This window comes from Leptosomus discolor, chromosome 20, assembly GCF_034619465.1.
Source record: "Leptosomus discolor isolate bLepDis1 chromosome 20, bLepDis1.hap2, whole genome shotgun sequence".
Taxonomy (NCBI): domain Eukaryota; kingdom Metazoa; phylum Chordata; class Aves; order Leptosomiformes; family Leptosomidae; genus Leptosomus; species Leptosomus discolor.
This window is the reverse complement of record NC_141410.1, coordinates 2839116-2906500: the sequence shown is the minus strand read 5'-3', so window position 1 is coordinate 2906500 and position 67385 is coordinate 2839116. Positions and strand designations below refer to the sequence as shown.

Genomic DNA, 67385 nt, shown 5'->3' with positions numbered 1-67385 from the left:
GGGACTCCACACAGCAGCTTTCCACTTCCGACGATTCCCTACAAGGCGGCAGGATCCATCAGTGAACAGAGCATATTGCTTTTCATTATCTGGCAACTGATTATATGGTGGAGCTTCTACAGCACGTGTTACCCCTTCTTCTGGTGTCATTATAAAGTCTTTACCTTCTGGCCAATCAGTAATGACTTCTAAAATTCCTGGATGATTGGGGTTTCCTATCCGGGCCCTCTGTGTGATTAAGGCAACTCACTTACTCCAGGTAGCATCAGTGGCATGATGAATAGAAGGAACCTCACCCTTGAACATCCAGCCTAGTACTGGCAACCATGGTGCCAGGAGGAGCTGTACTTCAGTACCAATCACCTCCGAAGCAGCTCTGACTCCTTCATACGCTGCCAGTATTTCTTTTTCAGTCGGGGTATAGTTGGCCTCAGAGCCTTTATATCCTCGGCTCCAAAATCCTAGGGGTCGACCTCGAGTCTCCCCTGGTGCTCTCTGCCACAAACTCCAGGTTGGACCATTATCCCCAGCTGCAGTATAGAGTATATTTTTAATGTCCTGTCCTGTTCGGACTGGCCCAAGAGATACGGCATGTACAATCTCACGTTTGATTTGTTCAAAGGCTTGTTGCTGTTCAGGGCCCCAGTTAAAACTGTTTTTCTTTCGAGTCGCTACATAGAGAGGTTTCACAATCTGACTGTAACCAGGAATATGCATTCGCCAGAAACCCACAACACCTAAGAAGGCTTGTGTTTCCTTTTTGTTAGTTGGTGGGGACATAGCAGAGATTTTATTAACCACGTCCATTGGGATCTGGCGGCGCCCATCTTGCCACTTGATTCCCAGAAACTGGATCTCTTGTGCAGGTCCTTTGACCTTGCTCCTTTTTATGGCAAAACCGGCGTCTAAGAGAATTTCAATGATCTTCTTACCTTTCTCAAAGACTTCTTCTGCTGAATTACCCCATATAATGATGTCATCAATGTATTGCAGGTGTTCTGGAGCTCCACCCTTCTCCAGTGCAGAACGGATCAGTCCATGGCAGACGGTAGGGCTGTGTTTCCACCCCTGGGGCAGTCGAGTCCAGGTATACTGGATACCCCTCCAGGTGAAAGCAAACTGTGGCCTGCATTCCGATGCTATAGGAATAGAAAAGAATGCATTAGCAATGTCAGTTGTAGCATACCACTTAGCTGCCTTTGACTCCAGTTCATACTGAAGTTCTAATATGTCCGGCACAGCAGCACTAAGCGGTGGTGTAACTTCATTCAGGCCACGATAGTCCACTGTTAATCTCCATTCTCCATTAGACTTCCGCACTGGCCATACAGGGCTGTTAAAGGGTGAATGAGTCTTGTAAATCACCTTTTTACGCTCAAGTTCACGAATGAGCTTAGAAATGGGAATCAGTGAGTCTTGGCTGGTACGATATTGTCGTCTATGCACTGTTTTGGTAGCAGTTGGCACCTGTTGATCTTCAACCTTCATCTGTCCCACAGCAGTGGGCTCCTCTGAAAGTTTAGGCAATGAAGCTAATAGTTCTTTAGCCTCTATAGGTGCTATACCAGAAACCCACCGACGACCTTTTGGGTCTTTATAGTACCCTCTCTTTAAAAAGTCTATGCCAAGGATGCATGGAGCATCAGGACCAGTCACTATAGGGTGCTTCTCCCATTTGTCCCCAGTTAGGCTCACTTCGGCCTCCACAACAGTCAGTTCTTGAGATCCTCCTGTCACTCCAGCAATAGTAACAGTTTGTGTTCCTTTACGATTTGATGGCACTAGGGTGCATTGTGCACCGGTATCTACAAGGGCCTTATATTTCTGTGGTTTTAACGTGCCAGGCCATCGGATCCACACAGTCCAATAAATTCGGTTGTCCCTCTCCTCCACCTGGCTGGAGGCAGGGCTCCTCTAATTTTTAGCGCAATACCCATCAAGAAATGGGTTTGTATTCACTGGAGCAATCGCTCTGGTAGAAGAACTTTCTCTTTTGTTTGTTCTACCTTGTAACCTACGTACTTGAGCCCGCAAGACAAAAGTAGGTTTACCATCCCACTTACTCATGTCCTCTCCATGCTCACGCAGGAAAGACCACACGGAACCTCGGGACATGTACTGTTCCCTTCGGGCTGGCCTTGCAGGATAGCGTCTTCTCCTAATGGCTTCAACACGAGTCCATTTAGGGGAAGAATAGGATTTATCCTCTTTCTTAGACAATTTCTCATACATTTTTTCCATTTTCTTAGATATTTCATCAGCCATTTCCTTAGCTACAGCTGAGACACAGGCCTTCATGGGATCAGCGAGACTGTCCTCATACTGTCGCACTTTGTTAGCCACCTCATTCACAGTTGGTGTCTCGGCATCTCCTCCCCAGACCATTGTTGACAATGTATGGGAATACATTGATGGTGCACTCTGTACAAACTTCCTCCATATGGGTCGCTGACATGGCATTTCATCGGGATCTATAATTGCTTGCCAGTCACTATAGATCACCTCTCGCACAGCTAATTCCCTCAGGTACTTAATGCCTTTTTCCATAGCGTTCCATTTGCTTGGGCGGCATTCGATATCTTCCTTAAAGGGATACCTGTACTTTACAGCTGCTAAGAGTCGTTTCCAGAGGCTGGCATTGCCTTTCTTTCTTGCAAGTGCCTTGTCAATGCCTCCATTCTTAGCCAGGGATCCCAATTGCCTAGCTTCTTTACCGTCCAGTTCTATGGTTTCGGCCCCATTATCCCAGCATCGGAGCAACCAGCTGGTAATAGACTCTCCTTCATGACGACTAAAGTCCTTTCTTACATTACGCAGCTCTTTCCTAGAGAAGGGTGTACTTTCCTCTCTCTCTGACTCCCCCTCTGATGCTTTTGTTTTAGAAGGACCCTCGTCTGAATCTTCATCATCTGTAACTGGGCGATCTGTCTTTTTAAGGTGTTTTTTCCCAGTCACAGGGGCCTTATCCTCCTCTTCTGACTCTGACTCCTCTACATGTGCTGGTGGGGCTTTAGAAGGACCCTCTCCTGGATCTTCCTCATCCCTCACTGGGCGATCTGATTTCTTTGTCTGTTTCCTTCCGGACACAGGGGCAACTTGTGCTGCTAGAGATTGAGTGGGAGCCTTAGTACTTATCGGTGCAGCTGCGGTGCTCGCCGGAGTTGGAGTAGTGCCAGTGCTCACTGTCGGAGTTTGAGCAGTGGCAGCACTTGCTGTGGGAGCAGCAGCAGTGCTTGTGGGAGCTGGAGCAGCGGCAGCGCTTGCTGTGGGAGCTGGAGCAGCGGCAGCGCTTAGCGGGGGGGCCTGCTGGGTCTGAGTGGCTGTGGTGCATGTTACCCTCACTCGCTGTTTCCTTCGCGGGGTCTGAGTAGCTGCAGTGACTGTAGCTGAACAAGACCTATACCTACACCGAAATTTAACATACCACCACATCCCCTGAAACACATGTAAGAGAACTGATAGTAAAAGGACCATCTATAAAATCATTATATTCGGATGTTGACGCTCACATCCAGGAGCCACGTAATCTGATAGATTCCACTTGTTATAGAAGGGAGCAGTAGAGTTTCCCCAGGTGTGACTGAAAGTGTAACTAATAACAGAATCCACTATGTAACGCAAGATATACCCGGGTAAATTTGCTAACCAATTTATCCCAGCACAAACCAGTGATAAGCACCATAGCATAGTGGTAAATTTCGCCCAGCGCCTATAAGGGATAATCCACAAGATAAGGCTAACAACAAGTAAACAATAATTCAACGCATACAGCAGATGAGGCGATATCACGGCACTTAATTTCAAACAAAACATTAGAAGAGAACCCCGTGGTATTAAACTTAAGAGGCTTATCATCTTGTGAGCTGTTTGTTTTAATTTCCAACCGTTCAAAAATCTCGGAAAAAAAATTCAGCTCTTTTAAAAACAAGCGGGAGTTTGTGCTATAGCTATTCAGGTAATTTATCGGAGCTCTGGTCGTGCCCCACGTTGGGCGCCAATTGTATCTGTCACGGTTTGAGGCTGGGCCGGCCACTAACGAATGACAGACGCTCTCTACTAACCCCTCTCCCCTCCCAAAAGGGAAAAGGAGAGAGAACAAGGGAGAGAGAGACTTTACGGTTTGGAAAAGAAAACTAAAACAGCTTTAATGGAACAATAACAATAAAAGAAAAGATAATAAGAAGAATAAGGAAAAAAATGAAATCTATACAGTATGTACAAATATAGACAAAACCAATAGCGAACCCAACTCCCCCCCCCACCCTGATGACAATACGTCACCACCACACCGCAGGGCTGGCACTGGGGCAGTCCCAGGCTGGACTCGGCAGCAGACAGGGACGGGATGCAGGAGCTGGACTCAGGCACTGGATTCAGGGATGCACGGATCAGTCCTCCTCAGATGTCGGCCATCGAAGAAGAGCGAAGGGGAGCGAAGGGAGCGAAGGGGCGAGACCCTCGTGATCTCTCAGCTTTATACTGAATATGACGTCTATGGGATGGAATACTCTGTTGGTCAGGTTTGGGTCACCTGTCCAGTTCGCTCCTCCCTGTAGGTGCGACCCTTTTCACTCCTGGCACCCCAACACGCAGTACAAGATTTAGCAGTGACCTTGGTCGCCATAAGAACAAGTATAAGCAAGGGCCTCTCTGCATCCCATCCCTTGGTACGAACTATAAACATCAGGCCTTATCACTGCTGGGAGCAGTCACTGTCTGGAAAAACAGGCTGCTGTTTCAGAAAGTGCTGGTAGTTAGAGGGGACTTAACTGAAAAGTTAAAGCACTAAACCAGAATTAGTTCTGATTTAGCCCAAACCAGGACACTGACCTACCTGCTGGGGGACACGCAAGCGCCCCTCGGGGGGGCTGGGCTACGGCGTGAGTTTCCTCATCCGGCAGATGAAAACGTAAGGGAGCTGGGACAAAGCCTGTTCTGTCACCTGCAGGCGCTTCATACCGCCCGGGGACGTCCCGCCGCTCCTCGGGCAGCAGGAGTGTGTTGTGTGGGGCTGTCTTGGGGAGGTGCGGGCCGCGCCCTTTGCTTGGGCGTTACCCAGCGCGAGGTGGCAAGCGCTGATGTGCTGGAGGACAGATCCTGCAGGCGGGCTTTGGTGTGCTCTGTTGTCTCGGGGCTGTTTGAAGTCCTTGAAGCAGGCTCCGGCTGTCGGGATTTCCAGGTCTCCATTCCTGGGGCTGCACAGCTCCTGAAGTCACTCGTGCTCACTTCTGTCCAGCCCGAGGCATCTCGCCTGCTTGTACCTGCAGAATCCCAGGTGATGAAAGAAACACAAAGCACACCGTCCCTTTCCTCTGCAGCCCCGAGAACGCTTTCCAGAGGGGTCTCTCCTGTGGGAGGAGGGTTAAAGATTCCCAAGAGCGAGGAGCAAACTGGAAGCTGGTGACAGCTGTGAAATAGAGGTGACCAAAAAGAGAGAGGCTGGGCTGCCGGTGCTGCTCGGGAAATGTGTCCAGATGGCCCTTCCCTGGGGGGCTGCTGAGGCAGGAGCTTGGCTGCAGGCGGCTCGGGGGAGCTCTGCCTGCCAGCTGCAGTACTGAGGTTTGCACTGCTGAGGCGGGTACCCAAATTCACTGTACTTTTTCCTGAGGGAAAGCAGCGTATTGCTGGGTCCAGGCTTGATCTGGGGAGTAAAGAGTGAATTTAGCATAGCTTAGTAGTGAGCAGCAATTAGCTAGCTAGACCCAGCACAGGATAAGGGAGCAGAAGCAGCCTTGAAATGTTTGAGACAGTAGGAAGAGCTTGGATGAGAAAGTACACGATGAAGAAGACTCTGAGCCTTCCTCCGAAAGTCCCCAAAGGACGACCACCAGATGACAGCACGCGCGCGCCAAGAGGAGGAAACGTGTTATAATACTTTCTGAGAAACAATTATAATATCCCCAGCTATTCTCGGAACTCATTGCAGACGCTCATGAATATGCATGTTTTGAGGTAATACAGAGAGTTGTAGAATGTGACCCGTGTGCCAGCTAGGAGGAGCGACCCCCCTTGCACCCAGCGCCGTGCTAAACAGACCTGCTTTGGAACTCTCTGCGAGTTAGAGAGTTTGCCTCCACGCTTCAGGGGCAGCAGCTCTTTCTCAGCCTGATGCATGTGTTTCTGTCACTGCGATCAGCTAGTCTCGCTTCCCGCGTAGCAGGGGTCACAGAGCTTCCCCAAATGAACATCCTCGCAGGCTTCATCACCGAGATTTGAAGGTGTCTCCACAATTTCCTCCCCTAGGGTCCCTTGCATGGTGGATTCCCTATTTGCCATTGTATTTTAAGGCTTGTTTTTCTCTGGACTTCCTGAGCATCGTCCAGTTTTGATATCCTTCTGGTTTCAAGGTCACGGTCCCGATGCAGATCCCTTGCGGGACTGTATGACTGTTGGAAAGCTCTTTCCTTCGTTAGCCGACTTGGAGATCTCCTGGAACCGTAAGTGACCAAGATAGCTTGACAAGGCCTATGGCCATACCCCCCCATCGGTTCTTGCGATGGGCTGACCTTGGCCCCATTCCCCCCCTGGCCGTGGTGTAACGTGGGAAGCTGGGTCCCTGGCTTCCAGTTTTCACGCTAGGATGGGGGAATGGGCAGTCCTTTGGGGGTGATGTTGCAAGGGCTGATGCCGAGGGGATACGCCTTGGTCGGAAAGGTGGTGGAGTGATGGGTCAGCTCCCCGATACCTTCTTGGTGGTTGCCGGTGAGTGAGGTTTGTCTCCTCTTCTGAGGGAGGAGTGACGTAGGCAAGGGCAGGGCTAGGAATCTGTGACCGGCAAGCCCATTTTTCAAGTGCCCGAGGAAAGTGACTTGGTGGACAAGAAGGCTGGGTTTCCCCCGGGCCTTGCCCCTGGGGAATTCAGCAGAGCTCTTGGATCTCTCTGAGCCCACGTAAGGTGAAGACGTAGGGGATGGAGGCAAAGAGGAGGTGAAATGAAAGGTGATCCTTAGAGAAGGGCTCAGGGGAAGGGAGGGCAGCTGCCCCCCAGTCTCTCCCCCTCCCTCTGGCAGAGAAGCTCCCCTGGGCAGGAAGGATGGGATGCTGAGGAAAAGGCTCATTAAAGACAAGGCTGCGAAGAGCCCTCTGGCCCGGGGCTGCAGCCTGGCTCCGAAACGGCTCCAGCAGGAGGCATTTCTTTCTGGGAGGAACTGCCCGGGCAGGTGAAAGCAAAGGAGCTCCTGGGGGCGCAGCGCAAGCGCAGGCAGAGGGAGCCGAGCCTGGGCCCTGCATCTGCAGCGTGGAGGGGCCGAGGGGCACCTCAGCCAGGTCCCAAACTGCCGTGGGCAAAGCGCAGACCCTTTGCCCTCCTCCCCGCGAGGGCTGGCACGGGGCTCGGGACCTCTGCGCGCTGCCCGCCCCCTGGGGCGGGGGGTTAGACCCGGTCCCCCACCCGGCTTCAAGCGCCAAGCGGGGCGCTTGGGCCCGTCCGCTCCCCGCCAGCGCAGCCCCCCCCCCGCCGCCGTTCTCCGGGGGCTGATGGCGATGCTTTAACTGCACTCAGGACGTGTCTGAGGCAGCTCCGCCACGTCCCCCCCCCCGGCCTCCCCGCCCCGCCCCGCCCCGCCCCGCCGCGGGGATTAACGCTGCCGGGCTCCCGCCTGCTGACTCCCGCTTCTCTCCCGGCAGCCGGGAGCGCCGGGGCTGCACCCAGCCCTGGGAGCGGGGCCGCAGGCGGGGGCCGCCCGCGCGGCCGCTCTGCCCCGTGGCTCCAGGGCTGTGGTTGGGATTGCCCCCGGCTGGGGAAGGGGCCTTGAGGCCCCTCCGTCACTCCTAGCGAGCGTTCAGGATCTCCCCTCTTTGCTCCTCTGGATGTCCAGGTCCCCTCCTTGCTGCTGCGCCTATTCCATTTCCCTCGCCCCCTCCATCTCCCTTCTGGCCCCTGGACCCGTCATCCTTGCGCTCGGAGCCCCTCCTTTTGCCCCCTATCTTCCTTCTCCGCACGTTCTCGTCCCCTCCCTCAGTGCTCGGGTACCTCCCGCTCCCCTCCGCAGGCTTGCACGAAGCAAAGTGGAAGGGGGAAGAGCAGGAGCAAAGGGGAACGACCGGGTCCGAGTACAGATCGAGGGAGCGCAGAAAAGTGGGCACGTGCTGGAAGGCAGCTTCTCCCAGTTTCATTTCCAAAGCTTGGAGTTTTGGACTGGGCAAGGAACTGGGGTTCAGGGGGAGATCCGGTGGCTTCACCCCCTTCCACCCCTCTTCCATTTTACGGAGTTTATCTACAAATGCCAGCCTCCGGGGGGATCTGGGGTGACGCACGCACACCCTGACGCTTGGGCGAGTTGCAAAAAAGCTGTCGAATCCTGTGGTTGAACTATATGACAGAAATCGCCAGGTCAGCCGATTTGGCGATTGCCCCAAGAGCCCAAAAGCCAAGATTTCACAAACCTCTTTCCCCGTGCAGCTGCGCCATCAGGGTGATTAGAAAAGGGAATCACTGTAGAATCTTCTGTCAGGTTAACATCCATCCCCTGTAATTCCTCCAAGCGGTCAGATGTAAAAGGAAAGAACTTCTGGTAAAGCACATGTAATTGAAATTTCAGTTTTGGAAAACTTTTGCTCTCCTAAGATAAAAGCAACAAGCAGTCAAACGACCGACCTGTTTTAACCCAGCTTTCAAATATTTCCCCGCTCTGACTACTAGGTAACAGGCATTGCACTTGGTAATCCAAACAATTCTGTACTGTCCAAATGTAGGCTGGTAGTAGAGGACTCTTCCTTGAACAATTCACAGACAGTAATGCTCTCCAAAACACGCCACTGTTAAAAACACTCCTATATTTACAAACGAGTGCTGATGCTCTGGCTCTCCTGCAGCTGGAGGCTGTGGTCTCTCCGGGCAAAGCTACGTTCAAGTACCCAATCTCAGAAGCTTGCGAGGGGGACAAGCCTGAGGATGAGTCTTGGCTTGCGGCTTCTCCTTCAGGCTTCACGTCTCGCGTGGCCTGCAGGGTGCTGAGAGAGCCTGGTGGTTCTCGTGATGGGGAGCTGAAAACAAAACAAAGTTCCTCTCCTGAGTCATTCTGCAAACTCCATCTGAGCCTCCGCCACCCGCACGGCCCCAACGCTCCTCCCAGCCTCTCTGTGAGGCAGCGCAGGGCGACAGTCGGTGCCTTTCGCTTGGACCAAGTCTGGGATACTCCTCCTCCAGCCAAGGAGCTGGCGGCCCTCATCTACCCCAGAGCCTCCTCAGACTGTCCGTCACCCTCCATGGCACCCGCAGGCCGTCACCGAGTCCACTGGGCTGGGTCTCCAGCAGGCAGGGAGCGGAGCTGCAGAGCCCCTCTGCCTTCCCTTGCCCATCTGGCACGGATCGTGGGGATCCCGGCTACACCAGCAGAGAAACAGCTCGAGCTCCCTCCTGCCCCATAGCCTGGGACGTGAGTCACGCAGTCCTGGGCAGCAGCGGTCCTCTACGGCTCATCACCTCTTGTGTGAAGACACGCTTCCAAAAAGCCTGGGCACCAAGCTGATCTCTAAATCCCACCGTGGGCCCCGACAGAGTTTGAAAATGTCACTCCTCCGTCCCATTAGCTTCAGTCTTTAAACACAGTCTTTAGAAACGGAGTCAGCCGCCAGCACGGCATCTCCCCGGCTGAGGAGGACCCGTCTGTGCGGCAGCTCACCTCGCTCCAGTCGGTCTTGGCTGGCAGCTCCGTCTGGGTCTTGGCCAGCGACGTCTCCGTCCCCCAAATGCTGGAGCTGCTGCTGCAGGTCCTCCACCTGCTGCTCCAGGGGCTTCCTAAAAGCACGTTGGGCTGACAGTGAGACACTGACGTGGAGGCCTGCCTCCGTGAATTTAAGGCTGGCTGGGATCTAAACCCAACACCACGCTGCTCTGCACCTGCCCTGGGCAACAGCGAGGGCAGAAAGAAATCAGGACGTCCTGGCTGTCCCCACCTCCCAGTGGCACGTGAAAGGTGCGTGCTGTGTCCGGGATCCTCAATGCCAGCGGCACAAGAAAGGGCCCTGCCGGCAGCTGGAGGGTAAACCAAATCACTGGGCTGGCAGGAGGGGCCACGCACCTTCTGAGGCAGCTGAAGCCTCCAAAGCTCTTTCAAATCTGACACAGAGGGGATGGGGGGAGCTCTGCCAGGGACACTGGCAGGTCCAAAGGACACAAAGGAGGTAAAACCCGTGCTGCCCTGACTCCTTGAGCCCGCCTAGGGCCAGCCGTGGAGCTGCAGCAGGGAGCTGCAGGCTGGCCCAGCAGCATTTGCTGGCACACGCCTCCCCTCCGCACCCAGCACAGCCCTTCCCCAGCTCTGGGTACCTGTTCAGCCGCTCCTCGTGAAGTTCTTGCTGCGCACAAGCTTCATTTGCTCGGGTCCCCTTCAATTCCCCCTCCAGGAGTTTCTTCTCTGAAACATGGGCCTCTGCCAGCAGGAGTTGGTGTTCTGAATCCTTTAGCTTTTGCTGCAGCTTTGAAATCTCGGACTGAATTTGGACATGGATTAAAAACCTTCTGAATGTATAGGCCAGGATCTGATACGGATCCCTTTGATCCCTCCCTGTCTGAGTCACAGGAACAAAAGGTTTCCATGCTTCTACTCAAAGCACTTCTGCACGTCTTGGTGTCAAAGCCCATGAGAAGCACCACCTCTCCAATGGCTACCAGACACTTTATCGGGAATTAGCAATAATAATCCTTTTCTGCACCTCATTTGATCCTGCACACTTCAGAACCCAACCCACTGATTAGTGCAAGAACACGGCAGAAGTGATGCCACGGAAAACACAAGCTTTTGCCATTTACCAGGTAGCAAACTGCAGCACATCTCCTCGGCAAGAAGGTGGTCTGGGCTTCCTGGCCTGCCAGCCCTACTGCCAGTATTTTCAGAGACCCCGAGTTTTAGAGACAAGAGTGGAGCCATCAGATTTGGCTTCTATTATCTTGGGTATGCTCCCACAAATAACAGACCTTTTTCCTAAAATATTTTGGGAATCTTAAGGGCGTTTAAGTAGGAAGCGGGGTAAAGCCAGTCAGTGCATACGCGTACATACAGATGTCTAAGCGCGTCTCAGGGCTTGCCAAAACCTTTGCAATTCCATCAAAACGGGGCAGTGCTCACCTCACCCCTTCTTCTACTCTGACGGCCTCGCTTCCTAAGGCATCACTCACCGCTTGTGCTTGGGCGGTCTCCTGCGCCTCTCCCAGCTGCCGACGGAGGAGAAGGTTTTCACTTCTCAGCTTGGCCAGTTCCTCCTGCAGCTCTTCTGCCTCCTCGATGGTGTCTTTCGTCTCCTGGTCTGTCTCAAGGAGTACAGCATGCTGCTCCTTTGCTTGATTCTGGACCTGAAGTAATTCTCTTTGTGTTACGTGTAAAGCCGATGTCTTTTCCGAGAGGGCTTTTCTCAGTTCTTCCACTTCTCTTTCAGCTCTGCTCAGCTGCTGAGACAAGCTCTGGTTGGTTTCTTGCACCAGAGACATGTGCTCACGCACGCTGAGCAATCGGACAATTATTTGACGCACTTCCGCATCAACGATATCTGACGGCTGATGGCTTCCAGGGCTCGGGTGGGAAGGGGATGAACCCGACCCTGTCTGTTCAGAGATAAAGAGCACAGATTGGCAGAACTTAGGAAAGCAGCTCAGAAGAGGGGAGAGGGGCAGCATTTCCGAGAACCAGGACTCCCACCAGCTTGACGTCAGCTTAGAAAAGAGTTGTCAACAACTCTGCATCGGACATGACTCGAGGAAAGGTCTGATTTCACGCTGGCGTGTAGCGCCGTCCTACGAGGAGGACGGCAATTTAAAATGTTTGGGTTTACGTACCGCCCCCCCAGAGCTGTTGCTCTCCTCGACGGCTTCTTGGTCTGGTGGCGCCTTACGGAGGGCAGACTCCTCGCCCCAGCGGCCGGTGTCGGGCTCCTGCACCGGCCGCAACGGGGCGCAGTCGATGGTGGCGGCCGCAGGGTGCAGCTGGTCCCGGCCGTGCGGCCGGAGCTCATCGGCACGACGGCTCCCGGAGGGCTCGGGCACCACCCGCGCCGTCCTGCGCCGCAGGAACCGCCAGATGCTCTTCATGGCCCCGTGGGAACGGGCACTGCACGGCCTCGCCTCCCCTCTCCCCGGGCAGCAGGGGCCGGCAGGACTCGGCGGGCGCTGCGGGGGGCCGGCTGCGAGCGGCGGAGCCGAGCCCCGAGGATCGGCAGGGCACGGGCAGCTGCCTACGGGCTGAGCTCCACCGCCAGCACCAGCTCCACCAGTGACACCAGCACCAGCACCGCCGGCACCGGCAGCACCGCTTCCACCAGCTCCACCAGCAGCAACAGCACTGGCTGCACTGGCAGCACCAGCACCGCCAGAGCCACTGGCACAGCACCAGCAGCACCAGCAGGTACGGTGTGTGCAGGGACTGTGCCAGCGCCCCAGGTCTAGTGGACCTGTGCGCTGACGTCATGAACGGCTGAGTGACATCATAAGGCTCTGGGGGCTGGGCGGGGCAGAGGGGCCCGCACGCTCAGAGCCTCTCTGCACACACACAGCCCACGGGGCCAAGGGGAAGCGACTGGTGTGCCCAGCCCCCCTGCGCATGGATTTGGGCACACGCTGCACCCCTGGGTGTGATGCTGGGTCTCCCCGCGCCCCTCAACGTGCCTTTCAGTGCGCCCAAAACCCCTGGGTGTGTGGGTGTGCCCTTTGGTACACCATAGAGCATTCTGTCTGTCTGCCAGAGGGCTACCCCAGGCCACCAGGGTACATTTTGGGCTGCTCCGAGACCCTTGCTCGGCTTTTTGGGCTTCCCCTGCACGTCTCACTTAGCCTTTAGCTGCTCCTGCCGCCCGCGGCTGTGCTTTTCAGGGTGCCCCAGCCCCCCAGGTGTGAATTTCAGTGATCTCCACGGCAATTGCACTGCCATTCAGGACGATAAAGCCCCTAAGGACGCCTTTCTGAGCAGCCCAAGGCCCCGCGGTGTGCCTTTCGGGCTCCCCCAAATCTTTGCTGTGCCTTTGGCTGCAGCTCCAGGCCCCGCCGTGTGCTTTCTCCTGCACCCCATCTCCCTTGCTGCACTTTCTCCTGCACCCCATCTCCCTTGCTGTGCCTTTCACGACTCCTCCGTGTACCTTTCGGGGCACCCCGGTCACCATGACGTGCCGTTTGGGACAGCCCGGACCGCTCGGGCTTCCTTCTGGAGCACCCACAACCCCCTGGCTGCTGCCCTGGAGCCACCTCTGCTGAAGGCTGCCGGAGGCTGCAGTTCCCTGCTGTCGCTCTTCCTTCGTTTCCGCTGCGTCCCGTTGGGCTTGGGGGCAGACGGCCTCGAACGGTGTCGATGCTCCTGCTGGGTCTCCGGGGGCTCGCAGCTGCTTTGGTCATGATTCAAGGATTACACACAGCGGGTACCGTAATAAATCCTGTCTGGCAGACATCTTGGACTACAACAGACTGTCCTTGTTTCTAACCACGAACAGAGCATTGGTTAATGAAGACCTTCGGTCTGGGATTTTACAGGGGCGTGCTAGCAGCATTGGCAATAGAGATTGTATTTCGTATTTGATCATTTATTCCCTTTGAGACTTACTTTCCCAGCATAATCATTAGTCTCTCCTACTGCTATTCGCCAATTAGAATTCTTGCTCTTCAAGGCAAGGTGGGAAGAGCAAGGGGGTCGCTAAGCAGTAGCCCCAAATCCTCAATCTGGTGATGGCCGCAGCAGTGCCGCTCGCCAGCGCTCCCTGAAGTCTCCCGTGGGGCACTGGAGCTGGCCTGTCTACCCTCTGCGCTGCAGCAGGCCCGCACTAAGGCAGGAGGAGACGTGCTTGAAGGCCAGGCCCTGCCCCCTGCTGAAGCCCGGCCCTGCCAAGCTGCCCAGGAAAGCCCCGGGGGCAGGAGCCATCCTGGAGGCAGCAGGCTGGGGTCTCCCCCGGCGGGGCCGGCGCCAAGGGCCAGAGGGCAGCAGCCCGGCCCTGCCAAGAAGGGAGCCGAGAGCTGCCCACGAGGGACAAAGCCCAGGGGAACGCCAATCTCCTCAAGCCCTCCGCAGGCCCCTGGCACCCTCCCGGCGCCGCCCGGCCTGGCGGGTCGACTCCGGGGCGGGCCGGGGCCACAGAGCCCCGGCTGCGGGGCCGCCAGCCCCCGCCGCTGCCCGCCGGCAGGCAGGGAGGGCAGCCGAGGGAAGGCGCGTGCGCGCCCCGCCTCCCGCTGCCGCGGCCGCTGCCGGGAGAGGCGGCCGCGATGGCGGTGCTGGCGTCCAACCCCAACAACCCCGTGGTCTTCTTCGATGTCGCCATCGGCGGGCAGGTGGGCGAGGGCGCCGCCGCCCCGGCCCCGGCCCCGGCCCCGGCCCCGGCCCCGGCCCCTGGGGCTCTCGGGAGCCGCGCGGCGGGGCCGGGGGCCGCGGGTGCAGCGGGAGGGGCCGGCGGGGGTGCGGTGGGGTGTTGCGGGGGTGCAGCGGGAGGGCGGGGGGGGCTTGTTGGGGAGGGGAGGGGAGCGGCCAGGGGTGCAGGGCGGGGTCTTTTTGTTGGTGGTGCGGGAGGGGGTTGGCCGGGGTGCGGGGGGGGCTGTTGGGTCTCGTGGGGAGTGTAGGAGCGCAAGGGTGGGGGTGCGCTGGGAGGGGGCGGTCGCAGGGTCCGTCGTGGGGCTGTGAGGGGCGCAAGTGGTTGGAGGGGCGCGTCGGGGTTCAGCGGGGGCTGTGGGGTTGCAGGGGCGCGTGGGCAGGGGCTTGGGGCAGTGCTGCGGGGGAGGGGTGTGGAGGTGCAGGGCTGCATCGGGAGGGGGCTTGCAGGGCTGGGGTTGCAGCAGGAGGCTGACTTGGCGGGAGTTGCCTGGGTGCAGCGGTGGGGAGGCCGGTGGGTGCGAGTGGGGCCCAGAAGGCTCATGTGGCCGCCGTCTTGCCCAGGAGGTCGGCCGCATGAAGATGGAGCTGTTCGCCGACGTTGTCCCCAAAACGGCGGAGAACTTCAGGTGAGGAGTGGCCGGCGTTCCTGCGGCTCAGCCTGGAGCCGGCCTGCGAAGGGTTTTCGGTGCAGGAACGTCTCTGGTGGCAGAGCGACTGCCTGCCCCCGCGAACTGCTGCACCTGCTTTGCTCCTCTCTGCGTTGCCAGAGAGATGTGACGGTGCAGCATGCTGATCCCCGGGGGAGCCCGTCTGGCTGGAAGGTGAAGGTCTCCGGTCCCTCTCTGCTCCCTCGGTGGAGCTTCCGATAGGCCCGGTGCATCTATGAAGGGGGCTGCCTTAAGGTCACGGTAGGGCTCTCCTCGCCGCCCGGTTATTTTGCCACGGGCCGACGGATGTGCCTCACGCTCTGCTCTCTTTTTTGTTTTCCAGGCAGTTTTGTACGGGGGAATTCAGGTAAGTGGGTTCTAGTGGGTCTTTTTAAGTAGGCTACTGCGAGAAAGAGGGCTGGGCAAGTAGGAAGAAGGGTCACTTGGGATTTTCTCTCACTGTCCCAGTACAAAAGGAAAGAGGGAGAGAAACCTGCTGGGATGAAGTTGTGCCGGGCTCGTCGGTGAGTCGCGGAGGTGGCAGACTTTGCCATTTGGGCATGACTGTGTTCGTGCTCAGGTCGCTCTAGAACGGCCTGTCTGCAACCCGCAGCCGCCCGTGCTGCAGCTTGCCGCGGGATCCCGTCAAGGTGATGGTGTGGAGGTTGTAGGGAACACCGTCAGTTCATGTGCAGGGCCCACCGGAGGTTTCCCTGTGCCTCCGAGAGCACCAGCTGAGAGCCAGGCTGCAGCGCTTGGTTGTGTATCAAGGCAGCTGCTGAGGTACAGGGCAGCCCTTTGGGGCTCCGGATCCCTGGGAGGGTTTTGCGTGGGCTGTCCAGTGAGTCGCAGTGATGTTCCTGTTTATTTCCTTGCAGGAAAGATGGTGTCCCTGTGGGTTATAAAGGAAGCACTTTCCACAGGTAATTCCCCTGCTTTTGTTCAGGCACCTAAATAGCAGCCTGAGCCAGCTGGGGTTTTGAGACGCGCCTTCAAGGCGTTACTGGTCTGGGAGGCCTTTGTGGGTGGCAGCTAATTGTCCTTCTGTAGCTGTGGGGGATTTGGGGGCGCTGTCAGACGTGTACGCTGGGGTCACTGGGAGGGATCCCCCGTTCCTGGTGGGCCAGGTCAGAGATCATTTTCTGGCATCTGTCACCTAATCGCTGTCCCTGGTCGAAGAGCAGTGGCTCCCAAATCACCTGATAGCAACCAGTAGTTAATATTTGTGGTAGACTTGAGACTGTAGCGTTCGTAGGCCCTGATAACTTCCGTGGTGCTGCTGCGAGGCCAAACTCCTTTTTACCACGTAGTATTCTTCTTGAGGCATTTGTCTGCTGAGAACTAAGTATTCTTTTCCTTGTTTAGGGTGATAAAGGATTTCATGATCCAAGGAGGTGACTTTGTAAACGTATGTACCTCTGTATTCCTTTGGGGCTTCTCCTGCGTGGTGTAATAGGCACTGTTTCCAAGGGTGCGTGCTGATTTGGGGGCTCTGTTGGCTCTCTTTTGAGGTCCCCAGTAGTCACTGGAGGTTTCCTTGTAGCTTTGCTGCCATCTCACTGCAGCAGGCTGTAATGTACTTGGAAAGGAATCGTGAGTCTTGTGTGCACATACCCTCTCCTCCCCCAAAGAGTTCCTCTCTAAAAAGCCCCGTGGCAGTACAGCTCGAGGCTTTTCAAATTGGCAAAGATTTTTTTTTTTTACCCTGTTGTCCTTCCCCGCCTTCTCCTGTCCCCCCGAACAAGAAACCCTGCGAGTTTGTCTTTGCTTTGCGGAGAGTGACCTTAAGTAGGCAACCGAGAAGCATGTGGTGCAAGAGATCGTTTCCGTGCAAACGAACTTTTTGTCAGTGAATTGTGCCAAAAGAGGACAGAGTTTGTGCCGGCAGTGGTGGTCGTGCTCTGAGTTGGGGAGAAGCAGAGTGTGTGGGGAAGGCTGGAGGACCGCGGGGTCTCTTGGCTGTCCTAGGACCCAGTAAAATGATTTCATTTCTGGAAGCGTTTCAAAACGTGAGGGGGCGTGATGAAGCTTTTTTAATCCAAACTTCCTAAAACTTGGTTGTCTGAAAGTCGCTGAGGGGAGTGACCGCACGGCGGGCGGCTCAGCTGCAGCAGACTTTAGGTGGTCGCTAATTGTGATGCTGCTGCGATGCCCCCGCGGGCTTTATTCCTTCCCCTGGAGCTGCTCAAGCATTAGGGCTTGCACCAGACATTGAATGTGTTGGCTCCTGGTGCGTATCGAGGGCAGGGGAGCATCCATTTGGGGCAGAGTTGAGCCCTGTCCTTTTGCGTGGGGCTTTTAAATTTGTGTTTTAATAAACTGAACCGTTGGGTAGCGCTGGCTCAGAACAAGCGCTGAGGCTGACGGGGCACCTCTGTCACCCAGGGAGACGGCACCGGAGTAGCCAGTATATACAGGGGTCCTTTTGCCGACGAAAACTTCAAGCTGAAACACTCTGCTCCTGGGCTGCTCTCTATGGTGAGTAGAAAACACTGCCGTTGTAAGACGGAAAAGCTTTAGGTACTTTCTCTGTGCCCTTTTCCTGGGTGTATCGGGTATTTGCCAGGCAACAGACATCTCCACCGCTGGACCCAAGGGCTGAAAGACCGGCTGTGTGAGTGCTCGTCAGAAGGCTGCTCGTGGGTTAATGCGTGGAGGAACAGCCAGGTCCCGATGATGATCCTGCAGCATCCTTTCTTTTCCCCCGTTGGAGGGCTGGGGCAGGCTTTGCTCGATGAGCTTTGAGAAGAGCTTGGTGGCTCTTGCGGTTTGTGTAGGGTGGCAAGCGGTGGGGTTTTCTTCCTCCCCGATGCTGTTACCGAGCACTGACCTCAGCAAGGGGGAGGCAAAGAGGTGGGGCGTTCCGAAGCCGTAGCAGCGTTCCCAGGGTGCCTTTGCTAACATAGGCTTCCTGTTCCACGCTGTAGGAAAAACTGCAAGCGTTGCCCGTTGCCTGGTAGGAACAGTACCCTGACTTTGGCCACAGACAGCAAGCGGAGCCGGTGCTGCAGCGTTCCTGTCCGCAGCTGCTTCTCGCCCAGCTCTTTCAGCTGCCCTGCCCTTAAAGCACTTGCTTAGAGCATTCGCCATGTGCATTAGTTACTCCTCCCGTTCCAAGCACGGCCCAGAAAGAGGTGTCACGACACAGCTAAGCGAGCAGTGTGCCGTGGCGTGGGACGAGGGATCCCGCGCTGGTCTCGGCAGCTTTGTGTGAAAGCGGCGTGGCTCCGGAGTCGCTCTGCCGGGCCAAGCCGTGGTCCCTCCCAGCTGGGTCCTTCCGCAGCTGGCTAGCGATAAGTAAAAATGCCACGGGACTGTGTCCCGTGCAGCCCTGCAGCTGCAAAACGTGCCCAGTTCACTTGCCGGCCCAGAAACGGGCTTTAGTATCTCCTGGGTGTCCAAAGAGCTTTGAAAAACCGGAATGGACTTAAGCGTGGCAGAGACGTGTTCTTAGCAGAGCGCGCACGCTCCGGGTGCTGCGCTCAGGTGTGAATTCAATTTGCCGTCCGCATCGCGCTGTTCCGTGAGCCCTGTGCCGCTGGGATCGTTGCCTTTCTCATCCTGGTCGTCAGAACAGACACGTTTGGGTTGGTTTGTCCTGAGGAAACCTTCCAACTAGCAGAAAGCTGCTTTTTTTTTTCTGCCCTGGTTTCTGTCTCTTCAGTTTTCCCCGGGACAATACTGCAGCCAGGAAGGACTCGCCACCAAAAAGTTTGGCCTTTTTTCAGGAGCGTGCCCTAGAGCCCAGATTTCAGCGCGATCTTGTGCTGAACGTGCCTGCGTAGAAGTACGGTGGGAAGTTGGTGAGAGCGGCATGACCAGACTGGGTGGCGTGCCGCGTCCCAGCCCGGGGTGCTCTCCTGCGGATGCGTATCTGCTGCCCGTGGTTTGTGTAGCCACAAGCTAAAAAGAAGCTAGGCTGGGTCTAGAGCAACAGCTTTTTCCTACGTGAGGCGCATCTGCCTTCGGTTTTGGCAAGTCTTTGATTGTACACTGTTGGTATTTTGCCATTCTCCCCCCAGGCAAACAGTGGTCCCAGTACCAACGGCTGTCAGTTTTTCGTTACGTGCTCCAAATGTGACTGGTTGGATGGGAAACACGTCGTGTTTGGTGAGTACCGGCAGCGGCGGCCTGGCGTCCCGGCTGAGGGACACTGCCTGTGGCGCAGCTGCTCGAAGAAACAGCCGGGGACTGCTTGTTCTTCGCCCCTCGCCTGTGGAGCACGTTTTAAGAGGGATCGTTTCCTTTGCCCGTTTAGAGCTCGGAAGCCAGCCCTGACGTGGCCAGTAGCTTTACACTGCACCAGACTTTCCAGCGGGACCAAAAGTGCATGTACCTGTGATGAGTGGCGGGGAGCAAAGGTAAATCCGGCCGTATTGAGATGGAAGAATTTTCTCATTCTAGGTAAAATCGTCGATGGGCTGTTGGTCATGAGAAAAATGGAAGTAAGTTGAATTTGCCTATTTCTCCGCGAACGTCCCCTTGGGCAAGTGGTACAGAGGATTGACAAGGGTGGTTCTGTTCTCTGCCGCTGTCTGTTTAGAGGGTACCAGGGAACAGCAGCGTTGATAACTGGTATTACCGGTTGTCGTTGTTATAAAATGGCAGGAAAGGCGTTGAGGCAAATGCTGTCCTATAGATTGACTTTAGAAATGCTGTGCTGTCGTGGTTGCTGGTTGGTCTTTGAGCGGGGATTGTGTTCCTGTGGCTTTATTTGCGACGCTTTGCATTTGTTGGGGAAGCTGAATTGAAAAGCTGTTCCGTCAGCAACCCAGACGAGGGTGTGAAGCAGATCACTTCTGTGCCGTTGCCCGGGATTATTCCGTGGATGCTGAATGATCAGTTCTGCTGATCCGTGATCAGCGTGTTTGATAAGAAAAATGAAAGTCATCTCCTGAAGGGCTTCCAGCGTCGTGACTGGGTGTCTGAGGAGATGAGGAGATGTAACAAACAGCGGTGAGTTCGAGACGGGCGAAACTTAACTCCCTGGCCCGCGCCTGGCTAATGTGCGCAAGGGCCTCCACCCTCGGTCTGGGAAGCGGGGCGAGCACAGAGCTGACCCCCGTCCGGTGTTGAGAAAAGGTCCCGTGCAAGGAAGGGTACGGCGCGGTGTGATGCACGTGTTGCTGACCCTCTTTGCCAGGAGCACCGATGGCAGGGTTGCGGTGTGCCTGCCTTGTGCGTCACTGCAGCGAGGGGCGAGTTGAGGGAAATAAGTAAGAGACTCAGAAAGGAGCAGCTGAGTCCAGCAGAAGGAGAGGTTCAGAATGAGGGTTGCTGTGGGACTGTCTGGTGTTTGGATTCCGCAAAGGCCGTACAAAGGCAAGTTTGCTTCGCGTGTTGCAGCTGTAATTAGTAACTTTCAAGCTTTAGGCCAGAGCAGCCTCAAGCGACGTGATGCCTGCTGTATCTCAGGAGGAGCTCTCTGGCTTTAGCTCTGTGCCTTCCCTCCCCTTGGAGGGATCGGGGTCTGGTCTGTATCCCAAACCTCTGCCCGCAGAGAGAGTGCAGCAGCTTATGGCTGGGTCCGTTGCCCAAATGCGTGATGGTGCTTCTGTGTGACTCGGAGCTGTGTCTGGATTTCCCGGTTCCTGATGCTGTAGGCATCTCTCTCTCAGCCGGTCTTGGAGTACCTGTCACTCGCGGGATTTGCCGAGCTTTTATGAGGTTTAACGCTATACGTTTGTCTGTCCTCAGAATGTGCCGACGGGTCCAAACAACAAACCCAAGCTGCCGGTTGTGATCTCCCAGTGCAGGGAAATGTAGAGCAGTGAAACAGAAATGGGGTAAGTGTGTCTTCGCAGGCCGCCAGTGCAATCAGCCTCTGGGCTGCTCTGCTCCTTTCCTTTTCTCTTGACTTAGTTTCGCAGTCCTTTGAGTCTGTAGAGAGCTGACTCAGCTCAGTGAAGCGCCAGCAAATCCCCACCGTTTTTGGCCTTCCATTCGATGATTTCCAGAGAGGTCTGGAATTGCCCACGAAGACACTTTGTCCCCGCTTCCATAACAGAGTCTTTCAGATCTGTGGCACTCCAGACTCTGGGGAGCTCCTCCTGCTTGATGAAGTGACAACAGGGGATGTAATTGTTCTTTCGTTTCCCTGGTACTTCTGGTGGCGTCGATAGGCTTTTGAAGAGAGGGACGACCTTGTTCCCAGGCTTTCTTGCAGATGGGCAGACCCGTGCTGATGGGTGGGGTCCCCTTTAGGGCTGTCCTCAGGCCCAGGCTTGTTCATCATTTCTGCTTGGAGCACATGATCTCTGGCCAAGATCCAGCTTGAGACCGGCAGCTTTTCCCTTCTAGGGACGAGGCCGGTGCCACCTCGCTGACTTCCCAGCCAGGTTTTAGAAACTGCCTTTCTGCAGCCTGCTGCCTCTCAGCTGCCTGGAGACAAGGAGGGCATCTGCCTTGCCCAGCTTCAGCCAGCTGAGTCAGTTACTTGTCCAGACCCTTTAAAATCAGCCGGGAGAAAGAGGCGCTGGTGGGTTTGGGTTCGGAGGCGGGTGCAGAGGCCCGGCATGGAGACCCAGGAGGACGCCCGCGTTCTCTGGCTCAGGGTGAGCTGATGCGTGCAGCAAGTAGCGCTCCCGTGAAAACCGCTGAGGCGGCACCCAGTGTCACTGCACGGTCTTGCTGTTGTAGGATGAGTCGGGAATGGCCGTCCAGCGTTTCGGACCTGTTTCTTCTGCGTTTCAGCGTTCCTTTGCCGGTGCTTAGGCCTGTGCTGGCTCCATGCCGTTCCATCTCCAGCCGGTTCCCCCACTGCCCCAGTCCTCTCTGCAGGCCAGATCCGCGCTCTTGACGTTCTCCTGAAATTACTTCATCATTGGCATCTTACCTTTTTTGGGTTTTCTCACAGTTTGAAATGTAAATAAAGAATTTTGTTAAATATGCGTGCAGAGCGCATCAGTTGACGTGCTCGGGAAGAGATTCTTCTTCAGGTGAGGAGGACTGCAGAGTCTTCAGCAACGTGTGTTGTCCCTAGCTGGTTCAGCAGGGAGCTTCTACTGGGCGTGGTGGTGCGGGGCCCTGCTGCTGGGCGATTGCGAAATGGGCAAGAAGGGGTGAAGGGAGCATGGCAGAGCACGGCAGTGCCGTGCTACAGCAGCTCCTTTACTGGGCAGGTAAGTCGGGCTGCCTGGCAGAGAGGTTCTTGGCGTCTTGGGAACAGCCAGAGCCTTTCTACACGCAGCCTTGCTGAAGCAGAAGGAATTGGCGCGGCGCAGGCTCCATCCCCGTGAGTTTGCTGGGCTCTGGGGCGAGTCGTGTTGTAAACAAGCGTTTGTAAAACCTCCCCTGGCGCGTGGCGGCACCAGGCCGTCGGGCTGTCGTGTGGCACGGGCGTTAGAGGAATTTACCTGGGTGCGACGTGGGTGTTAGGGCAGGGCTTTGGGCTGGGAAGCCAAGAATGCTTATGCTCTAGGAGCAGAAATTGGGCCTCCTTATCCTGCACGGTTACCGAGGGCGCAGCTGAGGCTGCCGGTCGGTGGAAAAACTGACTTTCTCCTTCCAGAATTGGGTTGCAAGCTGACCTACCTGCTGGGGGACACGCAAGCGCCCCTTGGGGAGGCTGGGCTACGGCGTGAGTTTCCTCATCCGGCAGATGAAAACGTAAGGGAGCTGGGACAAAGCCTGTTCTGTCACCTGCAGGCGCTTCATACCGCCCGGGGACGTCCCGCCGCTCCTCGGGCAGCAGGAGTGTGTTGTGTGGGGCTGTCTTGGGGAGGTGCGGGCCGCGCCCTTTGCTTGGGCGTTACCCAGCGCGAGGTGGCAAGCGCTGATGTGCTGGAGGACAGATCCTGCAGGCGGGCTTTGGTGTGCTCTGTTGTCTCGGGGCTGTTTGAAGTCCTTGAAGCAGGCTCCGGCTGTCGGGATTTCCAGGTCTCCATTCCTGGGGCTGCACAGCTCCTGAAGTCACTCGTGCTCACTTCTGTCCAGCCCGAGGCATCTCGCCTGCTTGTACCTGCAGAATCCCAGGTGATGAAAGAAACACAAAGCACACCGTCCCTTTCCTCTGCAGCCCCGAGAACGCTTTCCAGAGGGGTCTCTCCTGTGGGAGGAGGGTTAAAGATTCCCAAGAGCGAGGAGCAAACTGGAAGCTGGTGACAGCTGTGAAATAGAGGTGACCAAAAAGAGAGAGGCTGGGCTGCCGGTGCTGCTCGGGAAATGTGTCCAGATGGCCCTTCCCTGGGGGGCTGCTGAGGCAGGAGCTTGGCTGCAGGCGGCTCGGGGGAGCTCTGCCTGCCAGCTGCAGTGCTGAGGTTTGCACTGCTGAGGCGGGTACCCAAATTCACTGTACTTTTTCCTGAGGGAAAGCAGCGTATTGCTGGGTCCAGGCTTGATCTGGGGAGTAAAGAGTGAATTTAGCATAGCTTAGTAGTGAGCAGCAATTAGCTAGCTAGACCCAGCACAGGATAAGGGAGCAGAAGCAGCCTTGAAATGTTTGAGACAGTAGGAAGAGCTTGGATGAGAAAGTACACGATGAAGAAGACTCTGAGCCTTCCTCCGAAAGTCCCCAAAGGATGACCACCAGATGGCAGCGCGCGCGCGCCAAGAGGAGGAAACGTGTTATAATACTTTCTGAGAAACAATTATAATATCCCCAGCTATTCTCGGAACTAATTGCAGACACTCATGAATATGCATGTTTTGAGGTAATACATAGAGTTGTAGAATGTGACCCGTGTGCCAGCTAGGAGGAGCGACCCCCCTTGCACCCAGCGCTGTGCTAAACAGACCTGCTTTGGAACTCTCTGCGAGTTAGAGAGTTTGCCTCCACGCTTCAGGGGCAGCAGCTCTTTCTCAGCCTGATGCATGTGTTTCTGTCACTGCGATCAGCTAGTCTCGCTTCCCGCGTAGCAGGGGTCACAGAGCTTCCCCAAATGAACATCCTCGCAGGCTTCATCACCGAGATTTGAAGGTGTCTCCACAATTTCCTCCCCTAGGGTCCCTTGCATGGTGGATTCCCTATTTGCCATTGTATTCTAAGGCTTGTTTTTCTCTGGACTTCCTGAGCATCGTCCAGTTTTGATATCCTTCTGGTTTCAAGGTCACGGTCCCGATGCAGATCCCTTGCGGGACTGTATGACTGTTGGAAAGCTCTTTCCTTCGTTAGCCGACTTGGAGATCTCCTGGAACCGTAAGTGACCAAGATAGCTTGACAAGGCCTATGGCCATACCCCCCCATCGGTTCTTGCGATGGGCTGACCTTGGCCCCAGTCCCCCCCTGGCCGTGGTGTAACGTGGGAAGCTGGGTCCCTGGCTTCCAGTTTTCACGCTAGGATGGGGGAATGGGCAGTCCTTTGGGGGTGATGTTGCAAGGGCTGATGCCGAGGGGATACGCCTTGGTCGGAAAGGTGGTGGAGTGATGGGTCAGCTCCCCGATACCTTCTTGGTGGTTGCCGGTGAGTGAGGTTTGTCTCCTTTTCTGAGGGAGGAGTGACGTAGGCAAGGGCAGGGCTAGGAATCTGTGACCGGCAAGCCCATTTTTCAAGTGCCCGAGGAAAGTGACTTGGTGGACAAGAAGGCTGGGTTTCCCCCGGACCTTGCGCCTGGGGAATTCAGCAGAGCTCTTGGATCTCTCTGAGCCCACGTAAGGTGAAGACGTAGGGGATGGAGGCAAAGAGGAGGTGAAATGAAAGGTGATCCTTAGAGAAGGGCTCAGGGGAAGGGAGGGCAGCTGCCCCCCAGTCTCTCCCCCTCCCTCTGGCAGAGAAGCTCCCCTGGGCAGGAAGGATGGGATGCTGAGGAAAAGGCTCATTAAAGACAAGGCTGCGAAGAGCCCTCTGGCCCGGGGCTGCAGCCTGGCTCCGAAACGGCTCCAGCAGGAGGCATTTCTTTCTGGGAGGAACTGCCCGGGCAGGTGAAAGCAAAGGAGCTCCTGGGGGCGCAGCGCAAGCGCAGGCAGAGGGAGCCGAGCCTGGGCCCTGCATCTGCAGCGTGGAGGGGCCGAGGGGCACCTCAGCCAGGTCCCAAACTGCCGTGGGCAAAGCGCAGACCCTTTGCCCTCCTCCCCGCGAGGGCTGGCACGGGGCTCGGGACCTCTGCGCGCTGCCCGCCCCCTGGGGCGGGGGGTTAGACCCGGTCCCCCACCCGGCTTCAAGCGCCAAGCGGGGCGCTTGGGCCCGTCCGCTCCCCGCCAGCGCAGCCCCCCCCCCGCCGCCGTTCTCCGGGGGCTGATGGCGATGCTTTAACTGCACTCAGGACGTGTCTGAGGCAGCTCCGCCACGTCCCCCCCCCCGGCCTCCCCGCCCCGCCCCGCCCCGCCCCGCCGCGGGGATTAACGCTGCCGGGCTCCCGCCTGCTGACTCCCGCTTCTCTCCCGGCAGCCGGGAGCGCCGGGGCTGCACCCAGCCCTGGGAGCGGGGCCGCAGGCGGGGGCCGCCCGCGCGGCCGCTCTGCCCCGTGGCTCCAGGGCTGTGGTTGGGATTGCCCCCGGCTGGGGAAGGGGCCTTGAGGCCCCTCCGTCACTCCTAGCGAGCGTTCAGGATCTCCCCTCTTTGCTCCTCTGGATGTCCAGGTCCCCTCCTTGCTGCTGCGCCTATTCCATTTCCCTCGCCCCCTCCATCTCCCTTCTGGCCCCTGGACCCGTCATCCTTGCGCTCGGAGCCCCTCCTTTTGCCCCCCATCTTCCTTCTCCGCACGTTCTCGTCCCCTCCCTCAGTGCTCGGGCACCTCCCGCTCCCCTCCGCAGGCTTGCACGAAGCAAAGTGGAAGGGGGAAGAGCAGGAGCAAAGGGGAACGACCGGGTCCGAGTACAGATCGAGGGGAGCGGAGAAAAGTGGGCACGTGCTGGAAGGCAACTTCTCCCAGTTTCGTTTCCAAAGCTTGTAATTTTGGACTGGGCAAGGAACTGGGGTTCAGGGGGAGATCCGGTGGCTTCACCCCCTTCCACCCCTCTTCCATTTTACGGAGTTTATCTACAAATGCCAGCCTCCGGGGGGATCTGGGGTGACGCACGCACACCCTGACGCTTGGGCGAGTTGCAAAAAAGCTGTCGAATCCTGTGGTTGAACTATATGACAGAAATCGCCAGGTCAGCCGATTTGGCGATTGCCCCAAGAGCCCAAAAGCCAAGATTTCACAAACCTCTTTCCCCGTGCAGCTGCGCCATCAGGGTGATTAGAAAAGGGAATCACTGTAGAATCTTCTGTCAGGTTAACATCCATCCCCTGTAATTCCTCCAAGCGGTCAGATGTAAAAGGAAAGAACTTCTGGTAAAGCACATGTAATTGAAATTTCAGTTTTGGAAAACTTTTGCTCTCCTAAGATAAAAGCAACAAGCAGTCAAACGACCGACCTGTTTTAACCCAGCTTTCAAATATTTCCCCGCTCTGACTACTAGGTAACAGGCATTGCACTTGGTAATCCAAACAATTCTGTACTGTCCAAATGTAGGCTGGTAGTAGAGGACTCTTCCTTGAACAATTCACAGACAGTAATGCTCTCCAAAACACGCCACTGTTAAAAACACTCCTATATTTACAAACGAGTGCTGATGCTCTGGCTCTCCTGCAGCTGGAGGCTGTGGTCTCTCCGGGCAAAGCTACGTTCGAGTACCCAATCTCAGAAGCTTGCGAGGGGGACAAGCCTGAGGATGAGTCTTGGCTTGCGGCTTCTCCTTCAGGCTTCACGTCTCGCGTGGCCTGCAGGGTGCTGAGAGAGCCTGGTGGTTCTCGTGATGGGGAGCTGAAAACAAAACAAAGTTCCTCTCCTGAGTCATTCTGCAAACTCCATCTGAGCCTCCGCCACCCGCACGGCCCCAACGCTCCTCCCAGCCTCTCTGTGAGGCAGCGCAGGGCGACAGTCGGTGCCTTTCGCTTGGACCAAGTCTGGGATACTCCTCCTCCAGCCAAGGAGCTGGCGGCCCTCATCTACCCCCGAGCCTCCTCAGACTGTCCGTCACCCTCCATGGCACCCGCAGGCCGTCACCGAGTCCACTGGGCTGGGTCTCCAGCAGGCAGGGAGCGGAGCTGCAGAGCCCCTCTGCCTTCCCTTGCCCATCTGGCACGGATCGTGGGGATCCCGGCTACACCAGCAGAGAAACAGCTCGAGCTCCCTCCTGCCCCATAGCCTGGGACGTGAGTCACGCAGTCCTGGGCAGCAGCGGTCCTCTACGGCTCATCACCTCTTGTGTGAAGACACGCTTCCAAAAAGCCTGGGCACCAAGCTGATCTCTAAATCCCACCGTGGGCCCCGACAGAGTTTGAAAATGTCACTCCTCCGTCCCATTAGCTTCAGTCTTTAAACACAGTCTTTAGAAACGGAGTCAGCCGCCAGCACGGCATCTCCCCGGCTGAGGAGGACCCGTCTGTGCGGCAGCTCACCTCGCTCCAGTTGGTCTTGGCTGGCAGCTCCGTCTGGGTCTTGGCCAGCGACGTCTCCGTCCCCCAAATGCTGGAGCTGCTGCTGCAGGTCCTCCACCTGCTGCTCCAGGGGCTTCCTAAAAGCACGTTGGGCTGACAGTGAGACACTGACGTGGAGGCCTGCCTCCGTGAATTTAAGGCTGGCTGGGATCTAAACCCAACACCACGCTGCTCTGCACCTGCCCTGGGCAACAGCGAGGGCAGAAAGAAATCAGGACGTCCTGGCTGTCCCCACCTCCCAGTGGCACGTGAAAGGTGCGTGCTGTGTCCGGGATCCTCAATGCCAGCGGCACAAGAAAGGGCCCTGCCGGCAGCTGGAGGGTAAACCAAATCACTGGGCTGGCAGGAGGGGCCACGCACCTTCTGAGGCAGCTGAAGCCTCCAAAGCTCTTTCAAATCTGACACAGAGGGGATGGGGGGAGCTCTGCCAGGGACACTGGCAGGTCCAAAGGACACAAAGGAGGTAAAACCCGTGCTGCCCTGACTCCTTGAGCCCGCCTAGGGCCAGCCGTGGAGCTGCAGCAGGGAGCTGCAGGCTGGCCCAGCAGCATTTGCTGGCACACGCCTCCCCTCCGCACCCAGCACAGCCCTTCCCCAGCTCTGGGTACCTGTTCAGCCGCTCCTCGTGAAGTTCTTGCTGCGCACAAGCTTCATTTGCTCGGGTCCCCTTCAATTCCCCCTCCAGGAGTTTCTTCTCTGAAACATGGGCCTCTGCCAGCTGGAGTTGGTGTTCTGAATCCTTTAGCTTTTGCTGCAGCTTTGAAATCTCGGACTGAATTTGGACATGGATTAAAAACCTTCTGAATGTATAGGCCAGGATCTGATACGGATCCCTTTGATCCCTCCCTGTCTGAGTCACAGGAACAAAAGGTTTCCATGCTTCTACTCAAAGCACTTCTGCACGTCTTGGTGTCAAAGCCCATGAGAAGCACCACCTCTCCAATGGCTACCAGACACTTTATCGGGAATTAGCAATAATAATCCTTTTCTGCACCTCATTTGATCCTGCACACTTCAGAACCCAACCCACTGATTAGTGCAAGAACACGGCAGAAGTGATGCCACGGAAAACACAAGCTTTTGCCATTTACCAGGTAGCAAACTGCAGCACATCTCCTCGGCAAGAAGGTGGTCTGGGCTTCCTGGCCTGCCAGCCCTACTGCCAGTATTTTCAGAGACCCCGAGTTTTAGAGACAAGAGTGGAGCCATCAGATTTGGCTTCTATTATCTTGGGTATGCTCCCACAAATAACAGACCTTTTTCCTAAAATATTTTGGGAATCTTAAGGGCGTTTAAGTAGGAAGCGGGGTAAAGCCAGTCAGTGCATACGCGTACATACAGATGTCTAAGCGCGTCTCAGGGCTTGCGAAAACCTTTGCAATTCCATCAAAAGGGGGCAGTGCTCACCTCACCCCTTCTTCTACTCTGACGGCCTCGCTTCCTAAGGCATCACTCACCGCTTGTGCTTGGGCGGTCTCCTGCGCCTCTCCCAGCTGCCGACGGAGGAAAAGGTTTTCACTTCTCAGCTTGGCCAGTTCCTCCTGCAGCTCTTCTGCCTCCTCGATGGTGTCTTTCGTCTCCTGGTCTGTCTCAAGGAGTACAGCATGCTGCTCCTTTGCTTGATTCTGGACCTGAAGTAATTCTCTTTGTGTTACGTGTAAAGCCGATGTCTTTTCCGAGAGGGCTTTTCTCAGTTCTTCCACTTCTCTTTCAGCTCTGCTCAGCTGCTGAGACAAGCTCTGGTTGGTTTCTTGCACCAGAGACATGTGCTCACGCACGCTGAGCAATCGGACAATTATTTGAAGCACTTCCGCATCAACGATATCTGACGGCTGACGGCTTCCAGGGCTCGGGTGGGAAGGGGATGAACCCGACCCTGTCTGTTCAGAGATAAAGAGCACAGATTGGCAGAACTTAGGAAAGCAGCTCAGAAGAGGGGAGAGGGGCAGCATTTCCGAGAACCAGGACTCCCACCAGCTTGACGTCAGCTTAGAAAAGAGTTGTCAACAACTCTGCATCGGACATGACTCGAGGAAAGGTCTGATTTCACGCTGGCGTGTAGCGCCGTCCTACGAGGAGGACGGCAATTTAAAATGTTTGGGTTTACGTACCGCCCCCCCAGAGCTGTTGCTCTCCTCGACGGCTTCTTGGTCTGGTGGCGCCTTACGGAGGGCAGACTCCTCGCCCCAGCGGCCGGTGTCGGGCTCCTGCACCGGCCGCAACGGGGCGCAGTCGATGGTGGCGGCCGCAGGGTGCAGCTGGTCCCGGCCGTGCGGCCGGAGCTCATCGGCACGACGGCTCCCGGAGGGCTCGGGCACCACCCGCGCCGTCCTGCGCCGCAGGAACCGCCAGATGCTCTTCATGGCCCCGTGGGAACGGGCACTGCACGGCCTCGCCTCCCCTCTCCCCGGGCAGCAGGGGCCGGCAGGACTCGGCGGGCGCTGCGGGGGGCCGGCTGCGAGCGGCGGAGCCGAGCCCCGAGGATCGGCAGGGCACGGGCAGCTGCCTACGGGCTGAGCTCCACCGCCAGCACCAGCTCCACCAGTGACACCAGCACCAGCACCGCCGGCACCGGCAGCACCGCTTCCACCAGCTCCACCAGCAGCAACAGCACTGGCTGCACTGGCAGCACCAGCACCGCCAGAGCCACTGGCACAGCACCAGCAGCACCAGCAGGTACGGTGTGTGCAGGGACTGTGCCAGCGCCCCAGGTCTAGTGGACCTGTGCGCTGACGTCATGAACGGCTGAGTGACATCATAAGGCTCTGGGGGCTGGGCGGGGCAGAGGGGCCCGCACGCTCAGAGCCTCTCTGCACACACACAGCCCACGGGGCCAAGGGGAAGCGACTGGTGTGCCCAGCCCCCCTGCGCATGGATTTGGGCACACGCTGCACCCCTGGGTGTGATGCTGGGTCTCCCCGCGCCCCTCAACGTGCCTTTCAGTGCGCCCAAAACCCCTGGGTGTGTGGGTGTGCCCTTTGGTACACCATAGAGCATTCTGTCTGTCTGCCAGAGGGCTACCCCAGGCCACCAGGGTACATTTTGGGCTGCTCCGAGACCCTTGCTCGGCTTTTTGGGCTTCCCCTGCACGTCTCACTTAGCCTTTAGCTGCTCCTGCCGCCCGCGGCTGTGCTTTTCAGGGTGCCCCAGCCCCCCAGGTGTGAATTTCAGTGATCTCCACGGCAATTGCACTGCCATTCAGGACGATAAAGCCCCTAAGGACGCCTTTCTGAGCAGCCCAAGGCCCCGCGGTGTGCCTTTCGGGCTCCCCCAAATCTTTGCTGTGCCTTTGGCTGCAGCTCCAGGCCCCGCCGTGTGCTTTCTCCTGCACCCCATCTCCCTTGCTGCACTTTCTCCTGCACCCCATCTCCCTTGCTGTGCCTTTCACGACTCCTCCGTGTACCTTTCGGGGCACCCCGGTCACCATGACGTGCCGTTTGGGACAGCCCGGACCGCTCGGGCTTCCTTCTGGAGCACCCACAACCCCCTGGCTGCTGCCCTGGAGCCACCTCTGCTGAAGGCTGCCGGAGGCTGCAGTTCCCTGCTGTCGCTCTTCCTTCGTTTCCGCTGCGTCCCGTTGGGCTTGGGGGCAGACGGCCTCGAACGGTGTCGATGCTCCTGCTGGGTCTCCGGGGGCTCGCAGCTGCTTTGGTCATGATTCAAGGATTACACACAGCGGGTACCGTAATAAATCCTGTCTGGCAGACATCTTGGACTACAACAGACTGTCCTTGTTTCTAACCACGAACAGAGCATTGGTTAATGAAGACCTTCGGTCTGGGATTTTACAGGGGCGTGCTAGCAGCATTGGCAATAGAGATTGTATTTCGTATTTGATCATTTATTCCCTTTGAGACTTACTTTCCCAGCATAATCATTAGTCTCTCCTACTGCTATTCGCCAATTAGAATTCTTGCTCTTCAAGGCAAGGTGGGAAGAGCAAGGGGGTCGCTAAGCAGTAGCCCCAAATCCTCAATCTGGTGATGGCCGCAGCAGTGCCGCTCGCCAGCGCTCCCTGAAGTCTCCCGTGGGGCACTGGAGCTGGCCTGTCTACCCTCTGCGCTGCAGCAGGCCCGCACTAAGGCAGGAGGAGACGTGCTTGAAGGCCAGGCCCTGCCCCCTGCTGAAGCCCGGCCCTGCCAAGCTGCCCAGGAAAGCCCCGGGGGCAGGAGCCATCCTGGAGGCAGCAGGCTGGGGTCTCCCCCGGCGGGGCCGGCGCCAAGGGCCAGAGGGCAGCAGCCCGGCCCTGCCAAGAAGGGAGCCGAGAGCTGCCCACGAGGGACAAAGCCCAGGGGAACGCCAATCTCCTCAAGCCCTCCGCAGGCCCCTGGCACCCTCCCGGCGCCGCCCGGCCTGGCGGGTCGACTCCGGGGCGGGCCGGGGCCACAGAGCCCCGGCTGCGGGGCCGCCAGCCCCCGCCGCTGCCCGCCGGCAGGCAGGGAGGGCAGCCGAGGGAAGGCGCGTGCGCGCCCCGCCTCCCGCTGCCGCGGCCGCTGCCGGGAGAGGCGGCCGCGATGGCGGTGCTGGCGTCCAACCCCAACAACCCCGTGGTCTTCTTCGATGTCGCCATCGGCGGGCAGGTGGGCGAGGGCGCCGCCGCCCCGGCCCCGGCCCCGGCCCCGGCCCCGGCCCCGGCCCCTGGGGCTCTCGGGAGCCGCGCGGCGGGGCCGGGGGCCGCGGGTGCAGCGGGAGGGGCCGGCGGGGGTGCGGTGGGGTGTTGCGGGGGTGCAGCGGGAGGGCGGGGGGGGCTTGTTGGGGAGGGGAGGGGAGCGGCCAGGGGTGCAGGGCGGGGTCTTTTTGTTGGTGGTGCGGGAGGGGGTTGGCCGGGGTGCGGGGGGGGCTGTTGGGTCTCGTGGGGAGTGTAGGAGCGCAAGGGTGGGGGTGCGCTGGGAGGGGGCGGTCGCAGGGTCCGTCGTGGGGCTGTGAGGGGCGCAAGTGGTTGGAGGGGCGCGTCGGGGTTCAGCGGGGGCTGTGGGGTTGCAGGGGCGCGTGGGCAGGGGCTTGGGGCAGTGCTGCGGGGGAGGGGTGTGGAGGTGCAGGGCTGCATCGGGAGGGGGCTTGCAGGGCTGGGGTTGCAGCAGGAGGCTGACTTGGCGGGAGTTGCCTGGGTGCAGCGGTGGGGAGGCCGGTGGGTGCGAGTGGGGCCCAGAAGGCTCATGTGGCCGCCGTCTTGCCCAGGAGGTCGGCCGCATGAAGATGGAGCTGTTCGCCGACGTTGTCCCCAAAACGGCGGAGAACTTCAGGTGAGGAGCGGCCGGCGTTCCTGCGGCTCAGCCTGGAGCCGGCCTGCGAAGGGTTTTCGGTGCAGGAACGTCTCTGGTGGCAGAGCGACTGCCTGCCCCCGCGAACTGCTGCACCTGCTTTGCTCCTCTCTGCGTTGCCAGAGAGATGTGACGGTGCAGCATGCTGATCCCCGGGGGAGCCCGTCTGGCTGGAAGGTGAAGGCCTCCGGTCCCTCTCTGCTCCCTCGGTGGAGCTTCCGATAGGCCCGGTGCATCTATGAAGGGGGCTGCCTTAAGGTCACGGTAGGGCTCTCCTCGCCGCCCGGTTATTTTGCCACGGGCCGACGGATGTGCCTCACGCTCTGCTCTCTTTTTTGTTTTCCAGGCAGTTTTGTACGGGGGAATTCAGGTAAGTGGGTTCTAGTGGGTCTTTTTAAGTAGGCTACTGCGAGAAAGAGGGCTGGGCAAGTAGGAAGGAGGGTCACTTGGGATTTTCTCTCACTGTCCCAGTACAAAAGGAAAGAGGGAGAGAAACCTGCTGGGATGAAGTTGTGCCGGGCTCGTCGGTGAGTCGCGGAGGTGGCAGACTTTGCCATTTGGGCATGACTGTGTTCGTGCTCAGGTCGCTCTAGAACGGCCTGTCTGCAACCCGCAGCCGCCCGTGCTGCAGCTTGCCGCGGGATCCCGTCAAGGTGATGGTGTGGAGGTTGTAGGGAACACCGTCAGTTCATGTGCAGGGCCCACCGGAGGTTTCCCTGTGCCTCCGAGAGCACCAGCTGAGAGCCAGGCTGCAGCGCTTGGTTGTGTATCAAGGCAGCTGCTGAGGTACAGGGCAGCCCTTTGGGGCTCCGGATCCCTGGGAGGGTTTTGCGTGGGCTGTCCAGTGAGTCGCAGTGATGTTCCTGTTTATTTCCTTGCAGGAAAGATGGTGTCCCTGTGGGTTATAAAGGAAGCACTTTCCACAGGTAATTCCCCTGCTTTTGTTCAGGCACCTAAATAGCAGCCTGAGCCAGCTGGGGTTTTGAGACGCGCCTTCAAGGCGTTACTGGTCTGGGAGGCCTTTGTGGGTGGCAGCTAATTGTCCTTCTGTAGCTGTGGGGGATTTGGGGGCGCTGTCAGACGTGTACGCTGGGGTCACTGGGAGGGATCCCCCGTTCCTGGTGGGCCAGGTCAGAGATCATTTTCTGGCATCTGTCACCTAATCGCTGTCCCTGGTCGAAGAGCAGTGGCTCCCAAATCACCTGATAGCAACCAGTAGTTAATATTTGTGGTAGACTTGAGACTGTAGCGTTCGTAGGCCCTGATAACTTCCGTGGTGCTGCTGCGAGGCCAAACTCCTTTTTACCACGTAGTATTCTTCTTGAGGCATTTGTCTGCTGAGAACTAAGTATTCTTTTCCTTGTTTAGGGTGATAAAGGATTTCATGATCCAAGGAGGTGACTTTGTAAACGTATGTACCTCTGTATTCCTTTGGGGCTTCTCCTGCGTGGTGTAATAGGCACTGTTTCCAAGGGTGCGTGCTGATTTGGGGGCTCTGTTGGCTCTCTTTTGAGGTCCCCAGTAGTCACTGGAGGTTTCCTTGTAGCTTTGCTGCCATCTCACTGCAGCAGGCTGTAATGTACTTGGAAAGGAATCGTGAGTCTTGTGTGCACATACCCTCTCCTCCCCCAAAGAGTTCCTCTCTAAAAAGCCCCGTGGCAGTACAGCTCGAGGCTTTTCAAATTGGCAAAGATTTTTTTTTTTTACCCTGTTGTCCTTCCCCGCCTTCTCCTGTCCCCCCGAACAAGAAACCCTGCGAGTTTGTCTTTGCTTTGCGGAGAGTGACCTTAAGTAGGCAACCGAGAAGCATGTGGTGCAAGAGATCGTTTCCGTGCAAACGAACTTTTTGTCAGTGAATTGTGCCAAAAGAGGACAGAGTTTGTGCCGGCAGTGGTGGTCGTGCTCTGAGTTGGGGAGAAGCAGAGTGTGTGGGGAAGGCTGGAGGACCGCGGGGTCTCTTGGCTGTCCTAGGACCCAGTAAAATGATTTCTTTTGTGGAAGCGTTTCAAAACGTGAGGGGGCGTGATGAAGCTTTTTTAATCCAAACTTCCTAAAACTTGGTTGTCTGAAAGTCGCTGAGGGGAGCGACCGCACGGCAGGCGGCTCAGCCGCAGCAGACTTTAGGTGGTCGCTAATTGCGATGCTGCTGCGATGCCCCCGCGGGCTTTATTCCTTCCCCTGGAGCTGCTCAAGCATTAGGGCTTGCACCAGACATTGAATGTGTTGGCTCCTGGTGCGTATCGAGGGCAGGGGAGCATCCATTTGGGGCAGAGTTGAGCCCTGTCCTTTTGCGTGGGGCTTTTAAATTTGTGTTTTAATAAACTGAACCGTTGGGTAGCGCTGGCTCAGAACAAGCGCTGAGGCTGACGGGGCACCTCTGTCACCCAGGGAGACGGCACCGGAGTAGCCAGTATATACAGGGGTCCTTTTGCCGACGAAAACTTCAAGCTGAAACACTCTGCTCCTGGGCTGCTCTCTATGGTGAGTAGAAAACACTGCCGTTGTAAGACGGAAAAGCTTTAGGTACTTTCTCTGTGCCCTTTTCCTGGGTGTATCGGGTCTTTGCCAGGCAACAGACATCTCCACCGCTGGACCCAAGGGCTGAAAGACCGGCTGTGTAAGTGCTCGTCAGAAGGCTGCTCGTGGGTTAATGCGTGGAGGAACAGCGAAGTCCCGATGATGATCCTGCAGCATCCTTTCTTTTCCCCCGTTGGAGGGCTGGGGCAGGCTTTGCTCGATGAGCTTTGAGAAGAGCTTGGTGGCTCTTGCGGTTTGTGTAGGGTGGCAAGCGGTGGGGTTTTCTTCCTCCCCGATGCTGTTACCGAGCACTGACCTCAGCAAGGGGGAGGCAAAGAGGTGGGGCGTTCCGAAGCCGTAGCAGCGTTCCCAGGGTGCCTTTGCTAACATAGGCTTCCTGTTCCACGCTGTAGGAAAAACTGCAAGCGTTGCCCGTTGCCTGGTAGGAACAGTACCCTGACTTTGGCCACAGACAGCAAGGGGAGCCGGTGCTGCAGCGTTCCTGTCCGCAGCTGCTTCTCGCCCAGCTCTTTCAGCTGCCCTGCCCTTAAAGCACTTGCTTAGAGCATTCGCCATGTGCATTAGTTACTCCTCCCGTTCCAAGCACGGCCCAGAAAGAGGTGTCACGACACAGCTAAGCGAGCAGTGTGCCGTGGCGTGGGACGAGGGATCCCGCGCTGGTCTCGGCAGCTTTGTGTGAAAGCGGCGTGGCTCCGGAGTCGCTCTGCCGGGCCAAGCCGTGGTCCCTCCCAGCTGGGTCCTTCCGCAGCTGGCTAGCGATAAGTAAAAATGCCACGGGACTGTGTCCCGTGCAGCCCTGCAGCTGCAAAACGTGCCCAGTTCACTTGCCGGCCCAGAAACGGGCTTTAGTATCTCCTGGGTGTCCAAAGAGCTTTGAAAAACCGGAATGGACTTAAGCGTGGCAGAGACGTGTTCTTAGCAGAGCGCGCACGCTCCGGGTGCTGCGCTCAGGTGTGAATTCAATTTGCCGTCCGCATCGCGCTGTTCCGTGAGCCCTGTGCCGCTGGGATCGTTGCCTTTCTCATCCTGGTCGTCAGAACAGACACGTTTGGGTTGGTTTGTCCTGAGGAAACCTTCCAACTAGCAGGAAGCTGCTTTTTTTTTTCTGCCCTGGTTTCTGTCTCTTCAGTTTTCCCCGGGACAATACTGCAGCCAGGAAGGACTCGCCACCAAAAAGTTTGGCCTTTTTTCAGGAGCGTGCCCTAGAGCCCAGATTTCAGCGCGATCTTGTGCTGAACGTGCCTGCGTAGAAGTACGGTGGGAAGTTGGTGAGAGCGGCATGACCAGACTGGGTGGCGTGCCGCGTCCCAGCCCGGGGTGCTCTCCTGCGGATGCGTATCTGCTGCCCGTGGTTTGTGTAGCCACAAGCTAAAAAGAAGCTAGGCTGGGTCTAGAGCAACAGCTTTTTCCTACGTGAGGCGCGTCTGCCTTCGGTTTTGGCAAGTCTTTGATTGTACACTGTTGGTATTTTGCCGTTCTCCCCCCAGGCAAACAGTGGTCCCAGTACCAACGGCTGTCAGTTTTTCGTTACGTGCTCCAAATGTGACTGGTTGGATGGGAAACCCGTCGTGTTCGGTGAGTACCGGCAGCGGCGGCCTGGCGTCCCGGCTGAGGGACACTGCCTGTGGCGCAGCTGCTCGAAGAAACAGCCGGGGACTGCTTGTTCTTCGCCCCTCGCCTGTGGAGCACGTTTTAAGAGGGATCGTTTCCTTTGCCCGTTTAGAGCTCGGAAGCCAGCCCTGACGTGGCCAGTAGCTTTACACTGCACCAGACTTTCCAGCGGGAACAAAAGTGCATGTACCTGTGATGAGTGGCGGGGAGCAAAGGTAAATCCGGCCGTATTGAGATGGAAGAATTTTCTCATTCTAGGTAAAATCGTCGATGGGCTGTTGGTCATGAGAAAAATGGAAGTAAGTTGAATTTGCCTATTTCTCCGCGAACGTCCCCTTGGGCAAGTGGTACAGAGGATTGACAAGGGTGGTTCTGTTCTCTGCCGCTGTCTGTTTAGAGGGTACCAGGGAACAGCAGCGTTGATAACTGGTATTACCGGTTGTCGTTGTTATAAAATGGCAGGAAAGGCGTTGAGGCAAATGCTGTCCTATAGATTGACTTTAGAAATGCTGTGCTGTCGTGGTTGCTGGTTGGTCTTTGAGCGGGGATTGTGTTCCTGTGGCTTTATTTGCGACGCTTTGCATTTGTTGGGGAAGCTGAATTGAAAAGCTGTTCCGTCAGCAACCCAGACGAGGGTGTGAAGCAGATCACTTCTGTGCCGTTGCCCGGGATTATTCCGTGGATGCTGAATGATCAGTTCTGCTGATCCGTGATCAGCGTGTTTGATAAGAAAAATGAAAGTCATCTCCTGAAGGGCTTCCAGCGTCGTGACTGGGTGTCTGAGGAGATGAGGAGATGTAACAAACAGCGGTGAGTTCGAGACGGGCGAAACTTAACTCCCTGGCCCGCGCCTGGCTAATGTGCGCAAGGGCCTCCACCCTCGGTCTGGGAAGCGGGGCGAGCACAGAGCTGACCCCCGTCCGGTGTTGAGAAAAGGTCCCGTGCAAGGAAGGGTACGGCGCGGTGTGATGCACGTGTTGCTGACCCTCTTTGCCAGGAGCACCGATGGCAGGGTTGCGGTGTGCCTGCCTTGTGCGTCACTGCAGCGAGGGGCGAGTTGAGGGAAATAAGTAAGAGACTCAGAAAGGAGCAGCTGAGTCCAGCAGAAGGAGAGGTTCAGAATGAGGGTTGCTGTGGGACTGTCTGGTGTTTGGATTCCGCAAAGGCCGTACAAAGGCAAGTTTGCTTCGCGTGTTGCAGCTGTAATTAGTAACTTTCAAGCTTTAGGCCAGAGCAGCCTCAAGCGACGTGATGCCTGCTGTATCTCAGGAGGAGCTCTCTGGCTTTAGCTCTGTGCCTTCCCTCCCCTTGGAGGGATCGGGGTCTGGTCTGTATCCCAAACCTCTGCCCGCAGAGAGAGTGCAGCAGCTTATGGCTGGGTCCGTTGCCCAAATGCGTGATGGTGCTTCTGTGCGACTCGGAGCTGTGTCTGGATTTCCCGGTTCCTGATGCTGTAGGCATCTCTCTCTCAGCCGGTCTTGGAGTACCTGTCACTCGCGGGATTTGCCGAGCTTTTATGAGGTTTAACGCTATACGTTTGTCTGTCCTCAGAATGTGCCGACGGGTCCAAACAACAAACCCAAGCTGCCGGTTGTGATCTCCCAGTGTGGGGAAATGTAGAGCAGTGAAACAGAAATGGGGTAAGTGTGGCCGCCAGTGCAATCAGCCTCTGGGCTGCTCTGCTCCTTTCCTTTTCTCTTGACTTAGTTTCGCAGTCCTTTGAGTCTGTAGAGAGCTGACTCAGCTCAGTGAAGCGCCAGCAAATCCCCACCGTTTTTGGCCTTCCATTCGATGATTTCCAGAGAGGTCTGGAATTGCCCACGAAGACGCTTTGTCCCCGCTTCCATAACAGAGTCTTTCAGATCTGTGGCACTCCAGACTCTGGGGAGCTCCTCCTGCTTGATGAAGTGACAACAGGGGATGTAATTGTTCTTTCGTTTCCCTGGTACTTCTGGTGGCGTCGATAGGCTTTTGAAGAGAGGGACGACCTTGTTCCCAGGCTTTCTTGCAGATGGGCAGACCCGTGCTGATGGGTGGGGTCCCCTTTAGGGCTGTCCTCAGGCCCAGGCTTGTTCATCATTTCTGCTTGGAGCACATGATCTCTGGCCAAGATCCAGCTTGAGACCGGCAGCTTTTCCCTTCTAGGGACGAGGCCGGTGCCACCTCGCTGACTTCCCAGCCAGGTTTTAGGAACTGCCTTTCTGCAGCCTGCTGCCTCTCAGCTGCCTGGAGACAAGGAGGGCATCTGCCTTGCCCAGCTTCAGCCAGCTGAGTCAGTTACTTGTCCAGACCCTTTAAAATCAGCCGGGAGAAAGAGGCACTGGTGGGTTTGGGTTCGGAGGCGGGTGCAGAGGCCCGGCATGGAGACCCAGGAGGACGCCCGCGTTCTCTGGCTCAGGGTGAGCTGATGCGTGCAGCAAGTAGCGCTCCCGTGAAAACCGCTGAGGCGGCACCCAGTGTCACTGCACGGTCTTGCTGTTGTAGGATGAGTCGGGAATGGCCGTCCAGCGTTTCGGACCTGTTTCTTCTGCGTTTCAGCGTTCCTTTGCCGGTGCTTAGGCCTGTGCTGGCTCCATGCCGTTCCATCTCCAGCCGGTTCCCCCACTGCCCCAGTCCTCTCTGCAGGCCAGATCCGCGCTCTTGACGTTCTCCTGAAATTACTTCATCATTGGCATCTTACCTTTTTTGGGTTTTCTCACAGTTTGAAATGTAAATAAAGAATTTTGTTAAATATGCGTGCAGAGCGCATCAGTTGACGTGCTCGGGAAGAGATTCTTCTTCAGGTGAGGAGGACTGCAGAGTCTTCAGCAACGTGTGTTGTCCCTAGCTGGTTCAGCAGGGAGCTTCTACTGGGCGTGGTGGTGCGGGGCCCTGCTGCTGGGCGATTGCGAAATGGGCAAGAAGGGGTGAAGGGAGCATGGCAGAGCACGGCAGTGCCGTGCTACAGCAGCTCCTTTACTGGGCAGGTAAGTCGGGCTGCCTGGCAGAGAGGTTCTTGGCGTCTTGGGAACAGCCAGAGCCTTTCTACACGCAGCCTTGCTGAAGCACAAGGAATTGGCGCGGCGCAGGCTCCATCCCCGTGAGTTTGCTGGGCTCTGGGGCGAGTCGTGTTGTAAACAAGCGTTTGTAAAACCTCCCCTGGCGCGTGGCGGCACCAGGCCGTCGGGCTGTCGTGTGGCACGGGCGTTAGAGGAATTTACCTGGGTGCGACGTGGGTGTTAGGGCAGGGCTTTGGGCTGGGAAGCCAAGAATGCTTATGCTCTAGGAGCAGAAATTGGGCCTCCTTATCCTGCACGGTTACCGAGGGCGCAGCTGAGGCTGCCGGTCGGTGGAAAAACTGACTTTCTCCTTCCAGAATTGGGTTGCAAGCTGACTGTCACGGTTTGAGGCTGGGCCGGCCACTAACGAATGACAGACGCTCTCTACTAACCCCTCTCCCCTCCCAAAAGGGAAAAGGAGAGAGAACAAGGGAGAGAGAGACTTTACGGTTTGGAAAAGAAAACTAAAACAGCTTTAATGGAACAATAACAATAAAAGAAAAGATAAGAATAAGAATAAGGAAAAAAATGAAATCTATACAGTATGTACAAATATAGACAAAACCAATAGCGAACCCAACTCCCCCCCCCCCCCCCCCCCGATGACCATACGTCATCACTACACCGCAGGGCTGGCACTGGGGCAGTCCCAGGCTGGACTCGGCAGCAGACAGGGACGGGATGCAGGAGCTGGACTCAGGCACTGGATTCAGGGATGCACGGATCAGTCCTCCTCAGATGTCGGCCATCGAAGAAGAGCGAAGGGGAGCGAAGGGGCGAGACCCTCGTGATCTCTCAGCTTTATACTGAATATGACGTCTATGGGATGGAATACTCTGTTGGTCAGGTTTGGGTCACCTGTCCAGTTCGCTCCTCCCTGTAGGTGCGACCCTTTTCACTCCTGGCACCCCAACACGCAGTACAAGATTTAGCAGTGACCTTGGTCGCCATAAGAACAAGTATAAGCAAGGGCCTCTCTGCATCCCATCCCTTGGTACGAACTATAAACATCAGGCCTTATCACTGCTGGGAGCAGTCACTGTCTGGAAAAACAGGCTGCTGTTTCAGAAAGTGCTGGTAGTTAGAGGGGACTTAACTGAAAAGTTAAAGCACTAAACCAGAATTAGTTCTGATTTAGCCCAAAGCAGGACATTCCACCCCTTATTCCATACCATTTACGTCATACTGATTACTAGCTTATAATTTGTCTTTTTACATGAAAGTTCATTAGGTTTGTTTAGTTCATGATTATGGATTTCCATTCTTCCATAGCAGTCTCTCAGGGCAGGAAAGATGTCATGAAGTTCGTTGTGGTTCGTGCCCAGGGTTTGCAAGTCCATCTCGAAGAAGTTGTTGGACGTCACTCGATGAGGCTAGCTCCAGTTATTCTGAAAGACACTTATTGAACACTGTTAGTATTATGTAGCAATTAACACTGTACAGGTCAGAATTAAGTGTTCTCACCCAAAGTGAAATTCCCTTGAGGTACACATTGGACTTCACCATCCTTCATCATTACCCACCAAGTATGACCAGGTCCTTGAGCGAAAGCAACCCCACGAATGGGTTTGCCTTTGCCCGAAGCAGGAAATACCCACACAGTTTTTCCCAACAAATTCCTTTCACACACCACAGGGACTTTATCCCCTTCAACTGTATGTAGAAGGTCGGATTGGGCAGGACCGGCTCGATTGATAGATCCTCTGGTGTTAACTAACCAGGTGGCTTGTGCTAAATGCTTGTCCCAGTTTTTGAAAGTTCCACCACCCATTGCTTTCAGAGTAGCTTTTAATAGTCCATTGTACCATTCAATTTTCCCAGAGGCTGGAGCATGGTAGGGAATATGATATACCCCCTCAATACCATGTTCCTTAGCCCAGTTGTCTATAAGATTGTTTTTGAAACGAGTCCCATTATCCGACTCAATTCTTTCTGGAGTACCATGTCGCCACAAAATTTGCTTTTCAAGGCCCAGGATGGTATTCCGGGCAGTGGCATGAGGTACTGGATATGTTTCCAGCCATCCGGTGGTCGCTTCCACCATTGTAAGCACGTAACGCTTACCCTGGCGGGTTTGAGGCAATGTGATATAATCGATCTGCCAGGCCTCTCCATACTTAGATTTCAACCATCGTCCCCCATACCACAAAGGTTTTAACCGTTTAGCTTGCTTAATTGAGACGCATGTTTCACAGTCGTGGATAACCTGCGCAATAGCGTCCATAGTTAAATCCACCCCTCGATCACGAGCCCACTTGTACGTCGCATCTCTTCCCTGATGTCCTGAAGTGTCATGGGCCCACCGAGCTAGAAACAGTTCACCTTTATGTTCCCAGTCTAGGTCTGTTTGGAACACTTCCGCAGCCTGATCCGCTTGCTGATTGTTTCGATGTTCCTCAGCGGCCCGACTTTTAGGTACGTGAGCATCTACATGACGTACCTTGACAACTAGTTTCTCCATCCGGGCAGCAATGTCTTGCCACAATGCAGCAGCCCAAATTGGTTTACCTCTGCGCTCCCAGTTATTCTGCTTCCACTGTTTCAGCCAACCCCACAAGGCATTAGCTACCATCCATGAGTCAGTGTAAAGATAGAGTACTGGCCACTTTTCCCGTTCGGCAATGTCCAAGGCCAACTGGATGGCTTTTACCTCAGCAAACTGACTCGATTTACCTACTCCCTCAGCCGCTTCTGCGACTCGTCGTGTGGGACTCCACACAGCAGCTTTCCACTTCCGACGATTCCCTACAAGGCGGCAGGATCCATCAGTGAACAGAGCATATTGCTTTTCATTATCTGGCAACTGATTATATGGTGGAGCTTCTACAGCACGTGTTACCCCTTCTTCTGGTGTCATTATAAAGTCTTTACCTTCTGGCCAATCAGTAATGACTTCTAAAATTCCTGGATGATTGGGGTTTCCTATCCGGGCCCTCTGTGTGATTAAGGCAACTCACTTACTCCAGGTAGCATCAGTGGCATGATGAATAGAAGGAACCTCACCCTTGAACATCCAGCCTAGTACTGGCAACCATGGTGCCAGGAGGAGCTGTACTTCAGTACCAATCACCTCCGAAGCAGCTCTGACTCCTTCATACGCTGCCAGTATTTCTTTTTCAGTCGGGGTATAGTTGGCCTCAGAGCCTTTATATCCTCGGCTCCAAAATCCTAGGGGTCGACCTCGAGTCTCCCCTGGTGCTCTCTGCCACAAACTCCAGGTTGGACCATTATCCCCAGCTGCAGTATAGAGTATATTTTTAATGTCCTGTCCTGTTCGGACTGGCCCAAGAGATACGGCATGTACAATCTCACGTTTGATTTGTTCAAAGGCTTGTTGCTGTTCAGGGCCCCAGTTAAAACTGTTTTTCTTTCGAGTCGCTACATAGAGAGGTTTCACAATCTGACTGTAACCAGGAATATGCATTCGCCAGAAACCCACAACACCTAAGAAGGCTTGTGTTTCCTTTTTGTTAGTTGGTGGGGACATAGCAGAGATTTTATTAACCACGTCCATTGGGATCTGGCGGCGCCCATCTTGCCACTTGATTCCCAGAAACTGGATCTCTTGTGCAGGTCCTTTGACCTTGCTCCTTTTTATGGCAAAACCGGCGTCTAAGAGAATTTCAATGATCTTCTTACCTTTCTCAAAGACTTCTTCTGCTGAATTACCCCATATAATGATGTCATCAATGTATTGCAGGTGTTCTGGAGCTCCACCCTTCTCCAGTGCAGAACGGATCAGTCCATGGCAGACGGTAGGGCTGTGTTTCCACCCCTGGGGCAGTCGAGTCCAGGTATACTGGATACCCCTCCAGGTGAAAGCAAACTGTGGCCTGCATTCCGATGCTATAGGAATAGAAAAGAATGCATTAGCAATGTCAGTTGTAGCATACCACTTAGCTGCCTTTGACTCCAGTTCATACTGAAGTTCTAATATGTCCGGCACAGCAGCACTAAGCGGTGGTGTAACTTCATTCAGGCCACGATAGTCCACTGTTAATCTCCATTCTCCATTAGACTTCCGCACTGGCCATACAGGGCTGTTAAAGGGTGAATGAGTCTTGTAAATCACCTTTTTACGCTCAAGTTCACGAATGAGCTTAGAAATGGGAATCAGTGAGTCTTGGCTGGTACGATATTGTCGTCTATGCACTGTTTTGGTAGCAGTTGGCACCTGTTGATCTTCAACCTTCATCTGTCCCACAGCAGTGGGCTCCTCTGAAAGTTTAGGCAATGAAGCTAATAGTTCTTTAGCCTCTATAGGTGCTATACCAGAAACCCACCGACGACCTTTTGGGTCTTTATAGTACCCTCTCTTTAAAAAGTCTATGCCAAGGATGCATGGAGCATCAGGACCAGTCACTATAGGGTGCTTCTCCCATTTGTCCCCAGTTAGGCTCACTTCGGCCTCCACAACAGTCAGTTCTTGAGATCCTCCTGTCACTCCAGCAATAGTAACAGTTTGTGTTCCTTTACGATTTGATGGCACTAGGGTGCATTGTGCACCGGTATCTACAAGGGCCTTATATTTCTGTGGTTTTAACGTGCCAGGCCATCGGATCCACACAGTCCAATAAATTCGGTTGTCCCTCTCCTCCACCTGGCTGGAGGCAGGGCTCCTCTAATTTTTAGCGCAATACCCATCAAGAAATGGGTTTGTATTCACTGGAGCAATCGCTCTGGTAGAAGAACTTTCTCTTTTGTTTGTTCTACCTTGTAACCTACGTACTTGAGCCCGCAAGACAAAAGTAGGTTTACCATCCCACTTACTCATGTCCTCTCCATGCTCACGCAGGAAAGACCACACGGAACCTCGGGACATGTACTGTTCCCTTCGGGCTGGCCTTGCAGGATAGCGTCTTCTCCTAATGGCTTCAACACGAGTCCATTTAGGGGAAGAATAGGATTTATCCTCTTTCTTAGACAATTTCTCATACATTTTTTCCATTTTCTTAGATATTTCATCAGCCATTTCCTTAGCTACAGCTGAGACACAGGCCTTCATGGGATCAGCGAGACTGTCCTCATACTGTCGCACTTTGTTAGCCACCTCATTCACAGTTGGTGTCTCGGCATCTCCTCCCCAGACCATTGTTGACAATGTATGGGAATACATTGATGGTGCACTCTGTACAAACTTCCTCCATATGGGTCGCTGACATGGCATTTCATCGGGATCTATAATTGCTTGCCAGTCACTATAGATCACCTCTCGCACAGCTAATTCCCTCAGGTACTTAATGCCTTTTTCCATAGCGTTCCATTTGCTTGGGCGGCATTCGATATCTTCCTTAAAGGGATACCTGTACTTTACAGCTGCTAAGAGTCGTTTCCAGAGGCTGGCATTGCCTTTCTTTCTTGCAAGTGCCTTGTCAATGCCTCCATTCTTAGCCAGGGATCCCAATTGCCTAGCTTCTTTACCGTCCAGTTCTATGGTTTCGGCCCCATTATCCCAGCATCGGAGCAACCAGCTGGTAATAGACTCTCCTTCATGACGACTAAAGTCCTTTCTTACATTACGCAGCTCTTTCCTAGAGAAGGGTGTACTTTCCTCTCTCTCTGACTCCCCCTCTGATGCTTTTGTTTTAGAAGGACCCTCGTCTGAATCTTCATCATCTGTAACTGGGCGATCTGTCTTTTTAAGGTGTTTTTTCCCAGTCACAGGGGCCTTATCCTCCTCTTCTGACTCTGACTCCTCTACATGTGCTGGTGGGGCTTTAGAAGGACCCTCTCCTGGATCTTCCTCATCCCTCACTGGGCGATCTGATTTCTTTGTCTGTTTCCTTCCGGACACAGGGGCAACTTGTGCTGCTAGAGATTGAGTGGGAGCCTTAGTACTTATCGGTGCAGCTGCGGTGCTCGCCGGAGTTGGAGTAGTGCCAGTGCTCACTGTCGGAGTTTGAGCAGTGGCAGCACTTGCTGTGGGAGCAGCAGCAGTGCTTGTGGGAGCTGGAGCAGCGGCAGCGCTTGCTGTGGGAGCTGGAGCAGCGGCAGCGCTTAGCGGGGGGGCCTGCTGGGTCTGAGTGGCTGTGGTGCATGTTACCCTCACTCGCTGTTTCCTTCACGGGGTCTGAGTAGCTGCAGTGACTGTAGCTGAACAAGACCTATACCTACACCGAAATTTAACATACCACCACATCCCCTGAAACACATGTAAGAGAACTGATAGTAAAAGGACCATCTATAAAATCATTATATTCGGATGTTGACGCTCACATCCAGGAGCCACGTAATCTGATAGATTCCACTTGTTATAGAAGGGAGCAGTAGAGTTTCCCCAGGTGTGACTGAAAGTGTAACTAATAACAGAATCCACTATGTAACGCAAGATATACCCGGGTAAATTTGCTAACCAATTTATCCCAGCACAAACCAGTGATAAGCACCATAGCATAGTGGTAAATTTCGCCCAGCGCCTATAAGGGATAATCCACAAGATAAGGCTAACAACAAGTAAACAATAATTCAACGCATACAGCAGATGAGGCGATATCACGGCACTTAATTTCAAACAAAACATTAGAAGAGAACCCCGTGGTATTAAACTTAAGAGGCTTATCATCTTGTGAGCTGTTTGTTTTAATTTCCAACCGTTCAAAAATCTCGGAAAAAAAATTCAGCTCTTTTAAAAACAAGCGGGAGTTTGTGCTATAGCTATTCAGGTAATTTATCGGAGCTCTGGTCGTGCCCCACGTTGGGCGCCAATTGTATCTGTCACGGTTTGAGGCTGGGCCGGCCACTAACGAATGACAGACGCTCTCTACTAACCCCTCTCCCCTCCCAAAAGGGAAAAGGAGAGAGAACAAGGGAGAGAGAGACTTTACGGTTTGGAAAAGAAAACTAAAACAGCTTTAATGGAACAATAACAATAAAAGAAAAGATAATAAGAAGAATAAGGAAAAAAATGAAATCTATACAGTATGTACAAATATAGACAAAACCAATAGCGAACCCAACTCCCCCCCCCACCCTGATGACAATACGTCACCACCACACCGCAGGGCTGGCACTGGGGCAGTCCCAGGCTGGACTCGGCAGCAGACAGGGACGGGATGCAGGAGCTGGACTCAGGCACTGGATTCAGGGATGCACGGATCAGTCCTCCTCAGATGTCGGCCATCGAAGAAGAGCGAAGGGGAGCGAAGGGAGCGAAGGGGCGAGACCCTCGTGATCTCTCAGCTTTATACTGAATATGACGTCTATGGGATGGAATACTCTGTTGGTCAGGTTTGGGTCACCTGTCCAGTTCGCTCCTCCCTGTAGGTGCGACCCTTTTCACTCCTGGCACCCCAACACGCAGTACAAGATTTAGCAGTGACCTTGGTCGCCATAAGAACAAGTATAAGCAAGGGCCTCTCTGCATCCCATCCCTTGGTACGAACTATAAACATCAGGCCTTATCACTGCTGGGAGCAGTCACTGTCTGGAAAAACAGGCTGCTGTTTCAGAAAGTGCTGGTAGTTAGAGGGGACTTAACTGAAAAGTTAAAGCACTAAACCAGAATTAGTTCTGATTTAGCCCAAACCAGGACACTGACCTACCTGCTGGGGGACACGCAAGCGCCCCTCGGGGGGGCTGGGCTACGGCGTGAGTTTCCTCATCCGGCAGATGAAAACGTAAGGGAGCTGGGACAAAGCCTGTTCTGTCACCTGCAGGCGCTTCATACCGCCCGGGGACGTCCCGCCGCTCCTCGGGCAGCAGGAGTGTGTTGTGTGGGGCTGTCTTGGGGAGGTGCGGGCCGCGCCCTTTGCTTGGGCGTTACCCAGCGCGAGGTGGCAAGCGCTGATGTGCTGGAGGACAGATCCTGCAGGCGGGCTTTGGTGTGCTCTGTTGTCTCGGGGCTGTTTGAAGTCCTTGAAGCAGGCTCCGGCTGTCGGGATTTCCAGGTCTCCATTCCTGGGGCTGCACAGCTCCTGAAGTCACTCGTGCTCACTTCTGTCCAGCCCGAGGCATCTCGCCTGCTTGTACCTGCAGAATCCCAGGTGATGAAAGAAACACAAAGCACACCGTCCCTTTCCTCTGCAGCCCCGAGAACGCTTTCCAGAGGGGTCTCTCCTGTGGGAGGAGGGTTAAAGATTCCCAAGAGCGAGGAGCAAACTGGAAGCTGGTGACAGCTGTGAAATAGAGGTGACCAAAAAGAGAGAGGCTGGGCTGCCGGTGCTGCTCGGGAAATGTGTCCAGATGGCCCTTCCCTGGGGGGCTGCTGAGGCAGGAGCTTGGCTGCAGGCGGCTCGGGGGAGCTCTGCCTGCCAGCTGCAGTACTGAGGTTTGCACTGCTGAGGCGGGTACCCAAATTCACTGTACTTTTTCCTGAGGGAAAGCAGCGTATTGCTGGGTCCAGGCTTGATCTGGGGAGTAAAGAGTGAATTTAGCATAGCTTAGTAGTGAGCAGCAATTAGCTAGCTAGACCCAGCACAGGATAAGGGAGCAGAAGCAGCCTTGAAATGTTTGAGACAGTAGGAAGAGCTTGGATGAGAAAGTACACGATGAAGAAGACTCTGAGCCTTCCTCCGAAAGTCCCCAAAGGACGACCACCAGATGACAGCACGCGCGCGCCAAGAGGAGGAAACGTGTTATAATACTTTCTGAGAAACAATTATAATATCCCCAGCTATTCTCGGAACTCATTGCAGACGCTCATGAATATGCATGTTTTGAGGTAATACAGAGAGTTGTAGAATGTGACCCGTGTGCCAGCTAGGAGGAGCGACCCCCCTTGCACCCAGCGCCGTGCTAAACAGACCTGCTTTGGAACTCTCTGCGAGTTAGAGAGTTTGCCTCCACGCTTCAGGGGCAGCAGCTCTTTCTCAGCCTGATGCATGTGTTTCTGTCACTGCGATCAGCTAGTCTCGCTTCCCGCGTAGCAGGGGTCACAGAGCTTCCCCAAATGAACATCCTCGCAGGCTTCATCACCGAGATTTGAAGGTGTCTCCACAATTTCCTCCCCTAGGGTCCCTTGCATGGTGGATTCCCTATTTGCCATTGTATTTTAAGGCTTGTTTTTCTCTGGACTTCCTGAGCATCGTCCAGTTTTGATATCCTTCTGGTTTCAAGGTCACGGTCCCGATGCAGATCCCTTGCGGGACTGTATGACTGTTGGAAAGCTCTTTCCTTCGTTAGCCGACTTGGAGATCTCCTGGAACCGTAAGTGACCAAGATAGCTTGACAAGGCCTATGGCCATACCCCCCCATCGGTTCTTGCGATGGGCTGACCTTGGCCCCATTCCCCCCCTGGCCGTGGTGTAACGTGGGAAGCTGGGTCCCTGGCTTCCAGTTTTCACGCTAGGATGGGGGAATGGGCAGTCCTTTGGGGGTGATGTTGCAAGGGCTGATGCCGAGGGGATACGCCTTGGTCGGAAAGGTGGTGGAGTGATGGGTCAGCTCCCCGATACCTTCTTGGTGGTTGCCGGTGAGTGAGGTTTGTCTCCTCTTCTGAGGGAGGAGTGACGTAGGCAAGGGCAGGGCTAGGAATCTGTGACCGGCAAGCCCATTTTTCAAGTGCCCGAGGAAAGTGACTTGGTGGACAAGAAGGCTGGGTTTCCCCCGGGCCTTGCCCCTGGGGAATTCAGCAGAGCTCTTGGATCTCTCTGAGCCCACGTAAGGTGAAGACGTAGGGGATGGAGGCAAAGAGGAGGTGAAATGAAAGGTGATCCTTAGAGAAGGGCTCAGGGGAAGGGAGGGCAGCTGCCCCCCAGTCTCTCCCCCTCCCTCTGGCAGAGAAGCTCCCCTGGGCAGGAAGGATGGGATGCTGAGGAAAAGGCTCATTAAAGACAAGGCTGCGAAGAGCCCTCTGGCCCGGGGCTGCAGCCTGGCTCCGAAACGGCTCCAGCAGGAGGCATTTCTTTCTGGGAGGAACTGCCCGGGCAGGTGAAAGCAAAGGAGCTCCTGGGGGCGCAGCGCAAGCGCAGGCAGAGGGAGCCGAGCCTGGGCCCTGCATCTGCAGCGTGGAGGGGCCGAGGGGCACCTCAGCCAGGTCCCAAACTGCCGTGGGCAAAGCGCAGACCCTTTGCCCTCCTCCCCGCGAGGGCTGGCACGGGGCTCGGGACCTCTGCGCGCTGCCCGCCCCCTGGGGCGGGGGGTTAGACCCGGTCCCCCACCCGGCTTCAAGCGCCAAGCGGGGCGCTTGGGCCCGTCCGCTCCCCGCCAGCGCAGCCCCCCCCCCGCCGCCGTTCTCCGGGGGCTGATGGCGATGCTTTAACTGCACTCAGGACGTGTCTGAGGCAGCTCCGCCACGTCCCCCCCCCCGGCCTCCCCGCCCCGCCCCGCCCCGCCCCGCCGCGGGGATTAACGCTGCCGGGCTCCCGCCTGCTGACTCCCGCTTCTCTCCCGGCAGCCGGGAGCGCCGGGGCTGCACCCAGCCCTGGGAGCGGGGCCGCAGGCGGGGGCCGCCCGCGCGGCCGCTCTGCCCCGTGGCTCCAGGGCTGTGGTTGGGATTGCCCCCGGCTGGGGAAGGGGCCTTGAGGCCCCTCCGTCACTCCTAGCGAGCGTTCAGGATCTCCCCTCTTTGCTCCTCTGGATGTCCAGGTCCCCTCCTTGCTGCTGCGCCTATTCCATTTCCCTCGCCCCCTCCATCTCCCTTCTGGCCCCTGGACCCGTCATCCTTGCGCTCGGAGCCCCTCCTTTTGCCCCCCATCTTCCTTCTCCGCACGTTCTCGTCCCCTCCCTCAGGGCTCGGGTACCTCCCGCTCCCCTCCGCAGGCTTGCACGAAGCAAAGTGGAAGGGGGAAGAGCAGGAGCAAAGGGGAACGACCGGGTCCGAGTACAGATCGAGGGAGCGCAGAAAAGTGGGCACGTGCTGGAAGGCAGCTTCTCCCAGTTTCATTTCCAAAGCTTGGAGTTTTGGACTGGGCAAGGAACTGGGGTTCAGGGGGAGATCCGGTGGCTTCACCCCCTTCCACCCCTCTTCCATTTTACGGAGTTTATCTACAAATGCCAGCCTCCGGGGGGATCTGGGGTGACGCACGCACACCCTGACGCTTGGGCGAGTTGCAAAAAAGCTGTCGAATCCTGTGGTTGAACTATATGACAGAAATCGCCAGGTCAGCCGATTTGGCGATTGCCCCAAGAGCCCAAAAGCCAAGATTTCACAAACCTCTTTCCCCGTGCAGCTGCGCCATCAGGGTGATTAGAAAAGGGAATCACTGTAGAATCTTCTGTCAGGTTAACATCCATCCCCTGTAATTCCTCCAAGCGGTCAGATGTAAAAGGAAAGAACTTCTGGTAAAGCACATGTAATTGAAATTTCAGTTTTGGAAAACTTTTGCTCTCCTAAGATAAAAGCAACAAGCAGTCAAACGACCGACCTGTTTTAACCCAGCTTTCAAATATTTCCCCGCTCTGACTACTAGGTAACAGGCATTGCACTTGGTAATCCAAACAATTCTGTACTGTCCAAATGTAGGCTGGTAGTAGAGGACTCTTCCTTGAACAATTCACAGACAGTAATGCTCTCCAAAACACGCCACTGTTAAAAACACTCCTATATTTACAAACGAGTGCTGATGCTCTGGCTCTCCTGCAGCTGGAGGCTGTGGTCTCTCCGGGCAAAGCTACGTTCAAGTACCCAATCTCAGAAGCTTGCGAGGGGGACAAGCCTGAGGATGAGCCTTGGCTTGCGGCTTCTCCTTCAGGCTTCACGTCTCGCGTGGCCTGCAGGGTGCTGAGAGAGCCTGGTGGTTCTCGTGATGGGGAGCTGAAAACAAAACAAAGTTCCTCTCCTGAGTCATTCTGCAAACTCCATCTGAGCCTCCGCCACCCGCACGGCCCCAACGCTCCTCCCAGCCTCTCTGTGAGGCAGCGCAGGGCGACAGTCGGTGCCTTTCGCTTGGACCAAGTCTGGGATACTCCTCCTCCAGCCAAGGAGCTGGCGGCCCTCATCTACCCCCGAGCCTCCTCAGACTGTCCGTCACCCTCCATGGCACCCGCAGGCCGTCACCGAGTCCACTGGGCTGGGTCTCCAGCAGGCAGGGAGCGGAGCTGCAGAGCCCCTCTGCCTTCCCTTGCCCATCTGGCACGGATCGTGGGGATCCCGGCTACACCAGCAGAGAAACAGCTCGAGCTCCCTCCTGCCCCATAGCCTGGGACGTGAGTCACGCAGTCCTGGGCAGCAGCGGTCCTCTACGGCTCATCACCTCTTGTGTGAAGACACGCTTCCAAAAAGCCTGGGCACCAAGCTGATCTCTAAATCCCACCGTGGGCCCCGACAGAGTTTGAAAATGTCACTCCTCCGTCCCATTAGCTTCAGTCTTTAAACACAGTCTTTAGAAACGGAGTCAGCCACCAGCATGGCATCTCCCCGGCTGAGGAGGACCCGTCTGTGCGGCAGCTCACCTCGCTCCAGTCGGTCTTGGCTGGCAGCTCCGTCTGGGTCTTGGCCAGCGACGTCTCCGTCCCCCAAATGCTGGAGCTGCTGCTGCAGGTCCTCCACCTGCTGCTCCAGGGGCTTCCTAAAAGCACGTTGGGCTGACAGTGAGACACTGACGTGGAGGCCTGCCTCCGTGAATTTAAGGCTGGCTGGGATCTAAACCCAACACCACGCTGCTCTGCACCTGCCCTGGGCAACAGCGAGGGCAGAAAGAAATCAGGACGTCCTGGCTGTCCCCACCTCCCAGTGGCACGTGAAAGGTGCGTGCTGTGTCCGGGATCCTCAATGCCAGCGGCACAAGAAAGGGCCCTGCCGGCAGCTGGAGGGTAAACCAAATCACTGGGCTGGCAGGAGGGGCCACGCACCTTCTGAGGCAGCTGAAGCCTCCAAAGCTCTTTCAAATCTGACACAGAGGGGATGGGGGGAGCTCTGCCAGGGACACTGGCAGGTCCAAAGGACACAAAGGAGGTAAACCCCGTGCTGCCCTGACTCCTTGAGCCCGCCTAGGGCCAGCCGTGGAGCTGCAGCAGGGAGCTGCAGGCTGGCCCAGCAGCATTTGCTGGCACACGCCTCCCCTCCGCACCCAGCACAGCCCTTCCCCAGCTCTGGGTACCTGTTCAGCCGCTCCTCGTGAAGTTCTTGCTGCGCACAAGCTTCATTTGCTCGGGTCCCCTTCAATTCCCCCTCCAGGAGTTTCTTCTCTGAAACATGGGCCTCTGCCAGCAGGAGTTGGTGTTCTGAATCCTTTAGCTTTTGCTGCAGCTTTGAAATCTCGGACTGAATTTGGACATGGATTAAAAACCTTCTGAATGTATAGGCCAGGATCTGATACGGATCCCTTTGATCCCTCCCTGTCTGAGTCACAGGAACAAAAGGTTTCCATGCTTCTACTCAAAGCACTTCTGCACGTCTTGGTGTCAAAGCCCATGAGAAGCACCACCTCTCCAATGGCTACCAGACACTTTATCGGGAATTAGCAATAATAATCCTTTTCTGCACCTCATTTGATCCTGCACACTTCAGAACCCAACCCACTGATTAGTGCAAGAACACGGCAGAAGTGATGCCACGGAAAACACAAGCTTTTGCCATTTACCAGGTAGCAAACTGCAGCACATCTCCTCGGCAAGAAGGTGGTCTGGGCTTCCTGGCCTGCCAGCCCTACTGCCAGTATTTTCAGAGACCCCGAGTTTTAGAGACAAGAGTGGAGCCATCAGATTTGGCTTCTATTATCTTGGGTATGCTCCCACAAATAACAGACCTTTTTCCTAAAATATTTTGGGAATCTTAAGGGCGTTTAAGTAGGAAGCGGGGTAAAGCCAGTCAGTGCATACGCGTACATACAGATGTCTAAGCGCGTCTCAGGGCTTGCCAAAACCTTTGCAATTCCATCAAAACGGGGCAGTGCTCACCTCACCCCTTCTTCTACTCTGACGGCCTCGCTTCCTAAGGCATCACTCACCGCTTGTGCTTGGGCGGTCTCCTGCGCCTCTCCCAGCTGCCGACGGAGGAGAAGGTTTTCACTTCTCAGCTTGGCCAGTTCCTCCTGCAGCTCTTCTGCCTCCTCGATGGTGTCTTTCGTCTCCTGGTCTGTCTCAAGGAGTACAGCATGCTGCTCCTTTGCTTGATTCTGGACCTGAAGTAATTCTCTTTGTGTTACGTGTAAAGCCGATGTCTTTTCCGAGAGGGCTTTTCTCAGTTCTTCCACTTCTCTTTCAGCTCTGCTCAGCTGCTGAGACAAGCTCTGGTTGGTTTCTTGCACCAGAGACATGTGCTCACGCACGCTGAGCAATCGGACAATTATTTGAAGCACTTCTGCATCAACGATATCTGACGGCTGATGGCTTCCAGGGCTCGGGTGGGAAGGGGATGAACCCGACCCTGTCTGTTCAGAGATAAAGAGCACAGATTGGCAGAACTTAGGAAAGCAGCTCAGAAGAGGGGAGAGGGGCAGCATTTCCGAGAACCAGGACTCCCACCAGCTTGACGTCAGCTTAGAAAAGAGTTGTCAACAACTCTGCATCGGACATGACTCGAGGAAAGGTCTGATTTCACGCTGGCGTGTAGCGCCGTCCTACGAGGAGGACGGCAATTTAAAATGTTTGGGTTTACGTACCGCCCCCCCAGAGCTGTTGCTCTCCTCGACGGCTTCTTGGTCTGGTGGCGCCTTACGGAGGGCAGACTCCTTGCCCCAGCGGCCGGTGTCGGGCTCCTGCACCGGCCGCAACGGGGCGCAGTCGATGGTGGCGGCCGCAGGGTGCAGCTGGTCCCGGCCGTGCGGCCGGAGCTCATCGGCACGACGGCTCCCGGAGGGCTCGGGCACCACCCGCGCCGTCCTGCGCCGCAGGAACCGCCAGATGCTCTTCATGGCCCCGTGGGAACGGGCACTGCACGGCCTCGCCTCCCCTCTCCCCGGGCAGCAGGGGCCGGCAGGACTCGGCGGGCGCTGCCGGGGGCCGGCTGCGAGCGGCGGAGCCGAGCCCCGAGGATCGGCAGGGCACGGGCAGCTGCCTACGGGCTGAGCTCCACCGCCAGCACCAGCTCCACCAGTGACACCAGCACCAGCACCGCCGGCACCGGCAGCACCGCTTCCACCAGCTCCACCAGCAGCAACAGCACTGGCTGCACTGGCAGCACCAGCACCGCCAGAGCCACTGGCACAGCACCAGCAGCACCAGCAGGTACGGTGTGTGCAGGGACTGTGCCAGCGCCCCAGGTCTAGTGGACCTGTGCGCTGACGTCATGAACAGCTGAGTGACATCATAAGGCTCTGGGGGCTGGGCGGGGCAGAGGGGCCCGCACGCTCAGAGCCTCTCTGCACACACACAGCCCACGGGGCCAAGGGGAAGCGACTGGTGTGCCCAGCCCCCCTGCGCATGGATTTGGGCACACGCTGCACCCCTGGGTGTGATGCTGGGTCTCCCCGCGCCCCTCAACGTGCCTTTCAGTGCGCCCAAAACCCCTGGGTGTGTGGGTGTGCCCTTTGGTACACCATAGAGCATTCTGTCTGTCTGCCAGAGGGCTACCCCAGGCCACCAGGGTACATTTTGGGCTGCTCCGAGACCCTTGCTCGGCTTTTTGGGCTTCCCCTGCACGTCTCACTTAGCCTTTAGCTGCTCCTGCCGCCCGCGGCTGTGCTTTTCAGGGTGCCCCAGCCCCCCAGGTGTGAATTTCAGTGGTCTCCACGGCAATTGCACTGCCATTCAGGACGATAAAGCCCCTAAGGACGCCTTTCTGAGCAGCCCAAGGCCCCGCGGTGTGCATTTCGGGCTCCCCCAACTCCTTGCTGTGCCTTTGGCTGCATCTCCAGGCCCCGCCGTGTGCTTTCTCCTGCACCCCATCTCCCTTGCTGCACTTTCTCCTGCACCCCGTCTCCTTTGCTGTGCCTTTCACGACTCCTCCGTGTACCTGTCGGGGCAACCCGGTCACCATGACGTGCCGTTTGGGACAGCCCGGACCGCTCGGGCTTCCTTCTGGAGCACCCACAACCCCCTGGCTGCTGCCCTGGAGCCACCTCTGCTGAAGGCTGCCGGAGGCTGCAGTTCCCTGCTGTCGCTCTTCCTTCGTTTCCGCTGCGTCCCGTTGGGCTTGGGGGCAGACGGCCTCGAACGGTGTCGATGCTCCTGCTGGGTCTCTGGGGGCGTTGCCGTCCCCGCGAGCAGGGAGAGGCAAGGGGCACTGGTGTGTCAGAGCTACCCCCGGCAGCCCGTCTGCAGTCAAAAGGGATCTGTTCTGGGCACTGCCTTAGGGTTGGACGCCTCCTTCGAGGCCGGGCTTAAGAAGAGGCGCAAGGAAGGGCACCCTCAAGGGGCCTGGTGCTTTTCTTGCGTTCCCCGTGGGCTCGAGGGGGTGAGCGGCGAGTGCTCTGCCCGAGGCTGAAGTCTGGATTGGGGCCCCTTGTCAGAGTCTGGTGGAGACAGAGGATGGGGGTGGGCTGGGCACTCAGGAAACGAAAGAGGGTCCCGGGTGGAGTCACCCTGGGGCAAAGCCTTAGATGTTCCTGGTGTGCACGCAAGGGCTCTTCCCCCGCGGGAGACGCGGCGGGGAGCCAGCGGGGCCCACGGGGACGGCAGAGTGCAGAGGGAGTCCCGTCGGGGTCTGGATCACGCTGCACGTCCTCCCCGGGCACCTCCCAAGCGCCCCAGGACCCCGTACAGAAGCCTTGCCCGTCAGCAGATCAGCAGCTCCCCCTCCACTTAGGCTCCTCGGAAAACTCTCCAAGAGTGGGTTCCTCCCCAATATCCAGGTGGTTAACAGAGAAGGTAATCCTTAGTCAGGGTCCCCGTCGTATCCACAGAGCACCTCAAGGCCCCTCTCCTTCCTGGGCGCGCCGGGATGCTGATGTTCTCCAGCAACAAGCCCAAGGCCTTGCCTTTGGTCAAGGGCCGCACAATGACTTTCACGGTCGCCTGGGTGCATGTCAAGCCCTTCTCCCCAGAGGTGCTGTTGCAAATCTGCAGCGGTCAGAAAAACTTCTTGGAAGAGTTAAACCCCTGACAATCCCTGACTAAGATACCGAAAAACTTTACTTGCATTTCTCCTGAGTTTTTCTTCCCCTGCAAGGATGGTTTTAGCTGTTTGCTGAGCAAAGCTGATAAATAGCTGACATCTTGCCAGACCTTAAGGAGACAAAGCTCCAGACATCAAGGAGACGCCTCTAGTACAGGACTGATTGTTACAACAGGTTGCATCAGAGAAGGGGCCCAGGTTTGTGCTCAAGAAGAAGGATTCAACTAGTGGACAGGTGAGGAAGACTAGGAACGCTGGGAACTCATCACCATCAGACTGCCCTTCTCAGGGAATCTGACGGAGGGGTATGATTTTTGTGTATAGGAACTGATGTGTTTTGCTGGCCCGTTGGAGCACGGATGGAAGGAGCTATCCCCCGTGCTGCCCGGCGCCGTCATAAAGAATCCCCGCTCGATAACGCTGAGTTGTTGTTGAGTTTTCTCAGATTCATTCTCTGCACCCAGTTAGAGAAGTAGAGACGTCCTTTATTAACGCTGCGCACCGGGGACACGGGATCCTTCCCAAGGATGTCCGCCTGCACACTGCAACCAACGAGTATTTCTATATTCAATTCATACGTATTTAGCTTATACAATGCATATTCATTCTCTTCCTCTCGATGACTGGTTCTTCTTTCCTCGCTTCTGATGCAAATTAGCGCACAGCCTCTGTCCATTGTTCCCCTTTGAGTAGGGGCTATCATTTGGGCAGGTGGCCCGTGAGTCGGAGGTCTCGACCGCTCCTCGAATTGACTGCGGATGGTCAGGGAACACGTCCTTGGCTCGCAGCTGCTTTGGTCATGATTCAAGGATTACACACAGCGGGTACCGTAATAAATCCTGTCTGGCAGACATCTTGGACTACAACAGACTGTCCTTGTTTCTAACCACGAACAGAGCATTGGTTAATGAAGACCTTCGGTCTGGGATTTTACAGGGGCGTGCTAGCAGCATTGGCAATAGAGATTGTATTTCGTATTTGATCATTTATTCCCTTTGAGACTTACTTTCCCAGCATAATCATTAGTCTCTCCTACTGCTATTCGCCAATTAGAATTCTTGCTCTTCAAGGCAAGGTGGGAAGAGCAAGGGGGTCGCTAAGCAGTAGCCCCAAATCCTCAATCTGGTGATGGCCGCAGCAGTGCCGCTCGCCAGCGCTCCCTGAAGTCTCCCGTGGGGCACTGGAGCTGGCCTGTCTACCCTCTGCGCTGCAGCAGGCCCGCACTAAGGCAGGAGGAGACGTGCTTGAAGGCCAGGCCCTGCCCCCTGCTGAAGCCCGGCCCTGCCAAGCTGCCCAGGAAAGCCCCGGGGGCAGGAGCCATCCTGGAGGCAGCAGGCTGGGGTCTCCCCCGGCGGGGCCGGCGCCAAGGGCCAGAGGGCAGCAGCCCGGCCCTGCCAAGAAGGGAGCCGAGAGCTGCCCACGAGGGACAAAGCCCAGGGGAACGCCAATCTCCTCAAGCCCTCCGCAGGCCCCTGGCACCCTCCCGGCGCCGCCCGGCCTGGCGGGTCGACTCCGGGGCGGGCCGGGGCCACAGAGCCCCGGCTGCGGGGCCGCCAGCCCCCGCCGCTGCCCGCCGGCAGGCAGGGAGGGCAGCCGAGGGAAGGCGCGTGCGCGCCCCGCCTCCCGCTGCCGCGGCCGCTGCCGGGAGAGGCGGCCGCGATGGCGGTGCTGGCGTCCAACCCCAACAACCCCGTGGTCTTCTTCGATGTCGCCATCGGCGGGCAGGTGGGCGAGGGCGCCGCCGCCCCGGCCCCGGCCCCGGCCCCGGCCCCGGCCCCGGCCCCTGGGGCTCTCGGGAGCCGCGCGGCGGGGCCGGGGGCCGCGGGTGCAGCGGGAGGGGCCGGCGGGGGTGCGGTGGGGTGTTGCGGGGGTGCAGCGGGAGGGCGGGGGGGCTTGTTGGGGAGGGGAGGGGAGGGGAGGGGAGCGGCCAGGGGTGCAGGGCGGGGTCTTTTTGTTGGTGGTGCGGGAGGGGGTTGGCCGGGGTGCGGGGGGGGCTGTTGGGTCTCGTGGGGAGTGTAGGAGCGCAAGGGTGGGGGTGCGCTGGGAGGGGGCGGTCGCAGGGTCCGTCGTGGGGCTGTGAGGGGCGCAAGTGGTTGGAGGGGCGCGTCGGGGTTCAGCGGGGGCTGTGGGGTTGCAGGGGCGCGTGGGCAGGGGCTTGGGGCAGTGCTGCGGGGGAGGGGTGTGGAGGTGCAGGGCTGCATCGGGAGGGGGCTTGCAGGGCTGGGGTTGCAGCAGGAGGCTGACTTGGCGGGAGTTGCCTGGGTGCAGCGGTGGGGAGGCCGGTGGGTGCGAGTGGGGCCCAGAAGGCTCATGTGGCCGCCGTCTTGCCCAGGAGGTCGGCCGCATGAAGATGGAGCTGTTCGCCGACGTTGTCCCCAAAACGGCGGAGAACTTCAGGTGAGGAGCGGCCGGCGTTCCTGCGGCTCAGCCTGGAGCCGGCCTGCGAAGGGTTTTCGGTGCAGGAACGTCTCTGGTGGCAGAGCGACTGCCTGCCCCCGCGAACTGCTGCACCTGCTTTGCTCCTCTCTGCGTTGCCAGAGAGATGTGACGGTGCAGCATGCTGATCCCCGGGGGAGCCCGTCTGGCTGGAAGGTGAAGGCCTCCGGTCCCTCTCTGCTCCCTCGGTGGAGCTTCCGATAGGCCCGGTGCATCTATGAAGGGGGCTGCCTTAAGGTCACGGTAGGGCTCTCCTCGCCGCCCGGTTATTTTGCCACGGGCCGACGGATGTGCCTCACGCTCTGCTCTCTTTTTTGTTTTCCAGGCAGTTTTGTACGGGGGAATTCAGGTGAGTGGGTTCTAGTGGGTCTTTTTAAGTAGGCTACTGCGAGAAAGAGGGCTGGGCAAGTAGGAAGAAGGGTCACTTGGGATTTTCTCTCACTGTCCCAGTACAAAAGGAAAGAGGGAGAGAAACCTGCTGGGATGAAGTTGTGCCGGGCTCGTCGGTGAGTCGCGGAGGTGGCAGACTTTGCCATTTGGGCATGACTGTGTTCGTGCTCAGGTCGCTCTAGAACGGCCTGTCTGCAACTCGCAGCCGCCCGTGCTGCAGCTTGCCGCGGGATCCCGTCAAGGTGATGGTGTGGAGGTTGTAGGGAACGACGTCAGTTCATGTGCAGGGCCCACCGGAGGTTTCCCTGTGCCTCCGAGAGCACCAGCTGAGAGCCAGGCTGCAGCGCTTGGTTGTGTATCAAGGCAGCTGCTGAGGTACAGGGCAGCCCTTTGGGGCTCCGGATCCCTGGGAGGGTTTTGCGTGGGCTGTCCAGTGAGTCGCAGTGATGTTCCTGTTTATTTCCTTGCAGGAAAGATGGTGTCCCTGTGGGTTATAAAGGAAGCACTTTCCACAGGTAATTCCCCTGCTTTTGTTCAGGCACCTAAATAGCAGCCTGAGCCAGCTGGGGTTTTGAGACGCGCCTTCAAGGCGTTACTGGTCTGGGAGGCCTTTGTGGGTGGCAGCTAATTGTCCTTCTGTAGCTGTGGGGGATTTGGGGGCGCTGTCAGACGTGTACGCTGGGGTCACTGGGAGGGATCCCCCGTTCCTGGTGGGCCAGGTCAGAGATCATTTTCTGGCATCTGTCACCTAATCGCTGTCCCTGGTCGAAGAGCAGTGGCTCCCAAATCACCTGATAGCAACCAGTAGTTAATATTTGTGGTAGACTTGAGACTGTAGCGTTCGTAGGCCCTGATAACTTCCGTGGTGCTGCTGCGAGGCCAAACTCCTTTTTACCACGTAGTATTCTTCTTGAGGCATTTGTCTGCTGAGAACTAAGTATTCTTTTCCTTGTTTAGGGTGATAAAGGATTTCATGATCCAAGGAGGTGACTTTGTAAACGTATGTACCTCTGTATTCCTTTGGGGCTTCTCCTGCGTGGTGTAATAGGCACTGTTTCCAAGGGTGCGTGCTGATTTGGGGGCTCTGTTGGCTCTCTTTTGAGGTCCCCAGTAGTCACTGGAGGTTTCCTTGTAGCTTTGCTGCCATCTCACTGCAGCAGGCTGTAATGTACTTGGAAAGGAATCGTGAGTCTTGTGTGCACATACCCTCTCCTCCCCCAAAGAGTTCCTCTCTAAAAAGCCCCGTGGCAGTACAGCTCGAGGCTTTTCAAATTGGCAAAGATTTTTTTTTTTTACCCTGTTGTCCTTCCCCGCCTTCTCCTGTCCCCCCGAACAAGAAACCCTGCGAGTTTGTCTTTGCTTTGCGGAGAGTGACCTTAAGTAGGCAACCGAGAAGCATGTGGTGCAAGAGATCGTTTCCGTGCAAACGAACTTTTTGTCAGTGAATTGTGCCAAAAGAGGACAGAGTTTGTGCCGGCAGTGGTGGTCGTGCTCTGAGTTGGGGAGAAGCAGAGTGTGTGGGGAAGGCTGGAGGACCGCGGGGTCTCTTGGCTGTCCTAGGACCCAGTAAAATGATTTCTTTTGTGGAAGCGTTTCAAAACGTGAGGGGGCGTGATGAAGCTTTTTTAATCCAAACTTCCTAAAACTTGGTTGTCTGAAAGTCACTGAGGGGAGTGACCGCACGGCGGGCGGCTCAGCCGCAGCAGACTTTAGGTGGTCGCTAATTGCGATGCTGCTGCGATGCCCCCGCGGGCTTTATTCCTTCCCCTGGAGCTGCTCAAGCATTAGGGCTTGCACCAGACATTGAATGTGTTGGCTCCTGGTGCGTATCGAGGGCAGGGGAGCATCCATTTGGGGCAGAGTTGAGCCCTGTCCTTTTGCGTGGGGCTTTTAAATTTGTGTTTTAATAAACTGAACCGTTGGGTAGCGCTGGCTCAGAACAAGCGCTGAGGCTGACGGGGCACCTCTGTCACCCAGGGAGACGGCACCGGAGTAGCCAGTATATACAGGGGTCCTTTTGCCGACGAAAACTTCAAGCTGAAACACTCTGCTCCTGGGCTGCTCTCTATGGTGAGTAGAAAACACTGCCGTTGTAAGACGGAAAAGCTTTAGGTACTTTCTCTGTGCCCTTTTCCTGGGTGTATCGGGTATTTGCCAGGCAACAGACATCTCCACCGCTGGACCCAAGGGCTGAAAGACCGGCTGTGTAAGTGCTCGTCAGAAGGCTGCTCGTGGGTTAATGCGTGGAGGAACAGCGAAGTCCCGATGATGATCCTGCAGCATCCTTTCTTTTCCCCCGTTGGAGGGCTGGGGCAGGCTTTGCTCGATGAGCTTTGAGAAGAGCTTGGTGGCTCTTGCGGTTTGTGTAGGGTGGCAAGCGGTGGGGTTTTCTTCCTCCCCGATGCTGTTACCGAGCACTGACCTCAGCAAGGGGGAGGCAAAGAGGTGGGGCGTTCCGAAGCCGTAGCAGCGTTCCCAGGGTGCCTTTGCTAACATAGGCTTCCTGTTCCACGCTGTAGGAAAAACTGCAAGCGTTGCCCGTTGCCTGGTAGGAACAGTACCCTGACTTTGGCCACAGACAGCAAGCGGAGCCGGTGCTGCAGCGTTCCTGTCCGCAGCTGCTTCTCGCCCAGCTCTTTCAGCTGCCCTGCCCTTAAAGCACTTGCTTAGAGCATTCGCCATGTGCATTAGTTACTCCTCCCGTTCCAAGCACGGCCCAGAAAGAGGTGTCACGACACAGCTAAGCGAGCAGTGTGCCGTGGCGTGGGACGAGGGATCCCGCGCTGGTCTCGGCAGCTTTGTGTGAAAGCGGCGTGGCTCCGGAGTCGCTCTGCCGGGCCAAGCCGTGGTCCCTCCCAGCTGGGTCCTTCCGCAGCTGGCTAGCGATAAGTAAAAATGCCACGGGACTGTGTCCCGTGCAGCCCTGCAGCTGCAAAACGTGCCCAGTTCACTTGCTGGCCCAGAAACGGGCTTTAGTATCTCCTGGGTGTCCAAAGAGCTTTGAAAAACCGGAATGGACTTAAGCGTGGCAGAGACGTGTTCTTAGCAGAGCGCGCACGCTCCGGGTGCTGCGCTCAGGTGTGAATTCAATTTGCCGTCCGCATCGCGCTGTTCCGTGAGCCCTGTGCCGCTGGGATCGTTGCCTTTCTCATCCTGGTCGTCAGAACAGACACGTTTGGGTTGGTTTGTCCTGAGGAAACCTTCCAACTAGCAGGAAGCTGCTTTTTTTTTTCTGCCCTGGTTTCTGTCTCTTCAGTTTTCCCCGGGACAATACTGCAGCCAGGAAGGACTCGCCACCAAAAAGTTTGGCCTTTTTTCAGGAGCGTGCCCTAGAGCCCAGATTTCAGCGCGATCTTGTGCTGAACGTGCCTGCGTAGAAGTACGGTGGGAAGTTGGTGAGAGCGGCATGACCAGACTGGGTGGCGTGCCGCGTCCCAGCCCGGGGTGCTCTCCTGCGGATGCGTATCTGCTGCCCGTGGTTTGTGTAGCCACAAGCTAAAAAGAAGCTAGGCTGGGTCTAGAGCAACAGCTTTTTCCTACGTGAGGCGCGTCTGCCTTCGGTTTTGGCAAGTCTTTGATTGTACACTGTTGGTATTTTGCCGTTCTCCCCCCAGGCAAACAGTGGTCCCAGTACCAACGGCTGTCAGTTTTTCGTTACGTGCTCCAAATGTGACTGGTTGGATGGGAAACCCGTCGTGTTCGGTGAGTACCGGCAGCGGCGGCCTGGCGTCCCGGCTGAGGGACACTGCCTGTGGCGCAGCTGCTCGAAGAAACAGCCGGGGACTGCTTGTTCTTCGCCCCTCGCTTGTGGAGCACGTTTTAAGAGGGATCGTTTCCTTTGCCCGTTTAGAGCTCGGAAGCCAGCCCTGACGTGGCCAGTAGCTTTACACTGCACCAGACTTTCCAGCGGGACCAAAAGTGCATGTACCTGTGATGAGTGGCGGGGAGCAAAGGTAAATCCGGCCGTATTGAGATGGAAGAATTTTCTCATTCTAGGTAAAATCGTCGATGGGCTGTTGGTCATGAGAAAAATGGAAGTAAGTTGAATTTGCCTATTTCTCCGCGAACGTCCCCTTGGGCAAGTGGTACAGAGGATTGACAAGGGTGGTTCTGTTCTCTGCCGCTGTCTGTTTAGAGGGTACCAGGGAACAGCAGCGTTGATAACTGGTATTACCGGTTGTCGTTGTTATAAAATGGCAGGAAAGGCGTTGAGGCAAATGCTGTCCTATAGATTGACTTTAGAAATGCTGTGCTGTCGTGGTTGCTGGTTGGTCTTTGAGCGGGGATTGTGTTCCTGTGGCTTTATTTGCGACGCTTTGCATTTGTTGGGGAAGCTGAATTGAAAAGCTGTTCCGTCAGCAACCCAGACGAGGGTGTGAAGCAGATCACTTCTGTGCCGTTGCCCGGGATTATTCCGTGGATGCTGAATGATCAGTTCTGCTGATCCGTGATCAGCGTGTTTGATAAGAAAAATGAAAGTCATCTCCTGAAGGGCTTCCAGCGTCGTGACTGGGTGTCTGAGTAGATGAGGAGATGTAACAAACAGCGGTGAGTTCGAGACGGGCGAAACTTAACTCCCTGGCCCGCGCCTGGCTAATGTGCGCAAGGGCCTCCACCCTCGGTCTGGGAAGCGGGGCGAGCACAGAGCTGACCCCCGTCCGGTGTTGAGAAAAGGTCCCGTGCAAGGAAGGGTACGGCGCGGTGTGATGCACGTGTTGCTGACCCTCTTTGCCAGGAGCACCGATGGCAGGGTTGCGGTGTGCCTGCCTTGTGCATCACTGCAGCGAGGGGCGAGTTGAGGGAAATAAGTAAGAGACTCAGAAAGGAGCAGCTGAGTCCAGCAGAAGGAGAGGTTCAGAATGAGGGTTGCTGTGGGACTGTCTGGTGTTTGGATTCCGCAAAGGCCGTACAAAGGCAAGTTTGCTTCGCGTGTTGCAGCTGTAGTTAGTAACTTTCAAGCTTTAGGCCAGAGCAGCCTCAAGCGACGTGATGCCTGCTGTATCTCAGGAGGAGCTCTCTGGCTTTAGCTCTGTGCCTTCCCTCCCCTTGGAGGGATCGGGGTCTGGTCTGTATCCCAAACCTCTGCCCGCAGAGAGAGTGCAGCAGCTTATGGCTGGGTCCGTTGCCCAAATGCGTGATGGTGCTTCTGTGTGACTCGGAGCTGTGTCTGGATTTCCCGGTTCCTGATGCTGTAGGCATCTCTCTCTCAGCCAGTCTTGGAGTACCTGTCACTCGCGGGATTTGCCGAGCTTTTATGAGGTTTAACGCTATACGTTTGTCTGTCCTCAGCATGTGCCGACGGGTCCAAACAACAAACCCAAGCTGCCGGTTGTGATCTCCCAGTGCGGGGAAATGTAGAGCAGTGAAACAGAAATGGGGTAAGTGTGTCTTCGCAGGCCGCCAGTGCAATCAGCCTCTGGGCTGCTCTGCTCCTTTCTTTTTCTCTTGACTTAGTTTCGCAGTCCTTTGAGTCTGTAGAGAGCTGACTCAGCTCAGTGAAGCGCCAGCAAATCCCCACCGTTTTTGGCCTTCCATTCGATGATTTCCAGAGAGGTCTGGAATTGCCCACGAAGACACTTTGTCCCCGCTTCCATAACAGAGTCTTTCAGATCTGTGGCACTCCAGACTCTGGGGAGCTCCTCCTGCTTGATGAAGTGACAACAGGGGATGTAATTGTTCTTTCGTTTCCCTGGTACTTCTGGTGGCGTCGATAGGCTTTTGAAGAGAGGGACGACCTTGTTCCCAGGCTTTCTTGCAGATGGGCAGACCCGTGCTGATGGGTGGGGTCCCCTTTAGGGCTGTCCTCAGGCCCAGGCTTGTTCATCATTTCTGCTTGGAGCACATGATCTCTGGCCAAGATCCAGCTTGAGACCGGCAGCTTTTCCCTTCTAGGGACGAGGCCGGTGCCACCTCGCTGACTTCCCAGCCAGGTTTTAGGAACTGCCTTTCTGCAGCCTGCTGCCTCTCAGCTGCCTGGAGACAAGGAGGGCATCTGCCTTGCCCAGCTTCAGCCAGCTGAGTCAGTTACTTGTCCAGACCCTTTAAAATCAGCCGGGAGAAAGAGGCGCTGGTGGGTTTGGGTTCGGAGGCGGGTGCAGAGGCCCGGCATGGAGACCCAGGAGGACGCCCGCGTTCTCTGGCTCAGGGTGAGCTGATGCGTGCAGCAAGTAGCGCTCCCGTGAAAACCGCTGAGGCGGCACCCAGTGTCACTGCACGGTCTTGCTGTTGTAGGATGAGTCGGGAATGGCCGTCCAGCGTTTCGGACCTGTTTCTTCTGCGTTTCAGCGTTCCTTTGCCGGTGCTTAGGCCTGTGCTGGCTCCATGCCGTTCCATCTCCAGCCGGTTCCCCCACTGCCCCAGTCCTCTCTGCAGGCCAGATCCGCGCTCTTGACGTTCTCCTGAAAGTACTTCATCATTGGCATCTTACCTTTTTTGGGTTTTCTCACAGTTTGAAATGTAAATAAAGAATTTTGTTAAATATGCGTGCAGAGCACATCAGTTGACGTGCTCGGGAAGAGATTCTTCTTCAGGTGAGGAGGACTGCAGAGTCTTCAGCAACGTGTGTTGTCCCTAGCTGGTTCAGCAGGGAGCTTCTACTGGGCGTGGTGGTGCGGGGCCCTGCTGCTGGGCGATTGCGAAATGGGCAAGAAGGGGTGAAGGGAGCATGGCAGAGCACGGCAGTGCCGTCCTACAGCAGCTCCTTTACTGGGCAGGTAAGTCGGGCTGCCTGGCAGAGAGGTTCTTGGCGTCTTGGGAACAGCCAGAGCCTTTCTACACGCAGCCTTGCTGAAGCACAAGGAATTGGCGCGGCGCAGGCTCCATCCCCGTGAGTTTGCTGGGCTCTGGGGCGAGTCGTGTTGTAAACAAGCGTTTGTAAAACCTCCCCTGGCGCGTGGCGGCACCAGGCCGTCGGGCTGTCGTGTGGCACGGGCGTTAGAGGAATTTACCTGGGTGCGACGTGGGTGTTAGGGCAGGGCTTTGGGCTGGGAAGCCAAGAATGCTTATGCTCTAGGAGCAGAAATTGGGCCTCCTTATCCTGCACGGTTACCGAGGGCGCAGCTGAGGCTGCCGGTCGGTGGAAAAACTGACTTTCTCCTTCCAGAATTGGGTTGCAAGCTGACTGTCACGGTTTGTGGCTAGGCCGGCCACTAACGAATGACAGACGCTCTCTACTAACCCCTCTCCCCTCCCAAAAGGGAAAAGGAGAGAGAACAAGGGAGAGAGAGACTTTACGGTTTGGAAAAGAAAACTAAAACAGCTTTAATGGAACAATAACAATAAAAGAAAAGATAAGAATAAGAATAAGGAAAAAAATGAAATCTATACAGTATGTACAAATATAGACAAAACCAATAGCGAACCCAACTCCCCCCCCCCCCCCCCGATGACCATATGTCATCACTACACCGCAGGGCTGGCACTGGGGCAGTCCCAGGCTGGACTCGGCAGCAGACAGGGACGGGATGCAGGAGCTGGACTCAGGCACTGGATTCAGGGATGCACGGATCAGTCCTCCTCAGATGTCGGCCATCGAAGAAGAGCGAAGGGGAGCGAAGGGAGCGAAGGGGCGAGACCCTCGTGATCTCTTAGCTTTATACTGAATATGACGTCTATGGGATGGAATACTCTGTTGGTCAGGTTTGGGTCACCTGTCCAGTTCGCTCCTCCCTGTAGGTGCGACCCTTTTCACTCCTGGCACCCCAACACGCAGTACAAGATTTAGCAGTGACCTTGGTCGCCATAAGAACAAGTATAAGCAAGGGCCTCTCTGCATCCCATCCCTTGGTACGAACTATAAACATCAGGCCTTATCACTGCTGGGAGCAGTCACTGTCTGGAAAAACAGGCTGCTGTTTCAGAAAGTGCTGGTAGTTAGAGGGGACTTAACTGAAAAGTTAAAGCACTAAACCAGAATTAGTTCTGATTTAGCCCAAACCAGGACACTGACCT

General features: G+C 56.2%; 3 protein-coding genes across 5 annotated transcripts; all 3 read left to right on the top strand.

Annotated features, from left to right (window-relative positions):
- The first annotated feature begins 14176 nt into the window (after positions 1-14176).
- Positions 14177-20692, top strand: LOC147414047 (peptidyl-prolyl cis-trans isomerase H-like). 2 transcript variants are annotated; one of them, XM_086476119.1, is made up of 9 exons: positions 14177-14242; positions 14841-14905; positions 15270-15293; positions 15805-15849; positions 16292-16334; positions 17312-17404; positions 18949-19036; positions 19331-19371; positions 20624-20692. In XM_086476119.1, the coding sequence occupies exons 1-9, from the start codon at positions 14177-14179 to the stop codon at positions 20690-20692; spliced, it is 534 nt and encodes a 177-aa protein (XP_086332245.1). The 2 variants fall into 2 exon arrangements, with proteins under 2 accessions (XP_086332245.1, XP_086332246.1); XM_086476120.1 differs by lacking the exons at positions 15270-15293; positions 15805-15849.
- Positions 20693-31802: 11110 nt separating this feature from the next.
- Positions 31803-38333, top strand: LOC147414046 (peptidyl-prolyl cis-trans isomerase H-like). Of its 2 annotated transcripts, XM_086476170.1 has the most exons (9): positions 31803-31868; positions 32467-32531; positions 32896-32919; positions 33431-33475; positions 33918-33960; positions 34938-35030; positions 36575-36662; positions 36957-36997; positions 38250-38333. In XM_086476170.1, exons 1-9 carry the CDS (start codon positions 31803-31805, stop codon positions 38316-38318), a joined length of 534 nt encoding a protein of 177 aa, XP_086332296.1. In that variant the 3' UTR covers positions 38319-38333. The 2 variants fall into 2 exon arrangements, with proteins under 2 accessions (XP_086332296.1, XP_086332297.1); XM_086476171.1 differs by lacking the exons at positions 32896-32919; positions 33431-33475.
- Positions 38334-58268: 19935 nt separating this feature from the next.
- On the top strand, positions 58269-64815 carry LOC147414045 (peptidyl-prolyl cis-trans isomerase H-like). Its single transcript, XM_086476258.1, has 9 exons — positions 58269-58334; positions 58942-59006; positions 59371-59394; positions 59906-59950; positions 60393-60435; positions 61413-61505; positions 63050-63137; positions 63432-63472; positions 64725-64815. Exons 1-9 carry the CDS (start codon positions 58269-58271, stop codon positions 64791-64793), a joined length of 534 nt encoding a protein of 177 aa, XP_086332384.1. The 3' UTR covers positions 64794-64815.
- Positions 64816-67385: the final 2570 nt, after the last annotated feature.

Bases quoted from the DNA above. Each gene is read 5' to 3' on its own strand.
- LOC147414047 (XM_086476119.1), top strand. From the start codon at position 14,177: ATGGCGGTGCTGGCGTCCAACCCCAACAACCCCGTGGTCTTCTTCGAT. The intron at 14,243-14,840 runs GTGGGCGAGGGC...CGTCTTGCCCAG, and splicing joins ATGTCGCCATCGGCGGGCAG to GAGGTCGGCCGCATGAAGAT. The intron at 19,037-19,330 runs GTGAGTACCGGC...TTCTCATTCTAG, and splicing joins TGGGAAACACGTCGTGTTTG to GTAAAATCGTCGATGGGCTG.
- LOC147414046 (XM_086476170.1), top strand. From the start codon at position 31,803: ATGGCGGTGCTGGCGTCCAACCCCAACAACCCCGTGGTCTTCTTCGAT. The intron at 32,920-33,430 runs GTAAGTGGGTTC...ATTTCCTTGCAG, and splicing joins TTTTGTACGGGGGAATTCAG to GAAAGATGGTGTCCCTGTGG. The intron at 33,476-33,917 runs GTAATTCCCCTG...TTCCTTGTTTAG, and splicing joins AAAGGAAGCACTTTCCACAG to GGTGATAAAGGATTTCATGA.
- LOC147414045 (XM_086476258.1), top strand. From the start codon at position 58,269: ATGGCGGTGCTGGCGTCCAACCCCAACAACCCCGTGGTCTTCTTCGAT. The intron at 59,007-59,370 runs GTGAGGAGCGGC...TTTGTTTTCCAG, and splicing joins AAAACGGCGGAGAACTTCAG to GCAGTTTTGTACGGGGGAAT. The intron at 63,138-63,431 runs GTGAGTACCGGC...TTCTCATTCTAG, and splicing joins TGGGAAACCCGTCGTGTTCG to GTAAAATCGTCGATGGGCTG.